This window comes from Pelophylax lessonae (genome assembly GCF_965119305.1).
Source record: "Pelophylax lessonae genome assembly, chromosome: 2".
Taxonomy (NCBI): domain Eukaryota; kingdom Metazoa; phylum Chordata; class Amphibia; order Anura; family Ranidae; genus Pelophylax; species Pelophylax lessonae.
In genome coordinates, this window is record NC_138769.1 from 693,575,091 (window position 1) to 693,647,179 (window position 72,089).

The 72,089-nt window shown below is 45.5% G+C and overlaps 1 protein-coding gene across 1 annotated transcript; it reads left to right on the forward strand.

Moving 5' to 3' along the window:
* Positions 1 to 26,068: 26,068 nt before the first annotated feature.
* Positions 26,069 to 53,806, forward strand: CTSC (cathepsin C). The gene is made up of 7 exons (XM_082245636.1): positions 26,069 to 26,281; positions 39,254 to 39,399; positions 40,245 to 40,408; positions 44,020 to 44,166; positions 44,903 to 45,015; positions 50,969 to 51,100; positions 53,134 to 53,806. Exons 1-7 carry the CDS (start codon positions 26,107 to 26,109, stop codon positions 53,634 to 53,636), a joined length of 1,380 nt encoding a protein of 459 aa, XP_082101762.1. The 5' UTR covers positions 26,069 to 26,106; the 3' UTR covers positions 53,637 to 53,806.
* Positions 53,807 to 72,089: the final 18,283 nt, after the last annotated feature.

The following is a 72,089-nucleotide window of genomic DNA, read 5'->3' on the forward strand; positions in this document are numbered from 1 at the left end:
GTACAGTAGTGAAGTAGTTCTACTTAGTTACTATACATCTCTGACTCCAGCACAGGTAAGTGTCCTAATATTAAAAGTCAGCAGCTACAGAATGTGTAGCTGCTGACTTTTATTTTCGGAGGGGGGGGGGGCGGAACTCCGCTTTAAGACTGCTGTAAAAACCCCTTGGGGTCTTGGTCAACCAGAGGTTTAGGAAAGTGAATAAGAGATAATTTAGCTTCTCTAACTGCCAAAGCCTTTTCCAATAAACTGGCAAGCTGAGACATTCGCCTGAGCGCACAAGGATGAACAGCAGTAGGCAAAATATGTTACAAATCCTTTCTTCTATGGAGAGTTGTTTTTTTCTTGCAACCTAGTAATATTGCATAAAATTTAACCAAAGCTTTCCTTTTGAATATATTTTTAAACAGAACTGTAAAATTGATTTAACTTTAGATATGCAATACATATACAGTGTATATATATATATATATATATATATATATATATATATATATATATATATAGTATATGAGCTTGCTGTTTGCTTGACTTCCTACTCCAAAGCCAAGGCTAGCAATATGAGGTTGTCCTCCCATCTCCCCCTCCTCCCCTTTGCAGCTAGAACAACCTCCACTTTTCTGAGAAGGCTTTCCACAAGATTTTGTAGTGTGCCTATAGAAAGTTGTACAGCCAATTGTGAACAAATTAAACATTTTTCAAGTCAGGAAATCAGTGGTGGTCCGTCCATTGGGGGCGCAGGGGCATCGCCCCCCTATCCATGCGTCTGGCCCCCTAATCTACATACAGGGCACGGGACGCATGGATTCCAATAGGGTTTTTTTTTTTTTTAAGCACGTGATTAGAGGCAGAAGCTCTAATAGGCTTAAAAAAAGGGTGGGCTCGGGGCGCAGAGCACTGCTCCCTGAGCCCACTCAGTTGTGTGACAATATGAATATTTTGTTCCTGGCCAATCAGGAAGCTGGTCCTGAGACCCATTTCCCGATCGGCCTAAAGGAGAAGCCATGCTAGGAGGAGGGAGGAGACCCACGGAGGAGACTGAGGGGAAGCCGCCGCTGCCCTCCACATGTCAGGGTGCCGGTGACCGGGGGGGGGTAAGGTGTGTGGGCTGGAGCTGATGTGGTCTGGGGGGGGGGTAAGGTGTGTGCAGGCTGGAACTGGTGTAGTCCAGGGGGGGGGGTATGGTGTTCGGGCTGGTGTGGTCCGTCTGCTCCCCCCCCCCCCCCCGGCCCATGGAGCACCAGCCATCACTGCAGGAAATGATATTGGATTAGAAGACCTGGTTCGCAATCAGTGTTATAGTTCATCCCAAAGGTGTTTAGTAGGGTTGAGGTCAGGGCTCTATGCAGGACACTCAAGTTCCTCCACACCAAACTCATCAAACTATGTCTTTATGAAGCTGGCTTTGGGTACAGGGAAACAGTCGTACTGGAACAGAAAAGGGCCGTCCCCATACCAATTTCTAAGCGCACCAGTATATGCAAAGGTAAGTCCACATTTTTATGACCATATAGTAGTGTAAAAATCAGGTATCCAAAAACTTTTTCTCATGTATTGGTTGTAACAAAGGTATGATCGATAAAAAAAATCAATGCATTTTAAAGTGGAACGAAAGGCAAAACTTTTTCCATTCTGGATAGAGTAAGGGAGTGTTAGAACCCCTGTCAGATTTTTGTTTTGCCATCTGTGTCCCATTTGGGAGATTTAACTTCACTTCCTGTCTCATAGGCAAAACAGGAAGTAAAAGGAAATCCCTCCAAAGTGAAGGAATGACTTGTTATCATCAGGGTCACCAAAACTAGTGTCCCCAATAGAAGATTTTGTCTCTTTTACTGTTCTGAGGACAACCTAAAATTTCGGATTTTCTTTGACTACTTTGAAGATGGGACTAGAAGTCACACAGATATGAACGATACTTATTGGAAATCATGAAGTATGACTTTTTAATGCGACTTTGCAGCCCCATGTCGCAGGACAAGTCGCACAAGTGTGAAAGTGGCCTAAGGAAAAAAAACATATTTCCTATTTTTATTTTCAATATAGTAAGTAAGTAGCTCAGGGACAGGACTCAGGCGGGCAAGAAATTAGAATAGGCAGGCACACACATGATATTGCCTCTCATTGTGACACTGACTGCAGTGTGCAGCAGCACAGATGATGATGACACTTCACCGACACGACATGTCCCCTCCTGAGTCAGGGTGACAGTTCTTCTCCACGCCAGGTGGTGCCTTCAGTCCACCCCAGTCCAAACAGCACTGACAGTCCCGGTCCCATCTTGCCTTGCTCCCATCCCACAGACCTGCACACAAGGCTCCAGCCGCTCTGCTTGGCTCCCTTGTACCATGACATCACACGACATGCTCAGGCACCGCCCCCACCAGACCTGCCCCCTTCCCCAAACACACTGTAGCCGACACTGGGATGGTCTCGGCCGCCTCAAAACCGGGACTGCGCATGTGCAGTTCTGAGCTGAGCGTCACAGCCATATTTTTTACTGGTACCCTTTTCCTGTCACTGGTATTTGCTGGCAGGAGAAAAGTGCCCATTTTTTACTGGCTGCCAAAAAAATACTGATGGATGGCAATATCGATGGGCAGTCTTATACTATAAATATGTAGCACTACTCCCTTGGGAGCTGCTGATTACGGGTTCCCCTGGGTTACCATTAGCAACAACATGACAGATTGACATTTTCCCAAGTGTTTTAGCTCAGTCAGGAAACAGTCCGGTAGCTTTGGTTTTTGTGTTTTTATTTGGAACTTGAATAGGAGAAGGGAATGAGTGGGATTCTCCAACTTTATACAACTATGCACAATTTGCTGGGACGACTTGAAAATGCTGAGTAACGCTGAGTAACGCTAGTCACAGTTAGGCCACTGCTTCACTTCGTCACAAGCAGTGACGCAGTATTGAGTAAACTTCCTGAGGTAATCTGTACTGTAGTACTGAACAACTTCAGGGCCCTTGCTGGCACCCCCTTTGTTCTCAATCTTCAGGGTCAACTACAAGGCACCCCCTTTACTAATAAACTTCCCTTGTGAGCTAGCTCCTTGATCCCCTGACTTCTCTGGAGTGGTCCCCTCTCTTAGGCAGACCCTTAGGCAGAACTGAAATACAAAACAAAGAAAGGGCGCACCAGCCTAGTGCATTATCCTCAGCAAGTTTATTGAAAATAAAAAAATATAAATCTGCTGAGGCTCAGGATACGCGAGGTGGGATCTCTCTAATTTACTCTGCTCTGTCTAGCGCTGAGGCAAAGCCCAAGTATGCCCTCGATTGGGAGAGGGAGATGGACTGGGATCTGGACCGGTGGGGCTCCTGCCTCCTTCGCTCTTACAAAGGTATCATGAATGTGTCTCTTATTGAAGCTAACGTTAAACTGATTACTAGATGGTACTTGTCCCCTCTCGCATTGCTACCATGTTCCCTAATGCCACTCCCCTCTGTTATCGGGGTTGCGGCACCAGGGGAGACTATTTACACACCTGGTGGTCTTGCTCCAAGATTAGACCTTTTTGGAACAAGTTGTTCCAGATCATTTGCAAAGTGCTCGACCGCCCTATACAGCAATCGCCCCTCATTGCACTACTCAATGATAGGGTTCCCAAGCTTCCCAAACCAGCCCGTACACTACTGCAGTTTATCCTCATAGGTGCCAAAATTACTATTGCCAGGGCCTGGAAAACACCTAGGGTTTCTATCCGGGAATGCAAACTCAAGATCTCTTGGATCATGTCACAAGAGAAGCTTTCTGGTGTCATTAACGACACGGTCCCTAAATATGAGGCGGTTTGGGAACCTTGGGCCAAATATGTGCAAGTATCTCTATAAACCCTGTGCAGGACTGTTCCTCTCATTTCTCTTACTCCTCCTCCTGCTCCTTCCCTGTCCTTCTCACCTACTTCTTCTCTTTTCATCTCTGTGCCTCCCTCCCCTTTTGTTCCCCCCTTAAGCTCCCTTCGACCATTCCTAAGATTCTTGGGCTGGCCCTCGGAGGGGGACCGGACTGGACCCGTATGTATCGCCACCCTTGGGGGGCACGGCGTCCTCTCCTACCCCTCCTCTTGGGGGTTACCCCTATGTTCAGTTTGGATAGGTATCCTCTAATACGTGTTTGGTCTTTCCTTTCTGTTCGATTGGGCATTGTGCTATCATCTCCCCAACTTGGGCTTCTGCTTTCCAAAACAATGCTCAATCACCTGTTGCGGTTTTTCACGTTGCTGAAATTTCTCTTGTGGGAATATATCCCTTAATCCACCAACTTCTCCGACCTATTACTCCATGTATCACCATACCTACTATGTCGCATTTATTATTGTTCTCTCTTGTTTATTTCTGTACCGAAAATTTTTTTTTCAATAAAAACTATTGAAAGTAAAAAAATATAAATCAGCTACTCACAAACAAACATGAAAGTCAAACATATCAGTTCCATAAGGTAGCATCACTGCAGAAGTCCGATATCTCATGAAAGCAGAGGGCTGAAGCGTTTCTGAGGAAGAGGCACGGCCTGGAAACGCGTCAGCCCTCTGCTTTCATGAGATATCGGACTTCTGCAGTGATGCTACCTTATGGAACTGATATGTTTGACTTTCACGTTTGTTTGTGAGTAGCTGATTTATATTTTTTTATTTTCAATAAACTCGCTGAGGATAATGCGCTAGGCTGGTGCGCCCTTTCTTTATTTTGTATTTCAGTGTTTTGGTCGACCGCCTCGGTCGTAGGGGGCAGCAAAGCCCAGCCATAGTGGATGCCAAGTTTGAGTATAAGTTCCAGGATTGAGGCAGCCTGAGGACCAGGTTCCAAGCGCAGGAGTAGGGTGCTGAACAGCACTAATCTTTTCCTTAGGCAGAACTCCTGGTACTCACGATACTGTTTTTCCCAACAGTCTCTGCCAGCAGCTCCACTTGTCAGTGCTCTGGATCCTCTGCAGCTCAGCTCCACACACTTGGTTCACTAGGCCGACCACCTGAACCACCTTCCTCACACCTGCAGGAGGAGAGACAGCCGTCCACCTCCTCCTGGGACTCTTCTTCCTGCCAAAGACGCCCTGTCACATACCCTTCCAGATTTATTGCCAATCCCAGGATGCATTGCAGCAATGCCCACCCACTGAGGCAGCCATAAACCCTGGTGTGCTACTGGCTAGGTTTCATCCACAGCCCAACAAACTCGCTCTTTGGATACCAGTGGGGACACTCCCTTAGACCTAGTAAATCCCACCTGGAAACATGTGACAGGCAAAACTAACAGATCAAACTCCCCTGATAAGCAGCAGGAGCCAAAAAGATGCTTTTACCTAGCACCTGTCTGGGAGGGTGCTACAAATATATAGTACACCCCTCACATTTTTTTAAAATATTTTATTCTATCTTTTCATGTGACAATACTGAAGAAATTACACTTTGCTACAATGTAAAGTAGTGAGTGTACAGCTTGTATAACAGTGTAAATTTGCTGTCCCCTCAAAATAATTCAACACACAGCCATTAATGTCTAAACCTCTGGCAACAAAAGTGAGTACACCTTTATATGAAAATGTCCAAATTGGGCTCAATTAGCCATTTTCCTTCCCCGGTGTCATGTAACTCGTTAGTGTTACACGGTCTCAGGTGTGAATGGGGAGCAGGTGTGTTAAATTTGGTGTTATCGCTCTCACTCTCTCATACTGGTCACTGGAAGTTCAACATGGCACCTCATGGCAAAGAACTCTCTGAGGATTTAAAAAAAAAAGAATTGTTGCTCTACATAAAGGCCTAGGCTACAAGAAGATTCTGAAACTGAGCTGCAGCATGGTGGCCAAGACCATACAGCGGTTTAATAGGACAAGTTCCACTCAGAACAGGCCTTGCCATGGTCGATCAAAGAAGTTGCACGTGCTCAGCGCCATATCCAGAGGTTGTCTTTGGGAAATAGACGTATGAGTGCTGCCAGTATTGCTGCAGAGGTTGAAGGGGTGGGGGGGTCAGCTTGTCAGTGCTCAGACCATACGCCGCACACTGTATCAAATTGGTCTCCATCGCACATCGCAGCCGCTGCCTTAGACGCTGACCGCCGACTGCTGGAGGAGGTAACCGGCTTCCTTTTCTCCTCTGATCAGCGATCAAGCTTCTGAACTGCTGCACACGAGTGGATGGCACCTCCCAGAGGAATTCCTGATGTCCATGACTTGACATAGCTCAATGACTTTGGTTTCTAGTGAGTTTATATTACCTATGCCTTGTTATTAATAAAGACTGTCTGCACTTAGAGCGCTCTCTCTCTTTTTCTTTTGTTTAGTTCAGAACTCCTCTTGTCTGTGGAGAGCAGCTCGGTGCCTTGGACATTTTCCATCAGGACTCTGTCATTCATCAATTTATGGTATTTTTTTCATCTCCGTTTTTTCATCTCCGTTTTTTCATCTTTTTTTTTTTTTGCAGTTTCTATTCCCCATGTTCTCTTCCCTTCCCCTCCCCCACCCGTTCAAACCCATTTACTCTTCATGTGCTGGAGGTTTTGTTAGCGCTCCTACATTGTTGTTGTTTTTTTCCAAATTGGTCTCCATGGCTGTCATCCAAGAAGGAAGCCTCTTCTAAAGATGATGCACAAGAAAGCCCGCAAACAGTTTGCTGAAGACAAGCAGACTAAGGACATGGATTACTGGATGTCCTGTGGTCTGATGAGACCAAGATAAACTTATTTGGTTCAAGTGTGCGTGGTGGCAACCAGGTGAGAAGTACAAAGACAAGTGTGTCTTGCCTACAGTCAAGCATGGTGGTGGGAGTGTCATGGTCTGGGGCTGCATAAGTGCTGCCAACACTGGGGAGCTACAGTTTATTGAGGGGACCATGAATGCCAACATGTACTGTGACATACTGAAGCAGAGCATGATCCCCTCCCTTTGGAGACTGGGCTGCAGGGCATTATTCCAACATGATAACGACCCCAAACACACCTCCAAGAAGACCACTGCCTTGCTAAAGAAGCTGAGGGTAAGGGTGATGGACTGGCCAAGCATGTCTCCAGACCTAAACCCTATTGAGCATCTGTGGGGCATCTTCAAACGGATGGTGGAGGAGCGCAGGGTCTCTAACATCCACAAGCTATCTGATGTCATCATGGAGAAGTGGAAGAGGACTCCAGTGGCAACCTGTGAAGCTCTGGTGAACTCCATGCCCAAGGGAGTTAAGGCATTGCTGGAAAATAATGGTGGCCACACAAAATATTGACACTTTGGGCCCAGTTTGGACATTTTCACTTAGGGGTGTACTCACTTTTGTTGCCAGCGGTTTAGACATTAATGGCTATGTGCTGAGTTATTTTGAGGGGACGGCAAATTTACACTGTTATACAAGCTGTACACTCACTACATTACATTGTAGCAAAGTATCATTTCTTCAGTGTTGTCACATGAAAAGATATAATAAAATATTTACAAAAATGTGAGGGGTGTACTCACTTTTGTGAGATACTGTATATCTAGGGAGTCTCAAACCTCTTTCATGTTAACCTGTGTAGGAACTCTAAATTCTTCATCTCAAAGAATGAAATAGAATACTATATTAGCTGCAGAGAAGAATTCTGCAGATCTGGAGATCTGTCATTTACCCCTGATTTTCCCTTTTTTATTTCAAAAGCCAACACAGTCAGGTTGATCCGATGATCAGCTGATTTGCAGAAGATGATTACATTTAAAGTTTAACCTACAGGTAGGGCTCTTATTTTAGTTTGGGATGAATTTAAAGGGATGTAAACCCTCACATATACCCAGTGAAGTGAACAGCCTCAGATGATACACAGAGATGAAACAAATCTCCCTACATAAGTTTTACATGTATATCTGCTGTCTTCAGCTTTCTAGAGCTGTTTGAATTTTCTCTTCCTAATTCACCTGTGGGAGGGAAGTTTGGCCATACACTGTGAGACAGCTGATTGGAGGAAAGTCACCCCCCCCCCCCTCTCCACATAGGCAGAGGAAGAAAGGAATGTGCTGTAAATATACCAGCTCTCTGCTAATTTATTTATAGAATCCACAATGACACAAAATTCAGCCTGGTTTTATCTCTAACTTGTCAGAAGTTATCATGCTGATAACAGAAGAACGGAGCAGGAGAAAGCCACGGGACTTAGGGCTTTGAAGAGAGATAGGTAAACACTACAGATATATGTTCCCAAGTCAAATTTCATGAATTAGGTGTACAGCCACTTTAAGAGTTATAATCCTTGGCAGGTTTTTACCCCTGTAATTGTGTCCTTGTTAAGAAAATTTCCCCTTACTTCCTGTTCTGTCTGACATCCAATACCTAAGACAGGAAGTAAATGGTCATTTTCTTTTTTTTTCCCAAACTAAAATAAATGGTAATCTTCTTCATATGTACGCATGCAGCAATTAAACTTGACAGCGGTTAAAAGACAGTACAGTCTACCTTTTGCAAAAATAAGTACATGGATCAGCATTGATCGATGATCAATGTGCATCAGTGTGCATTTACTAGTTTTTACAATGACGCCTGCAAAGCAATGCACCCATGATCAGTACATTGCCTGTGCTATGCACATCCTCTTGCAATGTTTTTTTCCCAGTACCAGGTCTGTAAGGAGGTATGGACCTGCTGGAAGGAGTATGACTAGAAGAGTGGGGAGAGGATCGCACGCACCCTCTGCTTAGTCTCTCTGTCTTGTTGGCAAATGGGACATGCAGGAGTTCTCCCAGATCTGGATGATGTAGCTGTGTGGACAGAGACAAGCATAGCTGTACTAAATTCAAAAGATTACAAAATCCTGCATGATGATGCACTCTTGAGTTGGATAAGGAGGTGTTTAAGGGTGGGGCAGAACGGGCGGCTGCCCTGGGCACTGTGGTATCATGTGAGGTCAGGGGCCACAAGGAGATTGAAGGGGAGGAGATTTGTGTTAAAAGGGGGAATTTCAGGGGTGATAGGGGGAAAGTATTGCTCTAGGAGGGGGGGATTTGGGGGAAAGTGTGCTAAGGGTGGTGATTTAGGGGGATTTGTGTTGGAAGGAGGAGAAAATTTGTGCAAGGAGGGGGGGGGGGGGATTGGGTGGAATTTGTGATGGGACAGGGGGATTTGCAGTAGGAGGGAGATGCATACTTAGAGAGGCAGATTTGTATTGGGAGGAGGGGTAATTTATGTTTATGGGGTAAGCATGCAGATTAGTGCTCAGTTTGTTTTTTATTTTATTTTTTTTTTGGGGGGGGGGGGTTTAGAACATAATGCTTATACATCTTTGGGGGGGGGGGGGTCACAGTTTGGCATGTTTGCTCTAGGCTCTAGATGACTTTTCCCCGTCACTGGGAAGTTTTTTGAGTTTTGGGTATGCATACCTCCCAAATTTCTAAAATGTTAAAGAGGGACACCTTTTAGCACACAGTATGTAGGCAATAAGAAATGCAGTAATATAGAGATTGGATAAAAAGTTTAGTGCAGCATAACACTTTTGATGCCAAAATAGAACATTTTGTATAGAAAAGTACACACCAGACCAAAATGATGACAACTGAGGCTACACGAAAGACAGACGGATTTGGTCACAAAAGAGGGACAGCCCCTCCGAATGAAGGATAGTTGGGAGATGTTCTTCATGTTACACCCTAAATATGTTGAGAAACATGGTCTAAAAAAGGGACTTAGCCTTTCACCTTTCCCTACTCTACCCAATACTAAAAAAAAAAAAAAAAGTTAAATTGTTACTAAACCTAGGAGCCTGCATTCACTATATCTGGTCTCCCCCAGTACACAGAACATGGAAATGCAATAGTTTTAATAAATATAAACTGCTAAATAACTTTTCTTATCAGCAGTATATAGCAGTCTTGTGACTTCTATCAGAGCATGGTAATAGCTTGATAACAAGTGCAGCGCTAATGATAATGAATGAGATATGAATGAGTCATAAATAATGATGCACACCTAAATTAAAAAAAGGTCATAAATAATGACACAATAATGAATATGCATAAAGTCCATATGAATCCTTAAGAAAAATAATAATGTGATTTAAAAGTCAGTTGAAAAAGAGGCAGATGTGTTAGAAAAACAAAGGGGGAGAGTCTTCTCGCTGAACGATAAAAGAAAAACACCCAGTGAAGATGGAGGTAAAAGATTGGCCGCTTACCAGATTATATTGGCTTTAAAACTAATGGAAAAGCCAAAAGACACTTGAGAGGGAATGATCCCACCAGGCACAAATGGTCACAGACGTCCACAAAACATGTATATAACATACATAGCATAATACTGTTTAAAAGATACCTTTTATTAAAAAGTTATTGCACTCACATGACAGAAGTAAAAAACGAGCATCATGAAAACTCCAAGGAGAAGAATTTTTGCTGCAGTATACACGAGAAAAACGCCGGCCACGGGGCGTGGTGACGTCACGTCTGGTCCCATCTAACGCGTTTTGTCATATGTTTGACGTCGTCAGGGGTGTGGTTCATAGCTGGTAATAGCTTGTAGGAGGCGTTTTCATACTGCACTGGCTGTCCTATCAGAATGCAGGACCCCTGACCCTCTGTTTGGACAGTGCTGATTGGGCCTGTGCTGATCACATGCACTCTGTCAAGAAAAAAAAACTCTCTAGCATTACACACCAAACTGAGCATGTGCAGACTGACTCCACTAACTTTGTTTTTTTCGGACATGTTTTGGGGTAATGCAAGAAGAGGAGGATCTGTGCATACAGAATCAAAAAGCCTTTTTACGCAATGCAGAGGATTAACCCCTTAGGTTCCACAGTGAATATAACAAGCATGCTTTACTGCATACACACACTGATTTTAGGCTCGGTTCACACTTGTGCGATGCGGGAAGGCTGCGAATATGCAGCCTGTTCCCGCATCGCATCCGCACAAATGGCAGTTCACACTGCCATATGCGATACACAGGGGGTGTCAATTAAATGTTAACGACACCCCCAGTTTGATTGCATATCGCAGTGCGATCTGACAGTTTGCACAGGATCGGATCGCACAAGTGTGAACCACTGTGTGATCCGATCCTGATGCGGCTGAAAAAAAGGGTCCTGTGCGAGTTTGGTGCGGATACAGTGCGAATTTAGCCATACAAAGTGTATGGCTGAATTCGCATCCGCACATCAGATCGCATGTAATGAAGGAGCAGTGGCACTTACTGTTGTGGGTTTAATATAAATAATAATTAAGGACAATTGCATCATTTCAAAATAAACTTTGCATTTGAGTATTTGCCTGAGACATGTCACGTGCGGATGGCAGGCCCACATCAATGAAGAAATTAGGGATTGTGCAATGCTAAGCTGGTGTGGTTAGTTACTTGGTAGTGAATATGCAGATTTTCTGCTATTTAATGGAAAAGATAAGAGGAAGAGGTTAAACGTCAGTTTGTATTAGCAATTGTCATGAGTTGATGTAATTTAGGAAGTAGAAGTTCTCTCCTTGACAAAGTAAATCTCAGCGGCATTAAAAATATAACTTCCTGTATGGTTACTAGAGCATAAGGTAAATGGCAATAAGCTTTTTTTTTTCTTTTTCTTTTTTTTTTTTACTCCATCTAAACGTTATTGCATATAATGTCAGGTTATGCACACTTTTGAATATGATCTGCAGTACAACATCTTCTAAAGATCACTAATAACCCTTAGTAGGTGGTACCCATCGGAAACCACATCATATTCACTTCCTCTCTACCTCTACTTCATATCACACCAGGCAAGCACAAACTCTCAGTTAGGTTTGAATCCAGTTGGTGGCTGTGTGATGAAGTAATGTCACAAAACTTAGTACTAACACTAAGGTTATAAGAACAAGCAAAGAGCCTTTAGTGGGTGTGTTTGGAAATAGTTCTTCTGCAAAGCCAACAGGCAAAAGGGGTCCACAAGATTAGCAACATATGGGACTGAGATGGATTGGTAAACCACAGCTGTCCCTGGGTGAAAAATGGAAAATGTGAGCTGCTTTTCCACGGCTGCCCCCTTGGCCCCCAATCCCCGCCTTACCCCTCAAATTTCCCCCCACACCCTCCCCCCTGGGGGGGGGGGGGGAGTTCCTTTTTTTTTCTCTCTCTTTCCTCTCTTCGTCCTGGGTTTGCTTTCCCCTCCCACCCTTCCCCAAAATTGCACCCTTTACGACTACCCTCTGAAACACATGCACTTTTGCTGTCCGTTTAGTTAATTTCTCTCTGTTTTCTCCATGCAACACCTTCCCTATATATTTTTCTTGATAGCATTCATTGACGACCCTCAGCCACTAGGCAATCCGATGGCTGACCCAACCCTCGTTGAGGAGGTCTCTCCCCAGGTTCGGACACAGTAAGATCCCCCTTGGGGGTGCCTGGACCTCGGGAGGACCGCCAAGACGATCTAGGTTTTTTCTGCCCACTTCCACCCACACTGGGCTCCATTGCTATTCTCTCTTTACCCATTCAATGTACCGTTCCTTACCTTTGTCTTTTACGGATTCATTATGTTGTTATGAGGCCTATATTTCAATACTGTGACCTGCATGGTTTCTATGCGTTGCTTTCTGTCATGTTTACTCTGTTTGTTGAAACACTAATAAAACGTTTTAATAGAAAAATGGAAAATGTCCAGTTTCGATTCAAGCACACCTTTAAGAACTGTACAGAAAAGATATGGTGGTCCAGGTTAGGGTTATGCTTAATTCAGCTAACTAATTATTACAAATCGAAATCCTAACAAAATTTTAGAAAATAAGCATTCTCTATAAAAGTTGCATTCTCTTTACAGTTGTAGCCAGGTGCTTGGCTAGAGACAGAGACCGAATAAGTATGCTGTGCTGCAGTGGCCTCCTAATGGATTTCAGCTGAATGGGTTAACACTACCTCACCTCCATCCACCAGGGGGAGCTGACAAGAAGAAGGAGCTCCAGATACTTGAGGTTGGCAGCACTGAATGATGGGAGATGAAGCTTGGGAAAGAAACTTTACTATGGCAGTTATTGTCGGGTATAAAGAGGGAAAGCGTTTTCACAGGCTGAATACCAAGGGATTTCCTCTTTGCTGCAAGACTCATCTCTGCTCCTGTGTGCCCATCAACCTTTACAAGCCTGCGACTGTGTGCTTGGGACCAGAGTCCAGGCAGTTCCAGAAGTGAGCTGATATCTGAACAGTGGGACCCCTGTTGCTGTATTGCTGGGACTGGTGAGGGGACACTGCTGCCATTAACCTGTTGCTGCTAGCAGAGACTGAGCACATAGGGACTGGCCGGCTAACTAGCAGCATCATTTACTGCATGCAGACTTTTCTGGGACTCTACTCATGTGCACCACCATAAAGACTGGGCCCCAACTCTAGCAAGCTGAAGAACTAGGGCTAAACACTGCTCACTCTGTTAGCTGCTCCACAAGAACTTTGTTTATTGTTCATAGTAAGAGGTACCTGTTTAGGGAGTTTTTCATTACATTGCTGCCATTCAGCACTCTAAAGTGGATAAAGCCTCCTGTTTACAGTGTAGTTATCAAAATATTGATTATCATTGCTGGTATTGTTTTCTAATGCCTTCACTTAAACCCCGTACACACGATCAGAATATCATACAAAAAAATACCGCTTTTGACGTGATCGTACGATAATCTGATCATTAGTACACTGCGCTGGCTTTGGAATTGATAAAACGCAGTGGACTAACACCAGCAGATGACATGGCACCCCAAATCATCACGGACTGTGAAAACGTCACACTGGACCTCATGCAACTTGGATTCTGTGCTTCTCCACTTTTCCTCCAGACTCTGTGACCTTGATTTCCAAATGAAATTAATTTTCCGCAGTCAGTGATGATTTGGGGCACCATGTCATCTGTTGATGTTGGTCCACTGTGTTTTATCATGTCCAAAGTCAGCGAAGCCCTCTACCAGGAAACTCTAGAGCTTTCCTCTGTTGACCAGCTTTATGGAGATGGTGATTTTATTTTTGGCAGGACTTGGCACCTGCCCACACTGCCAAAAGTACCAATACCTGGTTTAATGATCATGGTATCACTGTGCTTGATTGGCCACAAAACTCACCTGACCTAAACCCCATAGAGAATCTGTGGGGTATTGTCAAGAGAAAGATGAGAGACACCAGACCCAGCAATGTAGGTGAGCTGAAGACCACCATCAAAGAAACCTGGGCTTCCATAACACTTCAGCAGTGCCACAGGCTGTTCCCCCCCATGTCACACTGCATTGATGCAGTAATTTATGCAAAAGGAGCCCCAACCAAGTAATGAGTGCATACTATACTGTACATAGACATACTTTTCAGTAAGCCAAGATTTCTGTATTAAAAATCTTTTTTTTTTTTAATTGGTCTCATGTTATATTCTAATTTTCTGAGATACTGAATTTTGGGTTTTCACTAGCTGTAAGCCATATTCATCAAAAATAAAAGAAAGAAATACTTGAAATATATCACTCTGTGTGTAACCTATCTATATAAAATATATGAGTTTCACTTTTTGAATAGAATTATTGAAAGAAATTAAAGGCAGAAGGTTTTTTTTTTTTTTTTAATCCTAGTTCAGGTAGCGGAACTCCAGGACCCGGTCGCAAGTGCGACCGCTGCGACCTTGATAGTTTTATCCTAATGCATTCTATGCATTAAGATTAAAAAAAAAAAAACCTTCTGTGTGTAGCAGCCCCCCTAATACCTACCTAAACCCATCTTTATCCAGCGATGTTGGAGGAGTTTTTCAGCTGCCCCGGACTCTCCTCCTTATTGGCTGAGACAGCAGCGTGGGGCGATTGGCTCCCGCTGCTGTTAATCAAAGTCAGTCATCTAATCAGGAAAGAGAGGGAGCGGGCCTGGTTGCTGCTCCATGTCTGAATGGACACAGGGAGCTGTGACTTGGCTCGGGTGCCCCCATAACAAGCTGCTTACTGTGGGGGCACTCAACAGGAGGGGGGGCCAAGAGCACAGAAGAGGAGGATCTGGGCTGCTCTTTGCAAAACCAACTGCACAGAGCAGTGTTTGTTATTTATTTATTTTTAAATTGAGACTTTACAATCACTTTAACCTTTTTTGATATTCTAATATTATGAGATGCACCTGAATATACAGTACCATAGTTTGTGAACTCTATAACTTTCCTACAGGCTAAATAATTTACACTGTTTTGGGTTATTTTATATAGAATTTATAGAAATGTAGCAGAATACAGTTTGGCCTAAATTTATGAAGAAAGATTATTTATTTGCAAAATTTTATAACAGAAAAGAAGAAAGGGCTTTTTTTCAAAGATTTTTGTCTTTTTTCATTTATTTAGCAAACAATTTTTTAAAAAAACCCAGTGGTAATTAAATAAGAAAGCTCTGTTTGTGAGAAACAAAATTATAAAAATGTCATATGGGTACAGTGTAGCATGACCGTTCAATTGTCATTGAAAGTGTGACAGCACTGAAAGCTGAAATACTCAGTATTGAAGAAGTTACGCTGCAATATAATAAATATTTGCTTTTGGGTTTAATACCACTTTAAGCAGATTTAAAAGACGTAAAACCAGGGAGCTCTTATTGTTAAATGCAAGGCCAAGAGTCTTTGTATCCAAGGCCATGAAACCAGCTGCTGACCCAGCATGTGCTTGTCATCATAGTGGAAGAAATAACATTCAAGACAAACAGATTTAAATCTACAAATTCCAACTGATGATACCGGCTTCTGCGCTATCTCCCCTTTACATGCTGCAGTGACATTTGATAGTGTGGAGCGGTTGCATGCTTCAAAAATGTGGTTTTATCCATGACTTTATCTCCTGGATCCAAACTTATATTCCACCCCTAAGAGATGATTCACACCAGATGCAGTCCAGTGCATTTTTATTCTGTATCAAAAACACATGAACAGTGTTTAACCACTTAAAGTGGAGTTCCACCCTAAAATTATACTTACCTCCATCTTCTTGCTCCGGGTCACCTGAAAAACAAATGGATAATCTCAATTTTTTTTTTTTTTACTTACCTTGTTTTAGAAGATAGTACACTTACCTTACTTCCTCTTCCTCCCCTCGGCGGCCACGGCGATTCGTCACTTCCTGGCTTGCAATGATTCCTGGGAGCTGAACGCCATCGCTCCCAGGAATCAATGCACCCGCACCGGCCCCGACGTCAGTTCCAGTGCAGGCGCCGTCATACCTTGCTAAACAGCTTCTGGGCGTGCCCAGAAGCTGTGCAGGGATGACGCTGCAGCCCCAGAAGTGACGGCGGGGCCAGTGCAGTGCATCGTGGGACCGAAGAGGATGGAAGAGAACGCAGAAGAGGATCGCGCTGGCTTCAAGCTGCCCACACCTGAGATGGCAGCGCTGGAGAAGACATTTTCAAGGTAAGTATTTTTTCTTGCAGGTAAGTGCAGGTAAGTGCAACCCGGGACAGTTCAGAGGCTATCCATTGTGGAATGCACTAGCCCTGACTGTCCCGGGGGTATTTTTATGTATTTTTTTTGGTTTTAGGTGGAACTCCGCTTTAAGGACTACCTGCCACAGATATACTGTGGCAGGCTGGCCATCCTGCGCGAACCGAGGTAGCCCTGCGTCGGTCACGCGCCTGCAGCTAGAGGGCTCCCGCCCCGGCTCGGCAGCGGGGACTCCTATGCACGGGGCTGGAGGCTCCGATTGCCGTCGCCCGCCCATGATTGCTCCCCATTGAGAGAGAAGGACGGTCAGTTGTTGTAAACACAGCTGACCATTCTTCTCCCTGGAATGATCACAGAGCTCCTGTGATCCTTCTATATAGGATCACAGGTCTCTGTGATCATTTCACAAGCTCCGCCCCCATACAGTTAGAATCACTCCCCTAGGCTTACATTCACAGGTTCGTTCACGGGCATCCCCGCGCGTGTGACCAGCGGCTCCGATGTCCGCTGGCCACTCGCGATCTCCCGTTGGAGAGGGAGAAAGGCATACGGCTGATGTAAGCAAAGCCGTCTGTCATTCTCCCTGATGAAAGTGCAGAGACTATACAGTACAATCCTCACAAGCCACGCCCTCCCGCAGTTAGAATCGCGCCCATAGGGATACATTTAACCCACTGATCACCAATAAAGTTAACCCCTTCCCTGCCAGTGTAATTTTGACAGTAACAGTGCATATTTATAGCACTGATTACTGTAGTAATGTCACTGGTACCCCCAAAAGTGTCAAAAATGTCAGTCATGAGTCCGATCTGTCCGCTGCAATGTTGTAGTCCCGCAAAAAAAAATCGCAGATCGCCGCCATTACTAGTTAAAAAAAAAACAATAAAAATGACATAAATCTTTCCCATAGTTAGTAAACGCAATAACTTTTGCGCAAACCAATCAAAATCCGCTTATTGCGATTTTTTTAACCAAAAAAATGTAGCAGAAAATTAATTGGCCTAAAATGTTAAAAAAAGTTTGATTTTTACATTGTTTTGGGGGGGAATTTCATATAAAAAATGTGAAAAATATTGTTATTTTTTCAAAATTGTCGCTCTTTTTTTGTTTATAGCGCAAAAAATAAAAATTGCACAGGTGATCAAATACCACCAAAAGAAAGCTCTATTTGTGGGGGAAAAAAGGACATACATTTCATTTAGGTACAGCGTCGCACGACCGCGCAATTGTCCGTTAAATTCACACAGTGCCGAATCGCAAAAATAGGCCCTGGTCTTTGAGCAGCCAAATCCTCCGGGGCTTAAGTGGTTAAGGTGATGTGCATATGAAGGTGAATAGAGAAAAAGGACCTACGCAATGCCAAGGCAGGGATGGCTCTCAGTGTCACGGTGCTGTTCAGAATAGTGGGAGTCCACCGGGCAGACTAGTGTTGCCCAGGATGGTCTCCCTCAAATGAATGCCGATGGAAACACGTGTCAGGACACCGACGCCATGAAATGACGCCACGCTCCGCACGGAATGACGTGGCGCCGCAGCCGCGACCGAACCCCCTGCCCCCACCCTGACAAGGCAAAAACAGACAGATGGGGATCTGTTCCCCATCCGTGTGGTGGTTTGGTTTGGATGGCAGTCTGGTGTAAATGGACAAGCGGTGCATCCGACCGCCCACAGAGGAAAGCAGGCTGTGTCCGTGTCCACTCGGCAGAAGCAGACACGGACCTGTCATCCAACTGTTAAGCAGGCATCATCATCAGATCCCCCGCTGAGCAGGAGTGTCCACTTGGTGTCAGCTGGTCAGCTGACTTTCAGTGACTGTCCACCCCTGCTGCCTCACTGCATCAACCATCTCGGATTGGACTGGATTGGCAGGGCTGAGGGCGGTGCAGGCAGCACAGCAGCAGAATGCAGGACAGGTAGATTGCTTTACACATGACATACCGCTGTACCTCTCCCCCCCCCACCGCACAACGATCGGGGAAGGCGGCAGACAGACAGACTAGTCTCTCACTCAGCCACCACTAGTGTCTAGCGAACAGTCAGGAATCAGGCGGACGGACGGGCCCCCTCACGCCGCAGCCGCTGTTAGAGAACGGGGGCTGGCAGGCCCCCCCTCAGGTAGCGGAACTCCAGGGCCCGGTCGCAAGTGCGACCGCTGCGACCCTGATAGTTCCGCTACCGTCACCTTGGTATAGCACTACTCCCGATTTTTAACATTGGCCTCAATGGAGAATCTTGGTCACCTTGGTATAGCACTACTCCCGATTTATAACATTGGCCTCAATGGAGAATCTTGGTTAACTTGGTATGGCACTGCTCCCTGTCTGACATTTGCGTCTATGGGAAATCTTGGTCAGCTTAGTAAGGCACTACTCCCTATCTAGCACTCTCCTGAACCCTGTGCATAATGCACTCCAGAACCCTGCATTCTGTATTAGAGATGTCCCGAACTGTTCGCCGGCGAACTTCGCATGTTCGTGTTCGCCTCGGCGGGCGAACATATGCAATGTTCGGTCCGCCTCCTATACATCATCATTGAGCAAACTTTGACCCTGTACCTCACAGTCAGCAGACACATTCCAGCCAATCAGCATACCCTCCCTCCCAGACCCTCCCACCTCCTATAAAAAAGAAAGGGCAGCATCCATCTTAGATTCATTCTGAAGCTGCAGAGTTAGTTAGAGCAGGGAGAGGGCTGCTGTTGCTGCTGAATTGATAGGGAAATCATTAGCTAGGCCAGTGTTCTGTGTCCACTCCTGCTGTAAGGACAGCATCCTGACAGCACCCCAAAAAGCCCTTTTTAGGGCTGGTACATCGGTCTGCTTTTATTTATTTTATTTTTTTTATATATTTATCAGGCATTTTTGGAGGCAGGCATGGCTTTTTGGGAATAATGTCGGGGGGGGGGGGTCTAAAAAGTGTACCTGTGAAGTTTCAGCTCTCTAGCATGTCCAGAACCAGAAAAAAAAAGATCATATAGGTGTAAAAGGAGGGTCCCACCATCCCTGCTCTACTGAAAAATTATCTTTTTTTCTGGTTCTGGGCATGCTACAGAAACTTCACGTGTACACTTTTTAGACCCCCCAGGCACTAAATCACACAAAAAAAAAGTTTTTAAAAATTGTCATTTTTGATAGAGAGCCAATTATTGGAAAAATTAAAAAAAAAAAGTCTTTGAATTTATTGTCTGGGGGGTCTAAAAAGTGTACCTGTGAAGTTTCAGCTCTGTAGCATGTCCAGAACCAGAAAAAAAATGAGAATTAGGGTTAGGGCTAGGGTTAGGGCTAGGGTTAGGGTCAGGGCTAAGGTTAGGGTTATTTTTAGTGCTTAGAGTTAGAGGGGTAGGGGTAGGGTTACTAACTCTAACCCTAAGTATCTCACCGTAACCCTAACCCTATCCCCTAACACTAACCCTAACCCTCTAACCATAACCCTAAACCTCTAACCTTAACCCTAACCCTCTAAGCCTAGCCATAAAAATAACCCTAACCCTAACCCTAATCCTAACCCTAACCCTAACCCTCTAACCTTAAACTTAACCCCCTAACCCTAGCCCTAACCCTAATTCGTAAATGTTTTCTGGTTCTGGACATGGTACAGAGCTGAAACTTCACAGGTACACCTTTTAGACCCCCCAGACACTAAATCCAAAGAAATGTTTTTATTTTTTTTTTTAATTTTTCCAATAATTGGCTCTCTATCAAAAATGACAATTTTTAAGAACTTTTTTTGTGTGATTTGGTGTCTGGGGGGTCTAAAAAGTGTACCTGTGAAGTTTCAGCTCTGTAGCATGTCCAGAACCAGAAAAAAAATTAGAATTAGGGCTAGGGCTATTTTTAGTGTTTAGGGTTAGAGGCGTAGGGGTAGGGTTACTAACTCTAACCCTAAGTATCTCACCATAACCCTAACCCTATCCCCTAACACTAAACCTAACCCTAACCCTTAAAGCCCAGTTCCTGTCCCATTTTGGTCGGTTCTGGTCTGTTTGCGGATGTTTGCGGTGCGGTAAACGGGGAGTTTGGTCTGTCACTGTGAAGCGGGCATAACCCTTACGCTACCTGATCGATACAACATCATACCTGATCGTATACACACACTGGATGTTTTAACCACTTAAGCCCCGGAAGATTTTACCCCCATTCCGACCAGGGGGTATTTTGCGATTCGGCACTGCGTGAATTTAACGCACAATTGCGCGGTCGTGCGACGCTGTACCTAAACAAATTTGACGTCCTTTTTTTCCCACAAATAGAGCTTTCTTTTGGTGGTATTTGATCACCTGTGCGATTTTTTGATCACGCGCTATAAACAAAAAAAGAGCGTCAATTTTGCAAAAATAGCAATATTTTTCACATTTTTTTATATGAAATTCCCCCAAAAAAAAATGTAAAAATCAAAATTTTTAAAAATTTTCGGCCAATTTATTTTATGCTACCTATGTTTGGTAAAAAAAATCGCAAAAAGCGTATTTTGATTGGTTTGCGCAAAAGTTATCGCGTTTACTAACAAAGGGAAAGATTTTTGTCATTTTTGTTGTTTTTTTTTTTAACGCATAATGGCGGCGATCTGCGATTTTTTTTGCGGTACTGCGACATTGCGGCGGACAGATCGGACCCTTGACTGACATTTTTGACACTTTTGGGGTTACCAGTGACATTTCTACAGTAATCAGTGCTATACATATGCACTGTTACTGTAAAAATACACTGGTAGTGAAGGGGTTAACTTTATTTGGAAGGGAGGGGCTGTGTGTGTCCCTAGGGGCGTGGTTTCTACTGTGATTGGCTGTGGCTCTAGCTGTAAGGACACTGATCAACGGATCTACATACCAGATCCGTTTTATCAGTGTCTTTGCAGCGAGGAGAATGACAGGCAGTTTGTTTACACAAGCTGCCTGACATTCTCCCTCTCCCCCGCCGATCGCCGAGTGACCGGCGGACATCGGGTCCGCTGGTCACACGCGCGGGGGGGTCCGTGACCACGCGGGAGCGGGAGCGCGCCCCGGGGGGCGCGCGCTCGCTCCCTAGACCCTCACAAGCAAGCAACGTAGCCCTACGTTAGTTTGCCTGTGAGGGGCTGACCGCCGACGTAGATAGTCGTGCGGCGGTCGGCAAGTGGTTAAAGCACATTATTCCAAACAATTTAGGAATGTTAGGTGATTTATGCCCTTTATGGAATAAAACCCGACTCTGCGTCAACTACGTAATTTTCCATGGGAGTTTTGCCATGGATCCCCCTCCGGCATGCCACAGTCCAGGTGTTAGTCCCCTTGAAACAACTTTTCCATCACTATTGTGGCCAGAAAGAGTCCCTGTGGGTTTTAAAATTCGCCTGCCTATTGAAGTCTATGGCGGTTCGCAATGTTCGCCGGTTCGTGAACATTTGCGGAAGTTCGCGTTCGCCGTTCGCGAACATTAAATTTTATGTTCGCGACATCACTATTCTGTATCTAGCATTCTCCTGGACGTATTCCTGACCCCTGCACTCTGTACGGGGATAGGGTTGTGAATTTGTGGAGGGATTTGGGAGGTTGCGCTCTGAGGAGTGATTGGGAGGGATTTCTGCTAGGAAGAGGAATTGGGAGAGGGGGTGATAATATAATTTTTATATTTTCGGTGGGGGGCCCTGTCAGGTAGGCTGTATGGGGCCCCAGGATTTCTAGCGGCAGCCCTGCTGGTGGAGTCCGCCAGTGTGAAAGCCCTTAGTGGTCAGCGCTAAAGGTAATGGCAGGGTGTGTTTTCTTTAGTTTCTTTCAATGGAAAACACCCTAGCATTGTCCTTGGATTATTCAAGTCAGGCTTCAGGAGGTATACCCTTATCTACAGACACTCCTTATCTACATGGGCAGTTTTTTGGTAAAGCTGAACTAACCCTTTACACCAGCCTTTACTCAACATAGAGGAACCCTTGAAATAACGTTCCAGTCTCAGGGAACCCCTGCTAAAAATGACTATATCTATAACTCATGATACATTAGTGTGATTAGAGTCATTAGGAAGAATGCTCCTTACACTTGTGCTCTAAAGCCCCGTACACACATACCGATTGTCGGCCGTAAATATTCGGCCGACGACCGATCGGCCGATTGTAGGCTTGTTAGTATGATGCTTCCGACAGCCGACAGCGCATTTTCGGCCGAACAGAATCTGTCGTGCAGGCATTAAAATTTTTGTTGACCAACACCAGAACGGCCGATTGTTCGCCAGTCAGTACAGATTTCGGCCGACAGACAGCAGATTAGCAAGACTGGGCATGCTCAGAGAAGAAAAAACACACGGAAAGTTAACCATCACATGGCATCACTTCTGCAGTCGGCTGTTGTTGGCCGACAAAATTTGTGTGCAGTCTTTTGCAGTTTTCAACAGACACGACAGCCCTGGACAAAAGACGGCCGATCATTCGGCCGACGATCAGTACGTGTGTACGGAGCTTTAGGGAAGAATTCCCCCTTTACAGATAGCTAAAAAGGTCACTGGAACTTATCTGAGAGGCAGAAGTTGCCTATTGCTCAAGGAACTCCTAGCAACCTCAGGAGGAACTCTTGGGTTCTCTGGAACCTTACTTGAGAAGCTCTGCTTTAACTACTTGAAGATTTTGGAAGATTTACCCCCTTTAATGCCCAGGCCATTTTATGCGATACGGCACTGCGATATTTGAACTGACAATTGTGCGCTCGTGCGGCGCTGTACCCAAATACAATTGATGTCCTTTTTTTCCCCACATATAGAGCTTTCTTTTCCTGGTATTTGATTACCTCTGCGATTTTTTTATTTTATATTTTTGCGCTATAAACAAAATAAAACGGACAATTTTGAAAGAAAAGAAAACAATATTTTTTCTTTCTGCTTTCGCCTCCCTGGCAGTAATCCCAATTATGGCTCGGGGTTAATTTTCAGTACCAAAAGCGGTAACCCCGAGCCACTCTTGGGGTTACCCTGCAGTAAAACTTACCTTGTCCCTACGATCCCCTGATGTCCTCCGGCCGATGCCGGTGTTCTATCAGAGTGGCGCTGCCTGACAGGTTCTGCGGCCAGAGGTGACGTTTGGGCAAGGGGGCTTGCTGCGCGTGCGCTATGCGTCCCGGCATGGCCGCTGTGCGCTGTGCGTTCCGGTGGGTTGCCTGGTGTGGCAGAGCTCGGGGCAGAGGCAGACATCTTCCCGCAAAATCACTTATCTGTACATCATTTTACTGAAGTGGTAGTACCGGAGTGATGCCTGCAGCTGCATTCATCTCCCCGGTACCCATTTTTTTTTTTTTTAGAGCTGATGGTCAGCTTTCTTGTAATAACAACTGATGTGGCTAATCAGCCACTCAGCTGTTATTACAAGGTGCGGGAGGGGTTGCCCCCCGCCGCCTTCGTCCACTCTGCCCGGGTCTCCTGTCCCAACAGGAGTCCCGAGTGACCAGCTGTCACATCCACTGATTGGCCGGAGTCCCGAACAAAGCCGGGTTCGGCTTTGATTGGGTCTCTGATGTAGTAACCCGGAAGTGACAACACAACCTCACTTCCGGTTTACTCGGCAGCCAGCGGCACCGATTTAAAAAAAAAAAAAAAACAGTCTTCAAAATTGTCAATTTTGGCATTTTGAATACTTTCAAGTGCAGTGGAGGGGTTTGGGGTCTTATAGACTCCAGATTCCTCCATAAAGAGTACCTGTCACTGCCTATTGCTGTCACAAGGGATGTTTACATTGCTTGTGACAACAATAAAAGTGATCAGAATTTTTCTTTTATAGAAGGACAGTGTAAAAAAAAATGTAATTAGTAAGAAAAAAAGTGTAAAGAGCCTCATCCCTCCGTGCACACACGCCAAAGAAAACGCATACGTAAGTCATGCCCGCAAATGTAAACAGTGTTCAAATCACACATGTGAGGTATCACTGTGATCGTTAGAGCAATAATTCTAGCATAAGACCTCCTCTGGTCTCTAAACTCTAAACTGGTAACCGTTACAATTTTTTAAAGTGTAGCCTATGGAGGTTTTTAGGTACCATGGTTTGTTGCCATTCCACAAGCGTGCCCAATTTTAAAGCTTGACGTGTTAGGTATCTATTTGCTCGGTGTAACATCATCTTTTACATTATACAACAAAATTGGGCTAACTTCACTGTTTATTTATTTTTTATGCCCGGAAGTGTGTTTTTTCCATAAAAATGCATTTGAAAGACTGCTGCGTAAATACAGTGTGACATAAAATATTGCAACAACCGCCATTTTATTCTCTAGTGTCTCTCCTAAAAAAAATATATATATAAAAAATGTGTATATATATATATATATATATATATATATATATATACATATCGGTATATAGTGTTTGGGGGTTCTAAGTTATTTTCTATCAAAAAAATACTGACTTTAACTTGTAAACAACAAATGTCAGAAATAGGCCTGGTCTTGAAGTGGTTAAAGCGTAACTCCACTTTTGTTGATAGACATTCCCCTCTGGGTGATCTCTGTACATTACAAGGATTATAACAAACTTTGTTGCAGATTCCTACCTTTTGTTATTCTGAATAAATCCCTGTTTGTGCCTCTGTGCTGAGTGGGTCTAATGGGAGTGGTTTTTATCTATCAGCTGTGGCACCTGCAGAGCACAAAAGAGGAAATCTGCAGGGCCTTCATCCCTTTAGACGTGTTCCTATTGGGAGTATCTCACCAAAAATGACATTTCTGTTGCAGGGGATGCCAGAAATCCGACTTGTATCTTAGTGCAGACTTCTGGGAAAATCGGTGAGCCAATCACACAAGCAGGAAATGATGTTTCTGGGGGTGTGGTCAGTATACATTCTGTGTACAGAACAGCTCCAGGTAGCCATTGCATTGCATTTTCAGAAAATTACAACAGCTGCAGATTGTAAAGGAAAGGTCATTTTTAATAACATTCAATTACAATATGATTTGTGTCGCAATTATATACGCTTTATTGTTTTTCTTTATTTGCAAATTTTTTTTTCCCCCACGAAAGTGGAGTCACCCTTTAACTTAGGCCCCCTTCACTCCTAAAAGTTGCGTAACTTTGACGCAACTCAAAGCAACTTCTGTGCAATCTTGAGGTCTATGGACCTCAAAGTTGCATCAAAGTCGGACCAAAGTTGTGCAAGAGCTACTTTGAAGTCTCTGTGACTTGAAGTCGCACAGATATTATTGGTGCTCATTGGAAATCATGGGGTACGACTTGCCATGTGACTTTGCAGCCCCAAGTCGCTGGACAAGTCACACAAGTGTGAAAGGTGCCTTAAAAAAAAAAAAAAACTGAAGTTGTGTGAGGTGAACGTTGGCCATTCAGTCATAGGATGTACAGGGCACTTCAATGCCTAGAGATGCATGGATATACACTGCCCTGCAACAGTAACCTGCTACAATTGGGGGAATTATATCAATTATATATATATATATATATGTGTGTGTGTCTGTATATACATACATATATATATATATATATATATATATATATATATATATATATATATATATATATATATATGTGTGTGTCTGTATATACATACATAGAGATATATATATATATGTATATATATTACTAGAACAATAATATGTCTATTTATTATAATTAATAATGTTCTGTTCTAATCAACCCCATCCCAGCCCTCAGAGCTGCACATTGCACATTGTACACACAAAGCTAGCCCCGCCCACTTGTGCTTCCCCTAAGTCGAGCACATGACTTCCCCCTCCCCACGTGACCCACCCCCGCTGGGTCATGTGACCCCTATTTAACCCTCCTCTGCCTGGCGCCCCCGGTCACTGTCAGTCAGGATGGAGACGGTGTACTCGGTGCTGTTGTTCGTGTTGCTGTCGTCATGGAACGGCCCCGCCGCCGCCGACACCCCGGCCAACTGCTCCTTCCCGGACCTTCAGGGCACCTGGGAGTTCCATGTCAGCCCCAGCAAGGGAGGGGTGCGGAACCAGGACATCGACTGCTCCCAGCTGGGTGAGGGGCCCTTTGTGTGTGTGATATAGAGTGCGAGCTCTGCGGGTCAGCCGGTGTGAAAGTTGGTGGAGGAGGGGGGTGCTTGCGTGCTGTATATAAGTCATTAGAGAGAAATGCGGGGACTGATTATGGACAATGCTGATTTCCTGGCTGCCCTGTGCCCTGACCCGGAACAAGCATGTAGCAAGTGAAGGCACCACTCCTGGCAGGCGTGCTTCCATGGCATTGGTTCAAATATATAACTATAGGGAAGATCTTTGTAAGTGTTTAGTTTTGGATAGAGTATAGAAGGATTCGATCCCCTGTCAGGTTTTATTACTGTCTGAGCCCTCATTAGGGAGACCCCGCCCCCCCCCTCTATTTGTCCTGAATATCATTGAAAGGGAAAGTAAAAGAAAATCTTATTTTGGGTTCTCCCCCAAAAAATTAATGGAGGGGAAATCTTCCAATAGTTCCCACTAGTATTGGTGACAATCAGGGATTTCCTCTCACTTCCTGTTTGGCTGTGGGACAGGAAGTGAAGGGAAATCTCCCCAGTGGGACACAGATGGTGAAAAAACAATCTGACCGGGGTTATAACCCTCCAAAATGAGACGTCTGGTCTGTACCTCTACTTTAACCACTTACCACCCAGGCCTATTCTAAAATGTCTGTCCTACAAGTAAAATTCATCATTCTTTTGCTGGAAAATCACTCAGACCCTCCTGCCAAGAGAAAAAAAAAAATATATATATATATATACAGGATTTATGTAGCGCCAACAGTTTGCGCAGCGCTTTACAATATGAGGAAAGACAATACAGTTACAATACAATTCAATACAGGAGGAATCAGAGGGCCCTGCTCCTTAGAGCTTACTATCTAGAAGATGGGTGTATGTATGTGATATATATATATATATATATATATATATATATATATATATATATATATATATATATATATATATATATATATATATATATATATATATATATATTAGTTTTTTTATTCATAAAAAAAAAAAAAAAAGTTCACACATGTGAAATGGGGCCAAACTTCCATACTTGGAAATCCTCATAGGCGACGCTTTAAACATTTTTTACAGGTTACTTGTTTAGAGTTACAGATCAGGTCTGGTGATAGAATTATTGGTCTCACACTAACGGGTTAATGTGTGATTTGAACGCCGTTTACATATATGGCCACAACCTGTTTATGTGACGGTCACGCAGGGACAGGGGCACTTTGGGCTCTTTCACACGGCCGCTCCGTGTGTCCGCAAATCATCCTATTTTTTTGCGGACATAATGTAAGTCTATGGCATTGTGGATGTCAGCGGAATACCATCCGCTGACATCCGATTTTCTTCCTTTCAGTTCTGTTTTTTTGGAACGGAACAGAACCCTATTTTTTCTTCCGTGTAAAAAACGGAAAGGAAGGAAAATCAGATGTCAGCGGTGTCATCCGCTGACATCCGCAATGCCATATACTTACATTATGTCCGTATATCATCCGCAAACGGAGGGGATGATAAGCGGGCATACGGAGCGAAGTGTCATCCGCTCCGTGAAAAAAAAAGTCCCTCAGCGGACTAAAGCAGCAGAGCGGCCGTGTGAAAGAAGCCTTTTTAGTTTTCTTTTTTTGTTTATTTTAATTTTTTTTTTTTTTTTTTTTATTAATCACTTTATTTCTACAAGGAATGTAAACATCCCATTGGGCATGACATGTCCTTTAGCCCCCGTTCACATTAGGTCGCTCCGACTTAGGGGGCGACCTGTGAAGTCCCGTGCACCACGACTTCGGCGCGACTTGCACGGACTTCATAAAATGAATGTCTATGCAAGTCGCTCCAAGGTCACCTCGAAGTAGTACAGGACCCTTTTTCTATTAGAACGGGTCCTGTACTACACTATGGGAGCGACGGTGCGCAACTTGCCAGGCTGACCAAGTCGTACCAGTGTGAATGGAGACTTACAGTGAGATGTGGGGTCTGTAAGTCCTCAGATCTCTCCTCTAGGCTGTAAAGCGTGACATTTAGGCTCCGTTCACATGTTAGCGTATGGATTGCGGGCAGAACCGCAGCGATCCGGAGATTATTGCAAATCACGGGATGCCTGTGCGTTGCCCGTTGATTTGCAATAGCCCCCCAAAAGCTGAGCAATGTTGCCGCGATTTCCGCCTGACGAATCGCGGTAACATCGTGCAAAAAAAAAAAATCGCGGGACGCATTACGCCCAAAAAAGTACAAGAGCTTCTTTGGAGCGTATTGCGTCCCGCGATTTTTTTTTTGCGCGATGTTACCGCAATTTGGCAGGCGGAAATCGCGGCAACATCGCTCAGCGTTTGGGGGGCTATTGCAAATCAACGGGCAACGCACAGGCATCCCGCGATTTGCAATCTCCGGATCGCGGGCGGGATCGCGGGCGGAATCGCGGCGGTTCTGCCCGCGATCCATACGCTAACATGTGAACGGAGCCTTAAAAACAATCTCGGCTTTCTAGCCAAGGCACCGGCGGTGTTTGTAACTGCAGAGGGGTGGTGTGACCTCATAACATCACACCCGGCCTCCAAAAGGTCCTAGAGACTGCCGGGGGGCAAGTGTCCCCATTGGAAGATTTCCACTCTATTACTCTTCTGGGGACAACCCAAATTTTGGGATTTACTTTTGCTTTCAATGATAATGGTAAACAGGACAAATAGAGGGGATTTCTCTAATGGGGGCACAGACAGTAATAAAAACCTGACAGGGGACTGTCGGAGGTCGCCGCTGGGCCAACTATCCAATGTTAATAAGCAATCTGCCTACTGAGCGATTGTGGGGTTGACCCCCCCTTGCTAGAACACACTGATCAGCTCTTGCAGCCATTGGCCACCAGCACTGATCGGATGCTGATTGGCTGATGGTTTCCCAGCATGCCCATTTGACAAAAGCCAGCTAGGCTGTTATACACACTGGATAAATGTCAGCCAGTTTGTTGAACCAGCCAATACATGGCCAGTGTGTATCGGTTATGTAACAGTTAAATAAAAAAAATACCTCCTGGTTGAAATGCATTGAAAATGCAGCAAGAACACATCAATAACGCACAAGTGTTCTGTTTTTGATGCGGTTTGTGAGTCACAGAACCTATGAAAAACACAGAAGCACAGTAAAATCGCCTGCGTTTTCAGTGCCATTGTCGGCACCTTCTTCTTGGGGAAAATGCAGAGAACACAATGTTTTGGTCACTATAAGTTTGATGCATCTCTAATCCTGCGTATGGGATGCCCAGCAGTTGATCACTCGAGAAACTGACCAATGTCTGGCTCCTCTAATGGTGTGTGGGGGGGAACCATGTCAAGTCCCTGTAGCTGTTTATGGGGGGACCATATGACCCCCCCCCCTCCTCTAGCCGTGGGGGGGTAGAACCTGTGTCCGATCCCGGGGGGGGGGCGCGTGTTATCTATGCCCGGTCCCTGTAGCCATGTGGGGGGATCCTTTCCTGTTGTATTAGAAGTCATTGTTAGTTGCTTTGCTGTATATGACCATTTTTATAGGTGCAACTCTTCAACTTTCTGTGCTTAAAGCGGGGTTCCACCCAAAAGTGGAACTTCCACTCTTTTGTCCCCCCCCCCCTCCGGTGCCGCAAGGCTTCACTGTTGGGTTCCCTCACCGCCAATGGGGGCGGCAGCACCCGACAGCCGATGGTAACATTGACTGCGGTGCCGACATCGCTGGACTCCAGGACAGGTAAGTGTCCTAATATTAAAAGTCAGCAGCTACAGTATGTGTACAGTGTGTGTATTTTTGGAGGGGGAGGCGGAACTCCTCTTTAAGAGAAGGTTCTGATGGCCTGCTAATGACAACCCCCCCCCCCCCAGCAATAAAACGTCCCCCTAGTATAGTGGCAGATCAGACGGTTTCTGTCTGTACTTTACACTTCCATGTTTGCGGAGTAGAGATCTGTTTGGCAGTCTTGCTGTGTGATAACTTCTGGCTCCTCGCTCAGCAGTTGTGCAACTTCCAATTCCCTGACTGGGAAAGTCCCTTCAACTCCATAAAGTACTGCAAAGGTTTCTGGGTAACCTGGTCACGGCTCTCTCCTGCAGTGACTGCTTGTAGCAATGAGATTGGTCTGTGCAGTTCCTGGGTCCCTTTTTTGTGAAAGTCCCTTAAAAGTGTAACTCTGGGAAAAATAAAATGCAGACATCCCAACCTGCAAAAACGAATTTCAGGGAGGTGTCACCCTGAGTGCCCCCCCCCCCCCCCTCCCATCAATTTAACACAACTAGAGGATGAAAAATTAAATGGAATCAGTATGCAGAGGTTTACTTCTGAGATGTATTAACCACTTCCCAACCGCCCGCCACAGTTATACCCCCCGCGCATGTGTAGGTATACGCGAGGCGTTCCTGCAGCTTGGCAGCGGGGATTCTGATGCACGGGGCAGTGGCTCCGATTGCCACCTGACACCTGCGATCGGTCCCCGATGAGAAAGAACAGTCAGCTGTTGTAAACACATCTGACCGTTCTCCCTGGAATGATCAGAGCCCATGTGATCCTTCTATATAGGATCACAGGTCTCTGATATTTCACTAGCCCCTCCTCCCACAGTTAGAAACACTCCCCTAGGTACACATTTAACCACTTGATCACTTGCTGTTAACCCCTGCCAGTGTCATTACAGTAACCGTGCATATTTTTAGCACTGATTACTGTAGTAATGTCACTGGTCCCCCAAAAAGTGTCAAAAATGTCAGTTAGGAATCTGTTCGCTGCAATGTCATTCCCGTAAAAAAAATTGCAGATCGCCGCCATTACTAGTAGAAAAAAAAATGACCTAAATCTTTCCCGTAATTGGTAGACGCAATAACTTTTGCGCAAACCATTAAAAATACGCTTATTGCGACCAAAAACATGTAGCAGAAAACAAATTGGCCTAAAATTTTAAGTTTGTATTTATTTACAGGCGGTCCCCGGGTTACAAGATAGGGACTGTAGGTTTGTTCTTAAGTCGAATCTGTTTGTAAGTCAGAACAGGTAAATTTTTTAGGCTTGGCTCCAGCCAAAAGAATCATTTTTAAGTTTTTTTGGATAGCATAGGGAAGGGTTAACACCCCTGTACCATTTCTTATGCTGTCTGTACCCCTTTTCAGAAGATTTCACCTCACTTTCTGTCCCTATGACAACTGGATTTTGAAAATTTTGGGCTGTTGTGGAAACAAGGATTGGTGATAAAGCTTCAGTGGAGACACCTTTTCCCCATGAGAACTCTTACAGGAGTGAATTTCCCTTCCTAGGGGGAGATTTCTCCTCACTTCCTGTTGTCTCCCTCTGTTTGTAAGTAGGAGTCGTTTGTAAGTCAGATGTTTGTAACCCGGGGACCGCCTGTATTTGGGAATGTTTCATATAGCAGAATGTGAAAAATATTATATTTTTTTTTTTTTCAAAATTGTCGCTTTTTTTTTTTTTTTTTTTAATAGCGCAAAAAATAAAAATCACACAGGTGATCAAATACCACCAAAAAGCGCGATTGTGGGGGGAAAAAAGGACATCAATCTTTTTTGTGTACAGCGTCCCACGACCACGCAATTGTCCATTAAAGTAACGCAGTGCCAAATCGCAAAATAGCACCTGGTCATTAAGGGGGAAAAATCCTTCAGGTCCAGAAGTGGTTAAAGGAACACTCTTACCACCATGACCACTTCAGTGAGTTGGAAGTGGTGATGGTGGTAGGAGTCAAACATTACAAATGCTGGGATATTTACAAATGTGTTGCTGCTGGCTGGTACTGCTGACTCGAGACGCGTGACATACATGGAGGGAGTGTGTGAGGAGCGGCACCGCGGTTGAGGATGAATGCTGCAGAGCCGATGCTTCCTCTGTCAGTCCTGACCGTCTGAGTCACAGGCTGAATGATATCAAATGCACTTTGCCTGTGACTGACTGTCAGGGACGGAGCTGGAGCAAGAAGCATCGGCTTCATTCTGACAGCTGGGATATCGCGGGGCACTTGCGGGTGTCGGAGCTGCAGGCTGCATGCGGGAGAGTTCCGCACCTCACGGGAGACTTGGGATGTCTGATGCAGACAGTTACCACATTACCACAGCAGCCTGTTTTCTGGTGTTCCCTCTGTAATGTAGTCTATTACTTGTTGCCTGCAAGTCTTCTAATTTTTTTTTCAGCTTGCTTTTAAGCAGAACTAGGCTCTCCTCTGGTTCAGCGATGTCTGAGCGCTGAGCTCATTCACCTGATCATATCTTGTTGGATTTGGGATCTTCAGCCTCCTTGATTGGCCATGCCAGGATGACGATGACTTAACTCTTCTGCATTCAGAGGAGGAGATTTATCCTGATCTACAGAGGCATTGTATGCAGAGCTGTGCAAGTGGGGCAGGATTAGACCCTCATTTGCTTGACGTTCACTTCAAATGCTGCAAATCCATCAAAATTCCTGTTGATGCGTTAGGGCATACTCACACTAGCGGTCGGAGTGGTAAAACCTCATGATTGAGCGGAGTTTCTATATTCATACATACACACACACACACACACACACACACACACACACACACACACACACACACACACACACACACACACACACGTATACATACATACACACACACGTATACACACACACACACACACACACACGTATACATACACACACACACACACACACACACGTATACATACATACATACATACACACACACACACACACACACACACACACACACACACACGTACGTACGTATACACACACACACACACACACACACACACACACACACACACACACACACCCCCACCCACGTACGTATACATACATACATACACACACACGTATGTATACACACACACACACACACGTATACATACACACACACACGTACGTATACATACACACACACACACACACACACACACACACACACACGTATACATACACACACACACACACACACACACACACACACACACACGTACGTACGTATACATACACACACACACGTACGTATACATACACACACACACACACCTACGTATATACACACACACACACACGTATGCATACACACACACGTATGCACACACACGTATGCACACACATACACGCATGCATATACATACACACACACACACGTATGCATACACACACACACACGTATGCATACACACACACACACACGTATGCACACACACACACACACGTATGCATACACACACACACACACACACACACACACACGTATGCATACACACACACACGTATGCATATACACACACGTATGCATATACATACACGCATGCATATACATACACACACACACACACATTGACTCCAAGATGGGGGATGCACAGAAGGTAGCTTTCGATTCTGCTGAGAAGAAACACTCCTGGCCAACTCTAGCAGAGTGAAAGTACGGTTTCAAGCTTTCATTAGACCGGTAGTATCAGCTGTGACCACAGACTTGACGCTAATAATGCCTATTCCCTTTACACCTGGCATATAGAAGACATGCTGGGAGAAGTGCAGGCGCAGAGTCCCAGGAGTGGAAGCTGTCAGGAGTCGTCAAACTCAACCAGGGGGAATATTCAACATTCCAGCTGTCCCAAGAGGAAATTGCAGAGAGTCATCCCCAAATCTCTAATCTGTAGATATGGGAGAGCAACAAGGATTTAAATGATAAACCATTTGATATGATCATACCTATATTTTTTTAAGGATATTTCTGAGTCACATGATCACATTTCCTTCGCAGATCCAATCAGTGGCCATCAAAGCTCCATATGTCACTGATGCATGGTTGCTGATACTTTTCTAGGGGATGCTAACTCTCGGCTCTAACCACACACAGGTGTTCACAATTTAAAAGCACGCTGTGAAAATGTCAAACGGTAGCATGTTCAGGTCCCATTCATTTCAATGGCATCTAAAAACACGGTGCGATTCTGCCTGCACGATGAATCACAGAAACCAAATCGCGTGTTGCCTAAACGTTCCTGAACTTGTTTTGGGTATTGCGTGATTTGGTTTGCATGATTTGTCACATGACAGTCATAGCAGAATCGCACCACATTTTTAGATGCCATTGAACTGATTGGCACCTGAACAGGCTGATGTAGTAGTTGACATTTTAAGTGTGTTTTGACATCACGGGCAAACACGTGGTGAGTCCACTCGGGGTTCAAAACACCTGTGTAAACTAAGCCAGTTAGTGTCTAATGGGTCATACACACTATAAGATTTTCTGAAGACTTTTTCCTTTAGATTTACCAAAACCATATACTATGAGGTCAGACCTAAACCCTTTCAATTTGTATGCAGTCTGGCAGGCCCTTGCACTACAAAGAAAAGGTAAATCTGAAGGAAATCTAACCACAAAAGTTGGGATAGTGTGTATCCAGCTTAAGGCTACATTCAGGCTTTAAACCAGGGCTTGACAAATCCCAGGCGCTAGGTCGCAATGGTGACTAGACAATGCGACCTGGCGCCTGGGCTGTTTTCTGCCCCAGTGGCTAGTATGTGGGGGGAGGCGCAACCGTGTGCAAAATTGCTGGGTGTTTCCTGATGCCGGGGGTGGAAAGCGACTGAGGGTGGGTATTACAAAGGAGAGGTGTGGGACTGTGAAGGGCAGTTTGGGGCACATGAGGGACTGTAAGGTAATGGGGGGGCAGAACTGAGCTGATGGGTGGAGCAGAGCTCCTAGCAGGAAGTGTCCCCGGTGTGGCTCTCTTCCCTCCTGCTGGGTGCGGGACTAGAGCGAGCTGTCCGGGGGGACAACCTGGAGCAAGAACTGGCGGGCTCAGCAATGGCTCCTGAATCACACCACCTTGCAGTGGATTCCTCTGCCCTGGTCCTCCTCCCCCAGGCGGGCTCCGACTGCGGCTGTGAGTTGGGTCTGAGCAGCCTACCAGTGCCCCTTAATGCTGCCTCATCAGTGCATTTCAATGCTTCCTTATTAGGGCAGTCAGACTCCTCACCGCACATTAGTGAAGAGAAAAAATTACCTACTTCGCAAAATTTTATAACCAGCATGTGTGTTTTTTTTTTTATTTCAGTCTTTTTGTGCAATTGGCAAAAAATAAAGTGGTGATTAAATATCATCAAAGAGAAAAAAAAAGATAAAAAATGTTATTATGTTGCATGACCGCGCAGTTGTCACTCAGTGTGAAAGTGCTGAAAATTGGCTTGGCAGAAAGAGGGTGAAAGTAAGGCTCCATGTACACGGGACGTTGTTGAAAGTCCCTTTGAATGCTGGAATTTTTAGGACGTTTGAAACGTCCGTTCAGTCTCGTTTGTACCCGCGTTCAGCGGGCGTTTAGCAGCGTTTGTGGGCGTTTGCGTTTAGAAGCGTTCCTAGAGGTCATAAAAATTATTCCCCTTTAAAATGGAAAAACGCGAACGCTAAACGCAGGTCATCGCGTTCGGACGCGTTTGTGCGTTTGAAACGCCGGGAAACACCCGTTCGAACGCAAATAATTGCGTTCTAAAAACAGTCCCTGAACGCTACTGCCTGCAAATGACTGTAAACGACCTGGTGTACATGGACAGATAAGATAAAATGTAGATGGGTTCAGGGGCTTCTGAAAAAAACGCCCAACTGCTCCTAAACGGCCGTTTCCAGCGTCCCGTGTACATGGAGCCTAACTAGGCAAAAGGTTAAAAAAAAAAAAAACTTGTTTTTTTAGCTGGCTCCTAAATTCAAGGCAAAATTTTCAAGCCCAGCTTTAAATGTTTGGAATTGTTGGAGCCCCCTGGTGAATCAGTTTGTCATCCTCCATGAGAAAGCGTCGGCCATTTATGCATTAGCAGTACAGTAAAAAAAAAAAAAATATTTTTGTATAAAGTGCATAATAACTGGATTACAACATTCTGTGTGATGCAGAAAGTAATGGGGAAGTGTTATTGCCTATATTTCCAGTTTAATAGGAAGTGTTAAATAACCTTGTATGATATCTGAGCCGCAATGGATACAGTTCTGTTTTTGCTTTGTAGTGAGACTTGGCAGAAAAGTTTCAGATCCTATAACAGATCCTATAACAGACGCCATATTACAGACTTCTATCATTTCAGCTTAAAGATCGTTTTAGGTTTCATTTTGACTTGTCTTGCAGTGACTTCCTTGTTTTCGCTCGCTGTTATCAGAAGCTGACTTTGCTAGTTTATACAGATCTGTGTCACATGGTGGGCCGGTCATGTGAGTGCTCAGGTGTGGTGTCATCATGGAAAATATTTATTTCGAAATTTTGTTGAGGATTCGGAAAACAAGCAGCCCTACCAAAGTCTGCTCCTCTCACCATATTTTCCACCATTAGAGGGTTTTTCATTTTCAAGAGCTGACTAGCGTAACTTTGAGCAATAATTGGAAATGGACCATCTTTGTGACTGTTGTCACCAGGAGAGAAGGTGGAAGGAATAGGAATTGTCCAAGGAAGACATCTATACTGGTGACCACTATCTAAGCAAGGATTTCCCTTCACTTCAAAGATTTATTAATGTGTCTGCAGGACAGGAAGTGAAGGAATTCTGCCATTGTAAGACACCGCAAACCCAACAAAGGGATTTTACCATTCCCTATTCTATTTAAAGGATATGTTGATCTTTAAAACATGTTACATGTTCCAACATTTTTAGGGTGAAACATCTAGCATGTTCAAGTATGTGCAGCCCCCCCCCCCCCCAAAAAAAACTTTCCTGAGCCCCCTTTGATCCATCCCTGAGCCCCCTTTGATCCATCTATGTCCACAAGAGCCTTGCCTCTCTGGGGACTTGCACTCCTGATTTGCTTTTGGCAGCAGCGGAAGGCATTGGTCCGATCTTGAAATGGGAGGAGGTGGGGCGGAGCTGTGACTCCATGTGTGTGAATGGACACAGATCTGTGGCTCGAGGATGTGCCTGCTTGGTTGCCCCCAGAGCAAGCTGCTTGCTGTGGGGGCACACGGCTGGAGGGGAGGGACCAGGAGCGCCAGCGTTGGACCCGATAAGAGGAGGATCTGGGCTGCTCTGTGCAAAACCATTAGAGGAGGGAAGTATAAAATGTTGACTTTAGTATCACGTTAAAGCGGAACTTTCCTTTTGTTTGAAATTCTGCTTTAAAGTATTACTAAGGCCCCTGTCACACGTGTGCGACCTAAAAGTTGCACCATTTTTTTGCTGCGATTTTGATTGGACTTGAAGCAATGCCTGTGTAATATTGAGGTCTATGGACCTCAAAACACAACAGTTGGACCAAAGTAGTGCAGGGACTACTTTGGACTTGAAATCGCACAGTTATAAACAATACTCATTGGAAATCATGGAGTACCACTTGTCATGTGACTTTGCAGTTCCAAATTACAAATTGCAGGACAAGTCGCACAAATGGGAAAGGGGCCAATACCCAGGAGCCTGCAATCACTATATCTGGTCTCCCACAGTACACAGAACTTGAACATGCAATAGTTTTAATAAATATAAACGGCTTAATAACTTTTTGCATCAGTATATAGCAGTCTTGTCTTCCATCAGTGTCTGGCCGAGCACTGGTTGTTTGCAGGAGATATTCTCCCCTGACTGTCCTATGAGGATGCAGGACCCCTGACCCTCTGTCTGGACAGTGCTGATTGGCTCTGTGCTGATCACATGCACTCTCCCAAGAGAAAAAAAAAAAACTTTTATTAATGCACACCAAACTGAACATGTGCAGCTTGCCCCTAGAATCTGTACTATCTGGAAATATATTGGGGACTGTGGAGGAAGGGGAGGATCAAGCAGCTACTTGATACAATGCGGAGGATTAACCCCTTGGGTGCCACAGTGAGTATAACAAGGATGTTTTACTGTTGTGGGTTTAGTTTAGTAACACTTAAAGTGTAACTTCCCTTTTGAGTGAAGTTCTGCTTAAATGCATCTTCCCCCCCCCCCCCCCCCCTTTCCATTAAATGGAACCAAAAAAAGCCTCTACAGGGATGGACAGAAAAGAGAAAAATATTTCAGCAATACGAATACAATGTTTTTTCAGTGATTACTGTTCTTTATTAATACTTTGTTAAATTCCATGAATGGCACTTTTTTGCATAGTTGCATTGGACCAGCTTGAGCAAATGTTGGTATGTGTCATACCTGGCGACCTCCTGTGTTCTGTGGGTAGCAGCTTGTGAAGACCAAGACACTGACAATCGCTGTATTGGTGCCTACTACAGAGCTTTCCTGGTTCTGCGGGGGTCCCACATAAACAATCCCCTTGTGCTGACATTGCCACTGCAGACTCCTATTCTCGATCCGGGGAGGACCCAGCCATTGGACAATCAACAGAAGTGTTCACATCATGCAGGCAGTAATAACCTTAAAAAGGTCTCTGCCTTGACTGTCACGTGACCATGGATTTAGTTGTAAAAAGGGCATTTGGGTTTAATTTTTATATTCCCAGCAATCAGAATGAGGGAAATGCAGAGATCAGTTTGAGGAGCCTTGTTAAGGCAACCCAATCATTTTTAATGTACTTGCAACAAGTTCAAGCCTAAAGCTGGCCATAGATGGATCAAATCTTGGCTGAGACCAGCTGATATTCAAACCATTTATGGGCAGGCTGGTTGGATCAACCTTGATGCAGCCAACCTGTGAGATTTATTTTTACATACCATTGCTGCTGGCAGCTATAGCCACTAGCAAATAATCCTTCTGTTCTGCCAGTCGGGAAGGCTCACTGTGCCCACAATAGCACTGCAGGAGGGATTACCCCATCAACACTCAATGTGTTGATTGGGGAATCAAGTGATCTAAAGTGATCTTTCCTTCCACCTGTGCTGGAAGGAAAGCAAATCAAATCATCCATGACTTGCCTTGGTTTAGCTAAAATCCAAAACCATTATCCACACAAGGGATATAAACTTAAAATGAGTTTGTGTCCCTTGTGCTGATTCTTCTTTCAGGAGAAATCCTCTTCTGCTACTCTTTTCTACAATCCTAGCCACATGACAATATTCATGGGTATTGATGTGTACTGTTTTTCCTGTTCTCAGGTCCATCTGAAAAGAAAGTAACAGTGACTATTAAAGAGCTGGATGTTGCAGAGGATGACCAAGGAAATGTGGGATTTGTTACCATAATCTATAATCAAGGGTTTGAGGTCGTAATAAATCACATGAAGTGGTTTGCCTTTTTTAAGGTAGGTATATTGCCTCCTATCCTGGTTTATGGGATGTAAATGCGTTGAATGGCTGTATTTGCTTGAGTCTTGCATGCACACATGCATAGTGATATTTCACTTTAGGTAAACTGTAGAGCAGGGATATGCAAACTGTGGCCCTCCAGCTGTTGCAAAACTACAAGTCCCATCATGCCTCTGGGTGTCATGCTTGTGGCTGTCAGTCTTGCTATGACTCATTTGACTTGTACTTCTGCAACTTCTGGTGGGCCACAGTTTGCATATCCCTGCTGTAGAGAGTCCCTAGGTACATTAAACACAATTTTGAAGATTGTACCCATGTTCCTACAGGAAGAGCAGCCCATTGAAATAGTCTGCCCTACCTGCAGAATGGGGGTTGCACTTGTGAGCTTTACAGTGCATGCAGATCATAGGAATCATTTATGGCATTAGGCCTTAAACGGATCTAAACTATGCTCTGTGAATGCCCTTCCTTGTTTTTAGTCATGGTCTGCAGATATTGCTGTCCGCACTCTACAGTGCAGACTGCTGACAAGCGGAATGTAACCAAAGCAATGTTTGCACTGGCCCAGGTCTCAAAGCACATGGAAAAATAACCCACTCATCCCTGCCTCTCCAGGAACTCTGCTTGAGCCACCTAACCAAGAGCTTGTTCCCAATTGGGTGGCAGGGGTGTCCTATAGGATGTTCGCTGTGGCGTCTCGGCAGATGTCTAATTTCTGCTGCTCTGTTTCCAGTTATCCAAATGACATGCAGAACTGGTGTGGGTGCCACCTATTGTACCTCCTGCTACTGCCTTTGTGAAACCTGGCTTATTAATATGTTTTCAAAATGTTTCCTTCCAGTATGAACAGCATGGCTCCAATGTCACTAGTTTTTGCCACGATACATTTCCCGGCTGGGTACATGATGTTCTGGGCCGCAACTGGGCTTGTTTCGTCGGGAAGAAAATAAGTAGTTCTTCTGGGAAGAAATCAAATCCAGCACCCTTCCCCCTCGGATCAGGACAGTAAGTTCCATTATATATTTATGCTCAAGGTTTTTACTGGCTTGTTTGGCTTTAAATGGACCTTCATCCCCGATGAGGGCTGAAAGGTAATGGTTTCATGTGTTGAGCTTTAACGAAACATCCTAATGTTCAGAGTCAGCAGCTTAAAGGGATTAGACTTTGTTCATATTTTGCACAAACTAGTATTAAAGGATATTTATAGTACACCTATCCAAGAGACCGGTCACCACCACATGCCTACAAAGATGAGGCCATTATGACAGTTCACACAAAGCTTCCCCAATCAAGTTTTATATATAGGCAACAATTGTTCATAAGTGGTGCTTGACCTAAGCACCTTCTTTGCAAATGCCCACAATATACCTATAGAAGGCAAATAAGTCAGCACACCAAATCCTGTTTAATTACATGCATATATTTAATAGCATAGAACATTTACATTGATAATATAGATAGTAATCTAATTAAGAAGCATGACGGGGAGATCATAAGCACAAAGTCTTCTAATGCCAAGTAGCTCAATGGAAAGTGTGCACCTAGAGGCAGGGTGAAGATGGAAGTAACTGGTTTGTTTTGCATCGAAGATCCTTTGCAGTAAACCCAAGGAAGCATAGAAACCTCTGTAGTGGATTAATGTCCTAAAACTAAAACCTAAAGGCACAATACACTTTAGGGGGGGAACCTTTGGAGAAGGATCTGGGAGTCTTGGTAGAGGATAGACTAAGCAATAGCATGCAATGTCAAGCGGCAGCTGCCAAAGCCGGCAGAATATTAGCATGCATAAATAAATGGATGTATTCCAGAGATAAAAACTATAATCCTACCTTTTTATAAAACTCTGGTCCGACTGCATTTGGAGTATTCTGTCCAGTTCTGGTTCGCCAGTCCTCAGTAGGGATGTGTTGGAGCTGGAGAGAGTCCAGAGAAGGGAAACTAAACTAATTAGGGGATTGGAGCACCTTAAATATGTAGAGTGTCTACAATCACTTAATGTACTCTCCCTGGAGAGGAGACATGATAGCAATTTATAAATACCTCAATGGTGATCTCAGCATAGAAAAAAAGCTATTCAGTCGCAAGGATTGCATGAGGACTCGAGGGCATACAATGCAATTAGAGGAGAAGCGTTTTAACCTCAGACAATGTGGGGGGTTCTTTACTGTTAGGGCTACAAGAGTGTGGGATTCTCTACCACAAGAGGTAGTTTCTGCGGGAAGTATGGCTACTTTCAAAGACTCTTGGACGTACATCTCAAGGATCAGAACATTCAGGGGTATGAGAGATTGCGGCCACGTGCGCCTACACAGGTTAAACTGGATGGACTATTGTCTTTAACCTAAACTACTATGTAACTATGTAATTTTTCCATAAACAAACGCCACACATACAACAGTAGGAAAAACAATTTGCTGCATACAAAAGTCTTACAAAATATACACACTCTTTCCCAGCAAAATGGCATAGATAGTGTGTGCAAGAGGTGTACATCAAACATTTAGTTAACTTGGGTTGTAGATTAGATGTCATCCCCAGGTAATGTCTGTCTTTGATATTGCTCTTCCAGATAGTTCTTCTCTGAAGTCCTGCAAACAAATGTTTCTAGTGCTCTTTTGTCTTGCGCACATGGTTGTCCAAATCCCCCACCTCCAGTGTCCTTTCCTGTGCTGAGCTTTACAAACCAGTCCAACAGGTTCATTAGCATATCAGTAGGGGAATCTTCACTTCTAAACAATATATGGTCTAAAACGGGGGTCTTAAAACTATGGCCCTCCAGTTTAGCAACTACAATTCCCATCATGCCTAGTCATGTCTGTGAATGTCAGTTTTACAATGCCTCATGGGATATGTAGTTCTGCAACAGCTGGAGGGCTGAAGTTTGAGGATCCCTGGTCGAAAATGTAACAATTTGCATATCTGTTAACAAAAAATCACCAAAAAAGCCATAGCAACACGGTAACCAGTGTTTCAGGCAATAACACTTTTTTTCAACACTCACTGCATGTTTGTGCCCTACTGGCGCCAAAACTCTAGCCACACCGTCTGCCAGTCACTTGATGAAGTAGCCAACCAGAGGTGGGGGTACATGTGACCCTCAGGGCCGGTTCACACTACCGCGACGCTACTTCCCAGGGCGACCTCCGAGATCGCGGTGCGAGCAGCGCGCCGCGACCTCGGAGCGGCTGCCACAGACTTCATAACATTGAAGTCTATGGCGGTCGCCTCCTGGTCACCCCAAAGAAGCTCCGGACCCTTTTTCTAAGTCGGAGCGACTTGTGTCGCTCCTATTAGAACGGGTCCGCAGCTTCCCTATGGGAGGCGACCTGTAAGGTGACCAGGTCGCCTTAGTGTGAACGGGGGCTCAGAGGCACAACGATCTTGCTGCTAAATGGCAATCTTTGTTACTGTAAACATAGCAGATCAGGGAGGAGAATCTTGAACACGAGACATGTAATCGGAAGAAAGGCCCTAGAACAAGCCTTAATATACTTGTAGAAAGCAGAGTGTACGTTCATTTATCAGGCACAATATCTACAAAGAATGAAACCAGAAATATTTACATAAAAAGGAAATCTTCAAACGCCAAACCTCCTGTGAGGTTTGTTTTGCGTTTGTCAAAAAGTAAAAAAGGAAATCTTGATAAATGAAAGAGAAATGCCCCCTTTAACATACTAGGTATCGCCACTAAGTTTTTTCCCTTCCCTACAGTTCATTAAACTGTACAATATTTTGGGGATTCCCATCTCTCCTTGTGACAGTGGTCATCCAGAGAGCCAGAGGGTGAATCTCCCCAGCAGGGACAAGGTGGCGGTAAAAAAAAAATCACGCTTCTAACCTTGCCACCTTCATACAAACCTAGAAAAGCTATGACCCTCAGATATAATTTTACATTTGGCTTATTCTGGGAACACCTGTCCCCTAAGCCTACCAGTGGGGATTTACCCATTCCTGGTCCCAGTCATCCATACTGCACGCATCGCACTGCTGTACATTTCTGTGAATAAAGTGTTTTTTACACTTTATTTAAAGTTTGTATAAATGAGGGAGCCGTAAGATGCGGTGAATCGCACACCACACTACCACCCTTCCTGCAGCTAACAACGGAGACCTCCCGCACTCCGTTGCAGTGTGAATTCAGCCTAAAGCCCCATACACCCTATCAGATTATCGAACGATCTGTCGTCTGTTTTTTGTTGCATGCTAGTCTCGTCGCAAGTGAAGAGGTTACTTTCATATGAAAATTCCCATACAACAGAATTCTACTTCAGAAGTGATGCACATCCAGTTTTTGTCATCCAAAAATTTGTAATCGGCTGTCGAAAGGACCACACTAACAATCCGAAAATCGGCAGGTTGCTTGTCGGACGAAATTTCCCTTCATATTTTCGTATCTTATATTCAACAGAACAAATGCTCCTTCAAATTTTAAGAGTAAAAACAGAGGTGGAAAGTCTTAAAAAAAATTTAAAAAATAAAAATCTTAAGTTGTGGTAAGCTGCAATATAGTACGTTCCTAGTTTTGTTTAATATAGCTTTAAGTATTTTAGATAAATACACTGTTTCATACAGGTTCTAGTTTATTCAATTATCTTTTACTTTTCCATATTGTCTAGCATCCCATACAGAAGCAACCCTGCATTTGTAGAACAAATAAACTCTGTTCAGAAATCATGGACAGCAACTGTGTATCCTGAATATGAAGGCATGTCAATGGAGGATCTCATCAAAAGGGCTGGTGGTCGTAAATCCAAAATCCCAAGGTATTATATATATTTTTTTGAGCATGCTGCGGCATAAGCGTGTTATAAAAGTGTCCATAGACAGCCGCCAGTGCAATGATGGTTTACATACAATTTTTCCCTCTTTAAAAAAACAAAACTTACGGACTTCACTGCTTTTGACTTTGCTTCATGCTTTTTTTCTGTCAGTTCAATTCAGTAAAGTACCAAATGACTGCATCAATTTTATTTGCGCAAAGAGGTTTGCAGTGGCAACCGCCGTGCTTCATGCCACAGTTCTCGTAATAAAAACGTATCTGCTTCAATGTGCCCAAAAGTGGAAGCTCTGCTTATCTGCCTCCCAGGTATCTGTGCCCACTTCAGGAGACGGTTTCTTCCTATTTTACATTACCTGCTCCTGCAGGTGGCACCATAACCCAACTATCACCATCTAAAGTCCTTGATGAGCAGAGGATTTTACTACAAGTACAAAGAATTTCTGTTTTTGGTATAAAGGGGAGTGTTAAAGCACTTGACATGGTTTTTATTGCTTCAGTGCTCTTGTCCCAATGGCACTCACACGCTCCTATTTTTCTTGTATAGCGATTTTACAGAGACAAAGTGAGGGAAAGACTACCTAATGACATTAAAGACAAATAAAATATATTTTTAAGGTTTATATGCTGTAGGTCTTCTACACTCTATCCTAAAATTTCCAAAAAAGTCTTGAGTTGGGCTTTAAGTATGGTAAAGATCTGTGTTCACTTCAATCTTGCAGCATACCACCTCCGGCTCCGATGCCCATAGATGAGAAATACCATGGCCTGCCTGATGCCTGGGACTGGAGGAATGTTGGAGGATATAACTTTGTCAGCCCTGTCAGAAATCAAGGTATTTAGTTATAGTTCATGCATAAGTGTATAATGCTAGGCGCTGCCAATCTGGAGACGGCGATTATAAATCCACATCTCTTAGCCTTGCTGAAGAAATATACCATGATGGGGAGTATACTGGCTGCAGAAAACACACCTGAAGCCAAAAAAACAGCAGCTGTAAATGTCCAGTGTGCATGAGGCCTAAAAACTGAAACGTTCGGTTTCTGACAGATTTCTGGAATAGTGGTGCAAGACTTGGAATCCCAGGTTTCTAGTCGGGCACAAAGAAAATGATCAAAAGTCTTGCACCACTATTCCTAATGTCCAAGCTGCCTACAGTGCCACCACTTGTCTTGAGATAGAACAGAACTTTTACAGACCTTTCAGCAAAACCTACCCTATTAAAGCATTTGTAACGCAGTTTTAAAGGAGTTGTAAAGTCAGAAGTCTTAATGCATTCTATGCATGAAGATAAACTTCTGGGTATAGCAGCCTTCCCAGCACCCCCTAATACCTGAACCCCTTCTCTCGCCAGAGATTTCCAAGTCCCTTCGGCTGTCCATGACTCTCTCTCCTGATTGACTGACTGAGACACAGCCGTGGCGCCATTGGCTCCCGTGGGCGGGGCAGAATGGCAGCTCTGTGTCTAAATGGAAACTGAGCTGCAGCTTGGCTTGTTTGCCCCTATAGCAAGCAGCTTGCTGTGGGGGCACTTGATGGGAAGGAGGGGCCAGGAGCAGCAGTGAGGGATCCGATAAGAGGAGGAACCAGGCTGCTCTGTGCAAAAATCAACTGCAGAGGAGGTAAGTATAACATGATTAAAGTGAATGTAATTTTTTTTTTTCTTTTTAAACAAAGTATGTTATACAGCACAGTGCTGTGTAATTTGGACCCCTGTATCACCTGAAGTACCTGGCTTTTCCTGCCTGGTTCGCCCCCCCGTAAACTGACAATGGTTTTATTATGGCTGCTGAGCTTTACTGTAGTCAAAGTGCCTCCGTCTGCTGCTCTCCTCTATCCTCCCGCTTCCCTCTTTGCCTGTCAGCTCCAATCGCTCCCCAGCCCTTCCCTCCTTGTGCTACCATCCCCTCTGTGATAGTAACTGATGTGCCCCAGTGTATGTGTGTTTTTGTTTAAAACAGCTATTTACCTTATTTCATAGCGCCGCTTGGTGCTCACATGACAGGCTGCCTCTCTCCTCCTCTCCCTCTGGCTGATGTCAGTATCACTTGGTATCATTACTCTGCCCCTGAACTTCTCACTGACCCCCTAGCAAAGAGCTGATTTAATGGTCAGGCAATTTTAAGAGGTTCATATTACAAATGTACTGGCCCCACACCCCTGATTCCCATTTTGACAGCAAGTGGAGGATCTTCTACCCCTGCTCACTGTCCCAATTTAAAAAAAAAAACAAACAAAAAAAAAAAATTGTGCAGGGCTGCACCCTTAAATAGTTAGTCAGGTTGAAAAAGACACAATTCCATCTGGCTCAACCAATAAAAAAAACAAACAGTAAAGAAAACCCAACCATACAATCCCATATACTCAATCCTATACTCACAGCTGATCCAGAGGAAGGCAGGAAAAACCCCAGCAAAGCATGATCCAATTTACTACAGCAGGGGAAAAAAAATTTCTTCCTGATCCCCCGAGAGGCAATCGGATATTCCCTGGATCAACTTTATCTATAAATATTAGTACAATTCACAAAGTTCTGTTAATGGGAAAACTAAAAGTACCAACAGCCTTTGTGGCTGTTGGCTTGTAGTTCTCAATGTTGGTCGCTGGGGTAGTTCATTGGTTCTTCTGGTCTTTGTAACTGCCTGCTCGTACGATGTGTGGACAGACAGCTTACATTGACAGTCTATATAGGAGACCTACATGGCACCTGTGATGTCACAATCACAGCTTTCGAGGCTCTTACAAAGGTGCATATATTTTATGTAAACTTATCCTTTGTAAATCAAAGAAGGAAGCGTATGTGGGGTGTTTTTTTTTTTTTTTTTTTTTTTTTTTGTGGATCATATTGAAGGTCTGGATTAGGGATGCGCCGAAATGAAATTCTTGGCCGAAGCCGAATAATAATGAAATGCTTGGCCAAAGGCCGAATACCGAACGCGGTGTTTTGCATTTTTTCCATTTATTTTGCCATGTCCCTTAGCATAAAATAAGGGGCACGCTGATGGGCACATTTTATGTTAGGGGGCACGCTGATGGGCAAAACAAAACATTTAAATCAGCGTTGCTCTTAACATAAAATATGCCCATCAGAGTGCCCCTTAACATAAAATATGCTCATCAGAGTGCCCCTTAGCATAAAATATGCTCATCAGAGTGCCCCTTAGCATAAAATATGCTCATCAGAGTGCCCCTTAGCATAAAATATGCTCATCAGAGTGCCCCTTAGCATAAAATATGCTCATCAGAGTGCCCCTTAAAATATGGGGCACGCTGATGGCCACATTTTTTTTCTTTTTTTTTTTAAGGGGCACTTTATAGGGCACTCTAATGTAATGAGCATGGCAAGTGGCAACAACATATGGCAGTCTGCACACTAATGCTTGTGCAGCTACCGTATTCTCCCCCAAATGTGCTCAGCTCCACATACCTGAACTGCAGCCAGAGCCAAAAGCCGCAAACAGGGGGGCGGGGCGTGCACATAGTGTCACGCTCGCTGGACCTAGTGTGAAGGAGCTGCAGTCAGGAGCAGGGGGTGGGACGCGCGCGTGACGTCACACCCCCTACTCGCGGCCGGACAGGACACCGGCGGCGTGTGAGCAGGGAGCCGCAATGAGGAAGGGGAGCGGTCCGGGCGGAAGCTGACATTGTTCGGCACAAAATTATTCGGCCTTTTGACTTATTCGGCCGAACACCCAAAGTGCTATTTTCTGCCGAATAATGTTCGGCCGCCGAATATTCGGTGCATCCCTAGTCTGGATTGAACCCAGTTGGCATCCTTGTACTAAGCCTTGCCAAATTGATTATGCCTGTGCCTCTACCAGCCTCAAAAGGTTTTGGATCTTTGTCACATTGGAAGTGCGTGACGACCAAGGGCATGGAGCAATGGTAGCAGCATCTTCTTTCAATATAGAGCAATACATATGTGAATTCATGATACCATCGAAGAAATGCAGCTTCCTGACACTAGCAGCACTCGTGCAGCCCCACAGAAGGTTGCTACCACCATGTTTCACTGTAGGCACCATGTATGTATTTGTACTATACCTTTGTGACGCCATACAGTTTTGAAGCCATCGGTTCCAAAAAAAACGTATCTTGGTCTCATCACTGCAGAGTAGAGTCCCAGTAGTCATGTGGTGTGTGTGTTTTTTTTTTTTTTTTTTTTTAACATGGGCCCTGGCAAATTCTAGGTGGGATTTTTTTGTGCATCGGTTTTAGGAGAGGCTTCCTTCGTGGACAACACCCATGCATGTCATTCCTCTGCAGTGTATGCCGAATTGTGTCATGGAAACAATCACCCCAGTTTGGCTTTCCCTCTAGCGAACTGCAGTGAATTTGAAAACCAATTTTCTTCAACCCTTATCAGATGCTCCTGTCAACTCCCATGGATGGCCTTGACGTCTGTGAGATGGTTGCAGTTCCATCTTTGTTAAATTTTTTGTATCACTTTTGCTACACTATTCTGACAAGTAAAGCCCCGTACACACACGCAGATCGTCGTCATACAAATGTTCGTCTCTTCTCCCCGGGATGTCGGTGTCTGTTGAAAAGTGCAAAGACAGCACAAGAATTTTGTCCGCAGACTTCAGCTGACTGCAGAAGTGATGTCATGTAATGGTTAACTTTCCCTGTGTTTTTTATTTTCTGAGCATGCCCAGTCTTGCAAATCTGCGGTCTGTTGGCTGATTTCTGTACGGACAGGCGAACAATCGTCCGTTCTGGTGTCTGCAGACAAAAATTTTCATGTTTGCAAGAAAGACTCTTGTCCGCGGATTGTGTGCAGACATCTGTCGGAGGCACCATACTAACACGCATACAATCGGCAGATCTTTCGTTCGCCGACGTTTGTATGACGACGATCTGCGTGTGTGTACGGGGCTTTAAGCTTTGCTGATCTTAAGTTTTCACCCTGGGATCTCTGGTCCTGGCATATGTTTTTTTTCTTTTTTGGATAGAAATGTTGTCTCCTGGATTTTTCCTGTGAGATCTAGAGACTTGGGGCGATGGGCTGGATAATCTAGATCCAGTGGTCACCCCAGTCTGGTCAGCTCCATGCTAGGTCAGCCACAACATGGCCCCACTGGACGGCAGCTGGCCTGCGAGTTCAACGCCTTATGAGGTTGCATATGACCGGTCTCTGCCCAAGTGCCAGCGTTTGTCCTTGCAACAGCCTCCCATTTCGATGGAGTCCGGTCTGGAACAGTGCCCACCCGGTTCCGTTTATGGTGAGTAGGTGTTCCCACCCCCCCTCCCCCTGGAGGGTTTTGGGGTTGACATGGGCCCCTCCTTGGGACGATCAGACCCCCGGTTTACCCTCTTCCCCCCCCCCCCCCCCACACTTGTGCTGGGCACACCTCCCCAGGTCTACCACCTGGGGTGGGGGCAGGGCATTATTCTGACAATGGGGGGCTGTGACCAGACGATCGGCTGTGGGGGGGTTGTACCTAGTAGGGCAGTGGTTCTCAAATCCGGTCCTCGGGACCCACCAACAGGCCAGGTTTGCAAGATAACTAAATTGCATCACAGGTGATCTCATTTGCTTCTCAGTGATTGCAGTATTCTAGTCTGCATCCCCCAAGGTAATACTTAAAATCTGGCCTGTTAGTGGGTCCCGAGGACCGGAGTTGAGAACCACTGTAGTAGGGGGTCCTACTAGGGCCCTACGCCCTGCCTCGGTCTGCCCTTAAGGCCTAGGGATCCCTTCTAGGTCCCTTGAAGTCTCATGGTTGCCATTTGTTTGTAGCCTGTGTTTCTATGCAAGGCAGTCATGTTTGTGTAGTCGCCTTTTTGTGCTGATTTGCCATTGAAAATAGCAGCTGCAGCCCTCTGGGTGGCCATTTCAGTGGCGGGAGCCCCTCATCCCCTGGTGCGTACTCCGGGATTTTTTTTACTTCATGATAGTCATCGCCACACCTGCAGTGCAGATTATCCTGGATGCTGCAGGTGCCTTTCTGCTGGGTTTTGAGTCCGGTGGGGTTCTCCCACTCTCTGCTGAGGATCGCTTGGTGCTTTGTGACTGGTGACTGAGTGGTGTTGCCAGCGCGGTGTGGGTTGTTCCTTGCAGTGTTTACTATTTTTTTTTTTTTCTGGTGGGCTCCAGGAGTTTAGGTTGAGCTCCTGCTGCCTGGTTGGCTACTATTTTTAGTCTTGGGAATTTTTCTGGTGTTCCCACGACTTTGGGATGTCCCAATGGTTAAGATCAGGAGCAGTGTCCGTCAAACAAGAGAAAATGGGATTTTTGACTTACCGTAAAATCCATTTCTCTGATCATTAATGGACACAGCACCCACCCCTCTGGAGTTGTACGTCTTCTGACACAGCTTGTAACTAAAACCGAGTACCTAGAACAGGGAGCAGGAGTTTACCACCTGGGACTGCCCATAGGCATAGCCAGATTCTTTTTTTTGCCTAGTGTCCTCCTATAGGGGGACTGTATAACCCAATGGTTATGAAGATCAGGAGCTGTCAGTCGAACATCAGAGAAATGGGTTTTAAGGTAAGTCAAAAATCCCTTTTTTGCATGTGCAAATTAACAAATTTTGGTTGCAATCAATGGCTCACATTTGTGGAAGTTTTTTGTAGTTTAGTGTCCAATAGAAAATGTTGATTTTGACAATAAGGTTTTCTGACAAATCTGTTGGTGTACTCATGCTGAGCACTGTACTCATTGTTAATGTTTACACTGCTTTTAATTTTACTATGTTTGGCATGTGCCTGTATTGTTTTAATGAATAAATCAATGTTGCTGTTTGGATACCCTGGATGATTTATAATTTGTGTGTCTCCAGGGTCCTGTGGAAGCTGTTACTCCTTTGCTACGATGGGAATGTTGGAATCTAGAATCCGTGTCATGAGCAGACTTCAGCAAACTCCTGTGCTGAGCCCTCAGCAGGTGGTGTCTTGCAGTAATTACTCTCAAGGTAATCGGGTTGTTTTCTGTTTGCAGCCTGACTCTTATGCAAATTTTTTTTATTTTTTTTGCATTTTTAAGTGTTCGCCTTTAGAGAAAATCTGTAAGGTGACCTAAGACAGGCCTGTGCTCCTGGAAATCCCTGAAGTACACACCGCTACTATAGTAATTTTTCATTTTGCTTCCGTGTCCGGTGCTGAGCGTCCAACCAGATGCATACGATAAATGCAAGAGGTCAGCAACTCTGCACTGATATGAATGCAAAGTATTCTCTGGTTGGACAATGCGGAGAGGCAGGTCTTGTTTTTCTAGATGTCTGGGGGGGGGGGGGGTCTGCGCAGAGGGGTCGTCATCTGTCTTAGCTTAAGGCTACATGTACACGGGACAATGTAAAAAGTCCTTTGAACGCTGGAATTTAAAGGACATTTAAAACGTCCGTTTTGTTGCGTTTGCAGCCGCGTTTAGCGGGCGTTTGCGGCGCGCTCAGATTCGTTTTTTAGAGGTCAAAAATCATTCCCCTTTTAAAATGGAAAAACGCGAGCGCTAAACGCGGGTGATCACGTTCGGTCGCATTTGCGTTTGAAATGCCTAGTAAACACACGTTCTGAACATCCTGAATGCAAATAATTGCTTTCCAAAAAACGACACTGAACTCAACTGCCTCTAAATGGCTGTAAACGACCCAGTGTACATGGACAGATAAGATAACAGAGGAGGGTTCAGGCGCTTCTGAAAAAAATGCCCAACTGCCCAAAAACAATTGTTTACAAGTAGCCATGTACATGAAGCCTAAATGTTTATCCTGCATGGTGGGTAGGTGTGGGAGGGGGTGACAGGAGAAATCTGGTTGCTGCAGGCAATTCTGTCCCTTTATTGGTTTCTAAAGGCCAGCCATATTCTTGTCAGCATGCTGGTGGGCTTTATGCATTACTGTTTTGCTGGGAGTACACTGAATTTCACATATCCCAGCACTGTGACTGCTCTGAAAGCTCCTGATCATTTGCAATGGTCTATAGTGGGTAGGACAAGACCTCCTGATCACGTGTTCAGACAGCCAATTGGCAATCATTGATTGGGAAGCATGGGAAAACTCCTCGGGTATATAGATTTCCCTAGGGAGCTAATGGGAACCAATGGGAAGAAGTGAGAACCTGTACTTTGCCTAGGTTAACCGAAGTAACAATCTCTTTACAGTAGGAATCTTCCACTTATTACCATTCCACACTGATTCTGGTCCTGGGGAAATATCTAGAGCAGCTGGGAATGGGAGGGACAAATTACACACCCCTTCGGTTTACAATGCAGCATTGAGTATCCAGCCTTTAGGCCTTATGCCTCGTACACACGCAACGATTATCGGCTGACCAATCGGTCGACTTTTGTCCAGTGTTGTTGTGTTGGTTGAAATGTGCTCTAGACTGCACACAAATTTTCTCGGCCAACAAAAACCAACTTCAGAAGTGATGTCATGTTCTGGTTTACTTTCCGTGTGTTTTTTCTCTGAGCATGCCCAGTCTTGCTCATCAGATTTTTGTCTGCCGAAATCTGTACTGACTGACGGAAAATCGTCCAATCTGTTGACGGCCAACAAAAATTTTATAGCCTGCACACCAGATTTTGTTCGGCCGAAAAGTCCGAGTCGGTTGTCAAAAGCATCATACTAGCAAGCCGAAAATCTGCCGATCGGACGTTGGCCGAAAATTCACGGCCAACTATCGATGCGTGTGTACGCCCCAGTCTCATCATATGGGAAGGAGGCTAGTGTGGATAGATTTGAAATGGAAGATTCAGGGTGTTTTCTCAGCAGTTCATGTATGAAAGGTTTGAAAATTAACTATACAGGTAAAATTAACCTTCATTTGGCAAATATGAGTAGTTGGTTGGCAATCTGTGAATGACTGTCTTGTTCCTCTTCATGATCTGTGTGGGGTTGAAGGCTCTAGCTGGCAACATTGGGATTCCAATCCTCGTGTACTTATTTGTCCTTCGAAGCAAGACATTTGCCCCTTTTTTTTTTTTTAACAAAACCTTTTCTATTTTAAGGTTGTGATGGAGGCTTTCCTTATCTTATCGCTGGAAAATATGCTCAGGATTTTGGTATTGTAGAAGAGTCAGACTTCCCTTACATCGGCAAAGATACACCCTGCACTCTGAAAGGTGACTCCTATCGCTATTACACAGCAGAGTACCACTACGTTGGAGGCTTCTACGGTGGCTGCAATGAGGCTTACATGAAATTTGAACTCATTTTGGGTGGACCTTTGGCTGTAGCTTTTGAAGTCTATGATGACTTTATGGGCTATAGAGGAGGGATCTACCACCACACTGGACTGCAGGATAAATTCAACCCCTTCCAGCTGACCAACCATGCTGTCCTGTTGGTTGGGTATGGTGCAGATTCATCAACTGGAGAGAAGTACTGGATTGTGAAGAACAGCTGGGGGGAGGCCTGGGGAGAGAGCGGGTATTTCAGAATCCGCAGAGGAACAAATGAATGTGCAATTGAAAGCATAGCAGTGTCTGCAAGTCCTATTCCTAAACTGTAACCATTTGTAATTGAAGTTGTATCCCATTTTAGGCTCAAGTCCTGTCTAAGAGCAAAGCCTGCAAGATGACTGTATTCCCTTTATTAGCCTAAATAGCTTATTCTGGCTTCCTCTCTGATTTTAGTTTCCTTGACCCTTCTGACTTCATGGCTCAACTTACCCCACCCCTATTCCAATGATCATGGCTTAACTGACACCCTGAGCCAGTCTGAATCGACAGCGCAGTAGAAGGGCTTGGCTAGTAACTTTTCTTTTTTCTCTATTCTAATAAAGAAAATGGCAGGCATCATGCAGGGATTGCTCTTAGTCTAGGGCTCCATTGGTGATAAATCTTACTATGGAAACCTTTTACCTGTTGACTGTTACCTCATTGGCATGACAATGATTTCAGTGTGCTGCACAGAACGTGACTGCCAACAAGTAATTGGCTCTTTCAGCTGCAAAAAGATTTAATTGCCAATGTAGCCTCAGTGTTAGGCAGGGATTTTACTTAAAAACAGAGTACAGGTTTGCTTTAAAAGATTCTTTTTCATGTCGGGTAAAAAGCTTAGCACCTTAAGAAACCCATGCATAGAAGAGGTCCCCTTTGCCATTGATTTTGCGCTACAGTGACATTACAGGTGCAAGCGGGTACTGTGAATGTGGCTGCCATAGTTGACGACCTCTGCTTGTGAAAATGCTTTTTCCTGTGTGGTGTTTTGATCCGTATTATGTTGGGGACAAAGTACATGTAGTACTTTGTCAACTTCCTCAGTGCTGTGTAAGGCTAGCTACACAGTTGGAGAGGTCAAACCCGAGGGCCACAATGCAGCTAGCAAGGAGATAGGCACAATATCCTGTGCTTATCTCTGGCTCTAAGCACTTGCCATAGATCAGCACTGGCAGACGGAATGCAGGGAGGTGTCGGCTCCCTGTCTTCAGCATTCCTCTTGCCAGTGCTTGTCTTGGGAAAGTTCTTGGAGTTGGCGCACCAGCAGTCTGCAGTGTTTTTTTTTTTTTTTTTTTGCTTGCTAGCTGCATTGACTGACAGCTATAAGGGGGGTATTCATGTCTGATCATGTAGCTAGCCTTCCTCTGCAAGTAAAAGGGCAATGTACCACATACTGTCCTCTGTGGGACAGGATACTCTATTACAGGTGACTTCTTTAAGCATTATACCTTGAGATCAGCACCATAGCCAGGGAACTAGTATTTTCAGGTAGGTATTGGCATAGGCTTTCTTTGTAATGTGAATACGGGGAGTGTGCTGACAATCCAAATTGCTGATCTATATACACAACTCTAGGCTCTAGCTTTGTCCAGTGAGAATGCAGCCTAAATCTTGAGTGTAGTTTTTTGGTGACTGAAACAATGGATGGAACATATCAACCAAGGTTTTATCTGTGCAGTATAGGGGGGGGCTAAGATATCTAGTTGCTGTGCCTATATGACTTTTGCTTCAGATACAGATCTGTGAAGGCAAAATATACCTTCAACAGGGATATGCAAGTGATGACCTTGCTAAAGTCAACAGCTAAGCCCTCCTTCATTCTCTCTCCTGGACCGCCTACATATGCAGGGAGTAGACAGGTGACTGTCATAGGAATGACATGTTTTTTCATGTGTGGGTTGCAAAGACCACCTGGCTTCAGTCCTCTGCTGTGAGAAGAGGATGGCATCCATTTGAATAGACTGGTCCTCAGGGGACAGACTAGAGCAGAGTATTGTCTCATGGTAATTATATAGTCTGTTTTCGTACATTAATTTTAATGTCATGGAACTAAGGCAAAGCTGTTGGGAGCCAAACCTCTATCCTGGTGACACCTCTGGCATTGTTTGCCAAGTTCTTATTTTTGCGTGTTTGGAGTTTGATATTTTGCAGCGGAGTTTGGCAGCAAGTTGGGGACTAAGTCAACAGTGGAGAAAAGTCAGGAAATTCAGCTCAGAGCAATACCACAGGTGTCACCAGAACAGGAAATGAGGAGAGATCTCCCATACAGCAATAAAAACGGAGTATCTAACATTTCCCCACTCAGTGGGGAACAAACTGCAAATTTAGCCTTTCCCTATATTTCTTAAAAATGTTAGTGTTGAACTGTCAAGTGTCCCAGGTGTGATAGCTGGATGTTTGCAGTAAATCTGTGCCGTCTTTATTTTTATTAAATAACATTTTGTATTTTCTTTGATTTGTCTTTGGTATGTTTAAAAATGGAAGTGGTAGCTTTAGAATGGGTTGTGAATGGGATATTTTTTCCATATTCATTTGACTTGACCTATAAATTACTTCAGGCTATGACACCCTACAGATCTTTTGAAGTATGGAAACCTCCCTTCATATTACCCGAACCTTGAGATTTCTTATACAACAGTGTCTTCTTTTTTTTTTAAAGGGATTTTTCTATGTGCCTTAATGAGTTTAATCAGGGATTTTTTTTAAAAATTGCTTCACAATAAAAGACTTTTTAATACCATGATTTTACAGTGTCATTTTATTATTTTATCTGTGGTTTCACTTGTGCATAGCAGACATTTGCTCGGTTGTGTATGAAATTTAATTTTTCTCTCTGGGCAGGATTGAGGGTTTTCTTTTAAATGTTAGTGGTTCTTTCTGCACTGGCCATAACGTAATAGAAAGTAGTGGGCAGGGCACTACTTTAACCACGTCCAGCTTGTATAGACCCCTTTTTTTACCAGGGTTTTTTTTTTTGGGCTGTGATAGTTGACTGACTATTGCGGTCATGCAACACTGTACCAAATGTATTGATTATAATAAAACCTCAAATCCTAGGGCATTAAACTATATCATGTTTAGAAAGTTGACACAAGTTTTTTTTTTTTTTTTTGCCACAATTCTTAGAAATTAAATGCTGGTATGAGTTGGTTAAAGTGTGTACCTTGGTGGTAGTGCTCTACATGCAGTACATAATGTAAAATCCTACACAAAGACCAAGGGGTTGATGTACAGATCGCATACAGCAGGAGAATGTATACAAGGTAGGTAATGTGTAGGATAACGGAGATGGAAGGCACTACTTTTAGAGGTCATGTATAGATAGAATGGAGTTCTAAGTGTCCTGCTCATACACTCAAAGGGGGTAGGGAAGAGTTTGGAAACAATCCCACAGTCCAACAAACTAAAAGCCCCCACCTCAGATCTGCTTGTTACCGCCCTTCTATGATCCTTTCTTCAATCCCTTCTTTTTTTTTTTTTTTTTTTTTATTAACGGAGAAAAAACACAAAGTGCATACAACAAGGCACTCAACAGGAATGCCAACCAATCCCTTCTTCAATGCTACTTCCTCCATTGTGCGAGGAAGAGAAGGGCTCTCAAATGTAGACATGGGCAGTATTTTACATTTGTGATCACAAGGTGCAGAGACTTTCAACTGGCTTTGTGCATTTTGCCTGTGAGCTGTAATGGCTTGACAGCTCAATCCCAGGCATTCAAATGGCAAACTGGACACCTTGGTTTTCCCTTTAGTGCCTTTCAGGACAGCTGCTTGAGACTGGCTCCTCCCTTCCATATGAAATTCAGCACAAGACCCCTTTAAATTTTCCCTTCCCCTGCTGGCTCATCTGTTGGTGTTTTCCTCCGGTGGGGAGATGCTGATGAACTGAGGCTGGATACCTGAAGTGGCAGAGATGAACAGTCCTGGAGGTGGCAGAGGCTCCTTGGACCAATGCCAGGTGGCTTACTGCCTGCAGGAGAAAGAAATTGCCACCCCAGCTTCTCCGAGGGGGGGGGGCCCTCTGACACATGGGGAGGGGAGGTGCAGGTCCCCTGTATTGCTTGGCAGCTGCGACTGCAATGGAGATGGAAGCAGGGCCGGTGAACTCTCTTCCAGTGGGGAGGGGGGGGTAGGCACTTTCGTTCAACCTGCTCCAGTGGAGTCAGTCCAGATGGCTGCAAGGTCCTCGGCTCTTGCCAATTCTGCCAGGAGTGCTTTATGGCTCAAACTGGCAGGGGACTGTGTGTCGAAAGCCAAGTTATGAGGAATTTCTCACAGACTTAATTTTTGGTCCCAGACTAGAGACAGTACTAGATTGTACAGCAGATGCAGATAGGAAAAAATAGTTTCCAGTTAAGCGTAAGCTGCTGCAACCAACTAAGAGAAGATTGTGAGTACAAATTCGCTTTTGCAGGGCCAAAAAAAGCCCTGGGGATGGGAAAGGAGGAGCAATTTTTTGCCCTCCTGACCAAGCTGTCTGTGGGGAGGGGACTATTAGGGGGGCCTTTCTCCCAAACCAGGAAGTGATCTCCTCCAGTCAATGCATTCTGAGAATTGTAAGGAGGGGGTATCTCCTAGAATTTTCAAAACCTTACCCTAACAGACTTATCACAGAACTTCCAAGAAGTGCAGGAAAGGTCTGTGACCTTCTGGAGGAGCTAAGGGAGTTGAAGGACCAAAATGTTGCAAGCCAAGTACCAGTGGGAGGAAGTAGGCAGGGGCTTCTACTCCCATGTTTTTTGTGGTGCCAAAGCCCTCGGGTAAGTTGGAGCCTTTTAGATTTAATTTTCAGCCTACAAAAGATCCCATATTTGCTCAATATTTTCATTGAAAGTACTACTTTAAGGCATTCATAGAGCTGAAGGATGCATACTTGCACATCGCTATTGCTCAGTTGCCGAAAATGTCTGTTTGGCAGTAAGAAAGGAAGAAGAAACAATCCACCTACAGTATAGTTTCAAGCACTTCCATTCGGCCTTTCATCACCACAAATATTTACGAAGGTCATGAACAAAGCCTTGGTGGTTTTTCGTATCAGGGCCATCTTGGTAATTGCCCACCTAAATGATGTGCTCCTTTTCACATCCCCACCAGAGCAATTCATTTGGGATCTGAAGTACACCAGAGACTTTCTGGAGGGCCTAGGGTGGCTTTTAAACCTGGGAAAAGTCCAACTTAATCCCCCCTCCCAACAGGTCACATTTTTGGGTATGTGTTGGACTAAGGCGAAGGTGCAGAAAATGGATCACTATGCAGAACAGTCAACCAGTCACAGTAAAACAGGCAATGTCAGTGTTTAGGGCTGTAGATTGCTGCTTTTCTGGCAGTACAATGGGAGGGGTTACATTTTTGCCCTTTTACGTATTCATCCCAAGGGTATGGGACCTTGCTGGTGGAGAGGAGTGGTCAACCTTTCCCAGGGGTGGTTGTGGATCCTACCGGTCATCAAAGTACTCACAAGTGGCACGGGATAGGGAGAGCATTTAGGCCCCCAGCTAGTGCAGGGCTCCTGGAAGAGGGAGAATGTGAAGGGGATGTTGAACTGGAGAGAATGGAGAGCAGCTGTACGTCTAGCGCTCCATTTCTTTTCAGGAAGAGCTGAGAGGATATCGCATACAAGTCAGGTCTGACAAATGCTCAGCAATCGCTTACATCCACAAGTGGGGGAACAAACCGTGGAACCTTGTGGTCCCTAGCAGCAGAAATCCTGTTGGCAGTTCACCTGAAGGGGGAACTGAATTGGGTTCCTGACTTCCTCAGCAGGAAGAAGCTAAAAAGTTTGACTGAGTCCTCAACCAACAGATCTTCAAAATGATCACCTGGAGATGGGGGAGTCCCCCAGGTAGATCTATTTGCCTTGAGGGAGAACGTGAAGGTTTGATTCTTCTCCCTCGAGGAAAAAAAAACGATGGGGGGGGACACTGCACTCGGGGTGGATGCTTTAGCGCACATTTGGACCATACCACCGGGTGCTATGCTTTCCCCCGCTGGTTCTCTTTCGAGCGGTTCTGAGGAAGTTCTGGGCAGACAACACCTCTTATTGCACCACACTGGCGCAGGAGGCCATGGATTCCTACCCTTTAGGGCCCACTGTTTTGCCCTCGGGTAGATCAATGGAACCTCGCAGCCTGGTTGCTGAAGGCTAAGAGCTTCTCAAACTGCTTGGATACGCTGCTGAGCAGCAGGAAGGAGACACTCCCTGTCTACTGCAAAGTGTGGAAGCGGCTTAATGATTGTGTGCAGGGAACTCCTTTGAGGTGCATAGTCTGGTTGTCATCCTGGAATTTCTAAAGGGCGGAGCAGACAAGGGGTTAGCCCTTAGCACGCTGAAAAGCCAGGTGTGAGCACTCTCCGTGTATTTAGAAAATTCCTTCTCATCCAATCCGTGGATAGTCTGTATTTTTTTTTTTTTTTTGTGTTTTAGTCAGGCAGGGGCCGCTGTTCCCGAAGTAGGACCTGCCCTTTGTTTTAAAGGCCCTTGTAGGGCCTCCCATCAGGAGAAATGTTCGGTAAAATTGTTGACTTTCAAAATTGTTTTTTTTGCTGACTGTCACAACAGCTAGGAGGGGGAGCGAGCTAGAAGCTCTGTCAATTAGACCTCCGGGGTTCCCCCCCCCCCCCCAAGTATTCCTGGAATGAATAGTATTTAAAATGGATTCAGCTTCTCTCATGTCCTATGACAGTCGCCGCCCGATGGTATTAGCCTTCACTAATGGGTAATGGCGCCTTCTGCAGGAGCAAGGCTAGGCAGATGATTATCAGGTTAATACAAAAAACTTTTATACCTCGGCACGCCACTAGGGGGCCATCCCTCAGCCATTATCCTGAACCCAATCTGATATTACCTCAGTTTTACGCTGCCTAGCTCAGGAGCTGGTTAGGTGTTTTCTGACTGGGACTTGTCTCAGTTTTCTTTTTTTTTTTTTTTCCTGAATCCATGTTTTTCTTTGCACAATAGATTATTTCTCTCACTATCACTAGTTAGTCAGGGATTCCTTTCCTGGAGGACTACAAGTGACTGCAGAGCTGGGCCTCGGACTGGGTATTATAGATCCTTATGGAGTCCCAGCCTGCCAACCAGCGTCGCAGGTTACTGATAACGCCCAGGCCTTGCAACGACAGTGCCCCTCCGAAGGGGGACGAGCCTGCGGAGCTGCACCTTCACTGAGGGTGTCTCAGCCTGGATCGCCCCCCCCCCCCCCTGTGTTGCCAGCATCCCTCCTTGGCTGACGGCACCCCCACTTAGGGTGGGAGGTCTCCCGTATCTGAGTGGTGCCCGCTTTCTGGACTGGTGAGTGTTGATACCCCCTTGTCCCTGGGCACTTTGGGGGTTTGTGGGCCCACCCTTAGGGGATAGCAGGGCTGGTGGTCTCTGTAGGATCCTTCTGGCCGGGTTGTTGTTTTTCTCCCTCCCTGCTCCTGCTGTGGGCGCTGTATGGGGTGCTGTAGGGGTCTCCCTGGGGCCCCAGATGTTGGCCAGAATGTGTTCACTTTTTTTGCGGCCGCCATGTTTATGGTGAGCAGATTCTCAGCTCTGTGTGAGGACAGCAGCCATTTTGGGATTCTGCACATGCTCCCGTTCGGGCAAAGGCCTAGTAAGGGCAAGCGGCCATTTTCCCTGTGACATTTTCCATTGAGTTTCAATAGGCACCTTTTTGTCTGGGCTTGAGGGCTGGGCCTCTAGCGGTGTGAGGTCACTTCCTCCTTCACTTCTCCTGTGCAGGACGCTGGTGGCAAGTACTGACAGGCTGGGGGAATTTTTGCTCATTCTTTGACCAAATCGAATTCTACTTGTGGCTAGTGTGTTTTCTCAGGGGCCACTTTCTGTTAGTGCAGATTGCGGGGGGGGGGGGTCCGCGGGAACCGCCGATTTAAAGGGCCAGCGTCCCTTTTTCATTTTAAGGCAAAATGGACTCCCAGGACAACAAATTCCCAGCAGACCTGGTGGGGGCTTCGGGTACACCTGAATCCTCTTCCATGGCCTCCATCTTGCGACTTTGGCGTCCCAGGTGAAACTGCTGATGTCGGAACGCTCCTCCAAAATACGGCCTGTGCCCTCTCAGTCCTCTGACTGAGCCCGAATTGGTTGCCACGGACAATGGTCCCCCTGAGGGGTCCCGGTCCTCCGCTTCTGAGAGGGAGGAGGAATCTTCCTCCTCGGTAGCGCGGGAACGTGCTACGATGGATGCTCATTAGCGCAATAAAAGAAACTCTTAATCTTGACGATGAGCCATCTCAGTCAAGGAAGCGGTCCGCTTTCGGGTTCCGCAGACCCCAGAAGTCGGGTCAGGCTTTTTCCAGCCCTGAGGAATTTCACGAGATTGTGAATGACCAGTGGTGGCGCATTAAGCACATGTTGGTGGTGCTTAAGCGTTTTTCCATCTGCTATCCGTTTTTGGAGGCGGTAGACAAACGTTGGACAGTGTCCCCAAAAGTGGATCACGCTGTGTCTAGGCTGAATAAGTCCACCTTGATGCCAGTAGAGCAGGGGTGTCGAACTCAATTTCTTTGTGGGCCGTATCAGCATTATGATCGCCCTCAAAGGGCCGGTTATATCCAAGATTAGATGTCCAGAGCACCCCACGCACCCTTACATGAGATGTCAAGAGCCCCCCCACCATCAGAAGTCAAGTCACCCACCCTTCCTTACATCACAATGCAGCCACTTACCTGGTGCTACTGCCAGGAAGAAGATACGGGTGGATCTGGGAATAAGTGCAAGGCCTGGAGGAGGACCAGAGGGGGGCTGCAGTCCACTTACAGAGTCTGCTAAATACTGAAACCAGGGGGGGGCAGAGACAAGGTGGTGTTGTGGCTGCACAGAGGTGCAGGATCTGTAGGAGGAGTTCTGCCTTCCTCTCTGACTGCTAGTAAGGGGGGGGGGGTGGCAAAGATGAGCCTTTCTGCAGCTGCACAGAGAAGCACAGGATCTGGCAAAGGAGTTCTGTCCTCTGCTGCTGACTACTGAGATAAGGGCGGGATTAGAGACAAGGGGGGTGCCACAGCTTCAGGAGAGGTGCGAGGGCCACAGGAAATGGCCTGGGGGCCGCATTCGCCCGCGGGCCTTATGTTTGACACCTGTGCAGTAGAGGATGCTCTGGTTTTCAGGGATCCGGCGGATAGGCGTGTGGTAGTGCTCCCCCGCCACATTTAACTGGTGGCGGGTTCCCTGTTAAAACCACAGTGATGGCCTCTTAGGCGCTCATGACATGGTGCAAGGGGCTTCGCAGCACTCTGGTGGCGGAGTCAGCCTCTCCGACTGCCCTTACCATGGTGGATCAGCTCATCCAAACCGTGATGTTCCTGTGCGACGCGACCTTGGACGAGGCTCCGTTGGTCGCCCCGGTTGTCGGCGGTGGGAATTGCGATCCGCCGCATTACCTGGTTAAAGAGCTGGTCGGCTGGCCACATGTCCCAAAGAGTCTGAGGTCCCCTATGAGGGGGGTTGTCTTTTTGGGGAAACTCAGAATGAGATATTTAAGGGGCTCACGGGAGGTAAGAGTACTCTGTTGCCCCAGGTCCCTAAGGGTTAAGTCCCCCCGCACGCGGAGGGGGCCCTTCTAAGACTCAATGTAATTCCCTTTGTGGCTTTGGGACGCAGGAGAAAGGTAAACCCTTCCGACCTCCCGGTGGCCACAAGAAACTGTGGACGGGTAAGCCAAAAGCCAGTCAGTCTGGTTCGGCGGCCCAGTCCACCTCTTCCTGAAGGGACGCCCTCACCCGTTGTCGGGGTGGGGGGACATCTGCGTTGCTTTCAGGAACCCTGGTTGTCCGGCATTCAGGACAGATGGGTTCACAAACTGATTCGTTCAGGGTACAAGAACGAGTTTCGATCTCGCCCTGCAGACAGGTTCTTCCTGTCCAATCTCCAGCTGTCCCTCGATTATCACAGAGATCTCATGGGGGCAGTGCACGATCTGCTTGCCCAAGGAGTCATTCTACCCGTTCCTTCACGGGAAAGGTTTTGTGGGTTTTACTCCAACCTGTTCACGGTGCCCTGGAAAGAACGCAAGGTGCGTCCGAATCTGGATTTGAAGTCTCTGAACCGCTTTGTGCGGGTACAGAAGTTCAGGATGGAATCCATCCGGTCGGTGGTGGCATCATTGAGGCCTGGGGACTTCCTGGCTTCAATCGACTTGAAGGATGCGTATCTACACATCCCTATTTTCGAGGGTCATCAGAGATATTTCCGCTTCACGGTGGCTGGGGAGCACTACCAGTTCGGGGCGTTGCCTTTCGGTCTCGCTTCGGCTCCCAGGGTTTTCACCTGTTGGCTCCGGTTCTAGCTTTACTGTGTTTACGGGGCATTGCGGTGCTCGGTTACCTGGACAACCTCTTGTTAAGGTCGAACTCATGTGTGACCTTGGCGAGCGATCTGGTCGTGACGGTTCAGACACTACATCAATTTTCAGAAGTCAGCACTGAATCCCTCAACTCGCCTTCAGTACCTAGGGATGGTCCTGGACTCTGCTCAAACTCGGGTCTTCCTTCCGGAGGACAAAATCGGGACTCTACGGGAAGAGATCAGGGCTCTCGGGCACCACGATCTCTCCTCTTTGCGGACCTGCATGCGGGTTCTGGGCCTGATGGTTTTGGCCTTCGAAGCAGTTCCGTTTGCTCAATTTCACACCAGGACTCTGCAAGCGGAGATCCTGGACAGGTGAGACAGGATGCCTCAGTCCTTGGAAAGGAGGATTTCATTGAGTCGTCCGGTGCGATCGGATCTCTTGTGGTGGCTCCGGTCGCCGTCCTTGACGCAGGGTCAGACCTTCCGGCCTCTGTTATGGATGATTCTCACCACGGATGCCAGCCTGTCGGGGGGGGGGGGGGGGAGATGTTCTGGGCACGCTTTGTGTCCAGGGGACGTGGTCTGCGGGGGAGACTTTGCTACCGATAAACGTCTTGGAGCTCCGAGCGATCAAGCTTTGATTTATCACCTCACCTGGAAAGTGTTCCTTCTCGGTGGCGAAGGTCTTGGCCTTCCTGCAGAAGGGCGTGGATCAGCATCTGGCGCTGACTACGGTTTAAGGGTCAGTTGTCAGCCTTGGCCGTCTTTTTTTTTTTCTCAACGACCTTTGGCGTCGCATTCCTTGGTCCACACCTTCATTCAAGGGGTGCGGCATTTGGTTCCCCCGAGGAGAGCTCCTTTGCCTCCATGGGATCTAAATTTGGTTTTGTCTGTGCTACAACAACCTCCCTTTGAGAACATCAAAGAGATTCCTCTGTCTGTGTTGTCACAAAAAGTTGCCTTTCTGGTGGCCATCACGTCGGCTCGCAGAGTGTCTGAATTGGCGGCTTTGTCCTGCCGTTCTCCTTATCTGGTACTTCATAGAGATAAGGTGGTTCTGCAACCGAATCAGTCGTTTCTTCCCAAGGTGGTTTCTTCGTTCCACCTCAATGAAGATATCGTGTTGCCTTCGCTGTGTGCGCGCGCGACCCAAGCATCCTAAGGAGTTTGCCTTGCATTCCCTGGATGTGGTCTGGGCGGTCAAGGTTTACTTGTCTGCCACGGAGTCAATCGGCAGTCTGATTCTCTATTGTTTCCCCTGAGGGGCCTCGGAAGGGATCGGCCGCCTCCTCGGTGACCATTTCTAAGTGGATCAGACAGACGATTGTTCAGGCCTATTCCATTAAGGGTCCGATTCCCCCTTTTCCGGTAAAGGCCCATTCTACTCGAGCCGTTAGTGCCTCTTGGACTTTTCGCCATCAGGCTTCTGTGGCTCAGGTGTGCAAGGCAGCGACTTGGTCATCTGTGCACACTTTCACAAAGTTTTACAAACTTGATGTTTTGGCATCTTCAGATGCTTCCTTTGGCCGCAAAGTTTTAAGTGCGGCAGTTGTTTAAGGGGATATTATCTTTACTGTCCCTCCTTCTTGGGGTTTTTTTTGTTTCTGGGTTCTAGTTTTTTTTTTCCTGTGGGCTCAGATTGTTACTGGCCCAGCTGTTTGCGTTACCTTCTTATTTGGTTGCGTTGCTTTCCCACCCCTCATACCTGCACTACTTTGGGACGTCCCATTAGTGAAGGCTAATACCATCGGGTGGCGACTGTCAGAGGATGTAAGAGAAAATAGAATTTTTGTAAGAACTTACCGTAAAGTTATTTTCTCTGAGTCCTCTGACAGTCGCCGTCCCCGCCCCTCTGGTTTTTGGATCTGGGGGTTGTTGCCTTCCGGTACTGCTTGCTGCAAACTGAGGTAATATCAGATTGGGTTCAGGATAATGGCTGAGGGATGCCCCCCTAGTGGCGTGCCGAGGTATAAAAGTTTTTTTGTATTAACCTGATAATTATCTGCCTAGCCTTGCTCCTGCAGAGGGCGCAATTACCCATTAGTGAAGGCTAATACCATTGGGCGGCGACTGTCAAAGGACTCGGATAAGAATTTTACGGTAAGTTCTTACACAAATTATGTTTTTTTGCCCAAGGTGGCCTCAATTTCATAGAGGCCAGGAAATTATTTTACCCTCATTTTGTGCAAACCCATCTAGGGAGCAACAATTTTGGTTTCATATGCTGGCAGTAAGGATCCTTCAATACTTAGATAAAACAAAATTGTTCAGGAAGACTGATTCTCTTTTTTATTTTATTTTGTTTTAATTTTGGGGGCAAAGAAAGGGCACAGAGCCTCAAAATGTAATTTAGCCAGGTGGCTTAGAGACAATATTGGCCAGGCCCATACTTTGGGAGGTATGGAGGTCCTAGAGGGTATTGGAGCACACTCCATGAGAGCTATTGCGGCATCGCAGGCAGAGAGGGCTGGAGCAGATCTGCAGAGCGGCAACCTCGTACAGTTTTTTACCTTTTTCAAACCCTACAGGATTTTTTGTCAGCAAAGAATCGAGCCTTTGAATGCAAGGTTCTACAAGCTGTAGTCCTGCCCTAAGGTTAAGCGCACGATTATCTTTTCAAGTGGCTGTCCTAAAAGATGCTAAAGGGAAAAAACAAAGTTACTTACCAGTAATGTTCTTTCACTGAGTCTTTCAGGACAGCACCTGTTAAGCCCCGTACACACGTACTGATCGTCGGCCGAACGATCGGCCGTCTTTTGTCCAGGGCTGTCGTGTCTGATGAAAACTGCAAAAGACTGCACACGAATTTTGTCGGCCAACAACAGTCGACTGCAGAAGTGATGTCATGTGATGGTTAACTTTCCTTGTCTTTTTTCTTTTCTGAGCATGCCCAGTCTAATCTGCTGTCTGTCGGCCGAAATCTGTACTGACTGGCGAACAATCGGCTGTTCTGGTGTTGGCCAACAAAAATTTTAATGCCTGCACACCCGATTCTGTTTGGCCGAAAATGCGCTGTCGGAAGCATCATACTAACAAGCCTACAATCGGCCGATCGGTCGTCGGCTGAATATTTACGGCCGACAATCGGTACGGGGCTATATGTGGTCCTTAGAAGTCTGATGCAGGAACTACTGCACTGTCAATTGTCATTTTCATCTGTTCTTGTATCTCCCCAGCTGGCCGAGGGGTGCTCTAGGAAAACTGATGAGCTGGCAGGGAAATGGCAAATTTAAAGAGGGCTGGTGTGGTGTTTCCTAAGGAAGGGGGGAGCCAGGGTCTCTCTTGGCTGTCCTGAAAGACTTGGGGAAAGAAGGTTACTGATAAGTGTAACTGGTTTTTATGGCAGTGTTTTGTAAATGGGGCTCCAAAAAGTTCACCTATCTACCTTTTTTCTTTTCTTTTTTTTTTTTGTACCATGGCTGTTTTAAGGGGTTTAACAGGAGTCTGAATGAATTTTCCAGCTACAACTTATTATGGCATAGTCATCAAGTGTAATTTGAGCCATATTTGACCAAGCTGAAATCCATCCTAATGCCTGGCACACACGATGAGATTATCGGATGGATTATCGTCTGTTTTTTTGTTTGATTTTTTGCATGCTAGGCTCATATTGAAAATTAAGAGTTTACTAAAGTTGTGAAAATTCTCATACAAATTTGGAAGTGATGTAATAGGTTGTAGGGTATTTGTATTTTCAAATAACTGTACTGATTAAACAAAAATCGAACGAGAGATGTTCATGCTTGTCCCATCAGATATCAGATGAACTGTCGTGATCGGCCCCCGAAAGCTGTGTACGAACGATCAGATTATCGTACAATCGAACTGTATTTTTTTTGGACGATTCTCTGATCGTCTGTACTGTGCCTTGAAGAAAAAAATATTCATACCCCTTGGTACAACCAACAACGTAAATGTGTTTTAGTGGGATTTTATGTGATAGACCAACACAAAGTGGCACAAAATTGTGAAGTGGAAGCAAAACAATTAAATGGTTTTCCAAATTTTTTACAAATGTGAAAAGTGTGTTATGCATTTGTATTCAGCCCCCTGATCCCCCTAACTAAAACCTAGTGGAACTGATTGCCTTTAGAAGTCACCCTAATTAACATAGAGTCCACCTGTGTGTAATTTAATCTCAGTATAAATACAGGTGTTCTGTGAAGCCCTCAGAGGTTTGTTAGAGAACCCTAGTGAACAAACCGCATCATGTAGGACAAGGAACACACTAGAGAGGTCAGGGATAAAGTTGTAGGGAAGTTTTAAAGCAGGTTTAGGTTATAAATCAATAAATATCCCAAACTTTGAAAATCTCACAGAGCACTGTTCAATCCATCCTCTGAAAAATAGAGAGAGTATAGCCCCGTACACGCGTAGCGATTGTCGGCCGTAAATATAATATAATAATATATATAATAACGATCGACCGATTGTCGGCTTGTTAGTATGATGCTTCCGACCAAACGACAGTGAATTTTCGGCCGAACAGAATCTGGCGTGCAGACTTTAAAATTTTTGTTGGCCGTCACCAGAACGGTCGATTGTTCGCCAGTCAGTACAGAATTCGCCGACAAACAGCAGATTAGCAAGACTGGGCATGCTCAGAAAAGATAACACACACGGAAAGTTAACCATCACATGACATCACTTCTGCAGTCGGCTGTTGTTGGCCGACAAAATTTGTGTGCAGTCTTTAGCACTTTTCAGCCGACAGGACAGCAACGGACAAAAGACGGCCGATCGTTCGGCCGACATTCGGTACGTGTGTACGGGGCTTAAGGCACAACTGCAAACCTACAAAGTCATGGCTGTCTACTAAACTGACAGGCTGGGCAAGGAGAGCATTAATCAGAGAAGCAGCCAAGAGGCCCATGGTAACTCTGAAGGAGCTGCAGAGATCCCCAGCTCTAGTGGGAGAATCTGTCCACAGGCCAACTATTAGTTGTGCACTCCAAAAATCTGGCCTTTATGGAAAAGTAGCAAGAAGAAAGCCATTGTTGAAAGAAAGTCATAGGAGGTTTGTTTGCCGTTTGTGAGAAGCCATGTGGGGGACACTGCAAACGTGGAAGAAGGTGCTCTGTTTAGATGAGACCAAAATGGAACTGTTTGGCATAAAAGCAAAACGCTATGTGTGGCGGAGAACTTAACACTGCACATCACCTTGAGCATACCATCCCCACCGTGAAACATAGTGGTGGCAGCATCATGTTGTAAGGATGCTTTTCTTCAGCAGACACCGGGAAGCTGGTCAGTTAATGGGAAGATGGATAGAGCCGAATACAGGGCAATCTTAGAAGAAAAGTCTGCAAAATAATTGAAACTGGGGCGGAGGTTCACCTTCCAGCAGGACAACGACCTTAAAGATACAGCCAGAGCTATAATGGAATGGTTTAGACTAGAGCAAAGCACATTCATGTGTAACAATAGCCCAGTCAAGGTCCAGACCTAAATCCAATTGATAATCTGTGGCGAGACTTGAAAACTGCTGTTCACAGATGCTCTCCATCCTATCTGACAGAGCTTGAGCTATTTTGCAAAGAAGAATGGGCAAAAATTTCACTCTAGATGTGCAAAGCTGGTGGAGACATCCCCAAAAAGACTTGCAGCTGTCATTGCAGCGAAGGAGGTTCTACAAAATATTGACTGGGGGGGGGGGGGGTAATCACAAATGCATGCCACACTTTTCACATATTTATTTGTAAAACATGTTGAAAACTATTTAGAATTTTCCCTCCACTTGACAATTATGTGTCACTTTGTGTTGGTCTATCACATAAAATCTCAATAAAAAAAACACTTAAGTTTTTGGTTGTAACATGACAAAATGAGGAACATTTCCTGGGGTATGAATACTTTTACAAGGCCCTGTACGGGCAATACACAATTGAAAAAATTAGTGTCTTTGATTTAAACCAAGTAGATTTTAATCAAGATCAATCAAACCTGGTGGAATAATCTGAAAACGTTTTGGCAAAATTGCCACAGGTTTTTTTTCTGGTTTCAATCAATGCTGGGGGTTTTTTTTCTTTCCCCTTTCAGTAGCTTGTGTTTGAAGCTGTCAATCAGCTTAATAAATAAAATTGAGGTGGTCAATTGAACTTGCAGATTGCTTGGTTTTAGGTAGTCATTTTTGATTGCATGCTCAACGCCAACCAAACACACTGGATGTGACTGCTGCATTCACATGTACCAAATATACATCAAACAAACTGTTCCAGGTGGATCTTGACTTTCAGGCCCATCCATTGTGCCCCTGTGTTGGTTTGGTTCATCTTGGAGGCCGATATCAAAATATTAAGAATTCGCTGCACAGCTGGGAAACTTCTCCCTCTGTTCACAACTGGACTGTGGAAAATGTCTCTGTTTAAAACAGGATACAGCTCTTGCACATTTCATGTTTACTTGTTGCGAACATCTTCAAATCAAGACTTGGTACGAAAAATTTGAAGGATTTGCCATGCAATATTGAACTGTAAGTGGCACAGGGTACAGCTGTTACACACTTAGAGCCCTTACAAGAATTTTTAAAAACTCTGAAAAATTACTTCTTTCACACACTGAGTCTGTTTTTCTCAGCGGGGGATCGATCCGCCAATCCCCCGCTGGGCAGGAGGATGACAGCTGTGTCTCCACTCTGTGTGCAGAGACAGAGCTGTCAGTTCCCCATGCATCTCTATGGGGGAAATCGGATGGGAACGGACCGTCGGTCCGTTCTCATCTGATCCGATCCGCTGGACGGATGGAAAATAGGGTTTCTCTTACGTCCTCCGACAGTCGCCGCCTCTTCATATTCGTCACAATGGGGTATTAGACTTTGCTCCGAAGGAGTAGCTAGGCAACAGAATATGTTAACATTAAAGCTTTTAACATATCCCACCCTCAAGGGGTGGTCCCCTCAGTCAATACCCTCCTACTTCCTGCAACCATATCTCAGTTTCAATGTCTAGCTTGTCAGGAGTAGCTGGTTCTATCTGTGCTGGGGCTTTGTGCCCCAGCCTCTTTCTTCTTTGATTTTTTGTTTGAGTTTTTTCTCTCTCTTTACTTAGCTGTTCTTTTTGTCAGCATTAGTTAGTTCTTCTGACGAAGAGGATCATGCGGGCTGGGTCTCGGGCTGATCCCCCTGGTCACAGGTCGTGGGTCAGTGGCTTCCCAGCCTGTCAACGAGCGTTCAGCCAGGTAACGCTCCTGGCACAGTGAACGACCCATCCCTGTTCGGTGCAGGGATGTTTGGTGAGGTGGCTACCTCACTGGACGCTGTGCGGTTTCTTAACCCCCATTTTGTGCGTCTTGTATGCGACTCTCCCTGCCTCATGTGCAGCGGCTTGTTCGCCTGTGCGGGTCCCCCACACCATTGAGAGGTAAGTGTATCTATGTGGGGACCTGTCTGTCTGGGGGGTTGTCAGTCTGGGACTGTGTAACCTGCCTCTGTTCACACTGTTTGTCTCCCTATCACTCTGCTGCATGCTGCGGGCTGCAAGGGGGGGGGGGGGGGAGCTGTGTGACACTGTCTGTGTCAGCCTTGTTCAGTGTGAGAAGCTGTGTGCTGTGGGGCATGTTTTGTGGCATGTTTGGGCACAATACAGCGATCGCTGCGGCGATCTGCCATGTTTTTTTATATATGGATGGTGTTATGTGCATTACTGTACTGTAGGAGCGGCGGTTTCGGCGCCAAACGGCGCCATTTTGCCTGCACTCGCTCCGGCCGCATGTTCTACATGCATGGCGGCCATTTTCTTGTAGCCTCCCATAGGCTTTAATAGAGCGCCCTGGTCTCATCACTTCCTCTTCTCCTGGGTACACCGATCGAGGCAGCAGCAGCGGCGAGGGTCTCCTCAGGTTTTATCCTTCTGTTTCTTGCTATATCCATTGCCTGTGTCAGTTTATTGTCCCTGTGGGGGTCTCATTGTGCTTGTGTGTGGTGCGGTGGGCTGCGCTCGCCGCGCTCGTTAAAGGGGCAGTTAACCCTTTATTCTCCGGCATATCATATTGGGGTAATGGATTCTCAGGAGGGCAAATTTCCTGCCACCTTGGTGGAAAGCCAGGGGACCGCTGTTTCCCCCCCAGGGGGGGATTTGGCCACTATTGTGGCCGGCCTTGCTGCTCAGGTGCAGATGCTGGTGGCTGCTCAATCTACTAAAAGACCCAGAGTTTCTATTTCTTCTGATTCTGAGGGTGAAGGTGATGGGGCTGTTATGGCGGGGGTCTCCTTATCGGGGTCCCGCTCCTCCCTGGATCTAGTGGGGTCCGAGGTGGAGGCTGAGGTTGAGGGGGTTGATAATTCTCCCCCTGGCTCGCCTGAAGAGCTTGCAATCATGGATGAATTGATTGCTTCCATAAAACAAACGCTGCGTTTGCAGGATGAAGTGTGTCCCCCCGCTGCCTTGGCGGCTTATGGGACGCAGAGAAAACGCAGGACGCCGCAGGTTTTTCCCTGCAATGATGATTTTCAGCGCGCT

Excerpts from the sequence above, each read along its gene's own strand:
- CTSC (XM_082245636.1), top strand. The coding sequence starts at position 26,107 with ATGGAGACGGTGTACTCGGTGCTGTTGTTCGTGTTGCTGTCGTCATGG. Across the intron at positions 44,167-44,902 it reads CGTAAATCCAAAATCCCAAG|CATACCACCTCCGGCTCCGA; the intron begins GTATTATATATA and ends TCAATCTTGCAG. Across the intron at positions 45,016-50,968 it reads CAGCCCTGTCAGAAATCAAG|GGTCCTGTGGAAGCTGTTAC; the intron begins GTATTTAGTTAT and ends GTGTGTCTCCAG.